The sequence below is a fragment of the Alnus glutinosa genome, chromosome 3 (assembly GCF_958979055.1).
Source record: "Alnus glutinosa chromosome 3, dhAlnGlut1.1, whole genome shotgun sequence".
Taxonomy (NCBI): Eukaryota; Viridiplantae; Streptophyta; class Magnoliopsida; order Fagales; family Betulaceae; genus Alnus; species Alnus glutinosa.
Genome location: NC_084888.1, coordinates 15005301 through 15077389, shown reverse-complemented (window position 1 = coordinate 15077389; position 72089 = coordinate 15005301). Strand labels below are relative to the sequence as shown.

General features: G+C 36.7%; 3 protein-coding genes across 3 annotated transcripts; 2 read left to right on the top strand and 1 right to left on the bottom strand.

The window, feature by feature from the left end:
- Positions 1–185: 185 nt before the first annotated feature.
- On the bottom strand, positions 186–4514 carry LOC133863211 (acyl carrier protein 4, chloroplastic-like). The gene is made up of 4 exons (XM_062299178.1): positions 4338–4514; positions 907–1020; positions 446–565; positions 186–311 (listed from the first exon to the last, which is right to left on the bottom strand). The coding sequence occupies exons 1-4, from the start codon at positions 4512–4514 to the stop codon at positions 186–188; spliced, it is 537 nt and encodes a 178-aa protein (XP_062155162.1).
- An 8054-nt stretch (positions 4515–12568) lies between these two features.
- On the top strand, positions 12569–14583 carry LOC133864139 (trihelix transcription factor ASIL2). The gene has a single exon (XM_062300375.1). It carries the CDS (start codon positions 13229–13231, stop codon positions 14375–14377), a length of 1149 nt encoding a protein of 382 aa, XP_062156359.1. The 5' UTR covers positions 12569–13228; the 3' UTR covers positions 14378–14583.
- Positions 14584–53563: 38980 nt separating this feature from the next.
- On the top strand, positions 53564–67920 carry LOC133864458 (uncharacterized). The gene is made up of 11 exons (XM_062300800.1): positions 53564–53906; positions 54565–54729; positions 54830–55012; positions 55121–55220; positions 55335–55365; positions 58821–58863; positions 59688–59840; positions 61742–63992; positions 65409–66819; positions 67149–67232; positions 67504–67920. Exons 2-11 carry the CDS (start codon positions 54671–54673, stop codon positions 67566–67568), a joined length of 4380 nt encoding a protein of 1459 aa, XP_062156784.1. The 5' UTR covers positions 53564–53906; positions 54565–54670; the 3' UTR covers positions 67569–67920.
- Positions 67921–72089: the final 4169 nt, after the last annotated feature.

Here is a 72089-nt window from a genome sequence, read left to right as displayed (position 1 = left end):
GAAAAGCTTATTATAAATGAAGTAATCTTTTGTCACAAAGGGAAACTGAAACTCGATCGCAAAGAAAATCTGAGGTAGCTAGGGTGGAAGATGCATGCATCGAAAACAAAAGCAAAGGAATTTAATTTCCTTCGTCGTGTTGATTCTTAATGCTTTGGTTCATCAAAATAGCTTCTTTAATTAGACTAAGCTGAGGTTGCCTTCACTTTCTCAATCAGGTCAGCAGCATCTTGAACTGTTGAGATATTCTCAGCACCCCCTTCTCCAATTGACACTTCAAATTTCTCTTCCAGAGCCATCATAATTTCCACCTGATTAATTAATATTGCCAACTCATTTTAGTTAATCTTTGCATGCATGGATAATACTTAAACAAGCATAATTATTGAATGATATATAAGATTATCTTTCTGATTCTAAGATCCAACCAAATCTTAGGACATACTATGTCAAGTGAATCAGCACCCAAATCGGTAAACTTGGTTTGGGGGGTCACAGTAGTTTCATCAATGGACAGCTGCTTTGATATGATGCCTTGAACACTTTGAAGCGTTTCCGGTTGAGCCTGCACATAGTAAAAAAATTGATAAGCATTGATGGTAAACTGGACATGCAGTTTGATGGATGGAACATCTGTTGGAATAAAAGGAAGCTAGCATTAATTATAACCCCCAAAGGGTTTGCTCGAATGGTAATTATATAAGCACCAGTTCGGTGCCTCATGAATCCTTGAGTGCAAACAATTTTTAGGGTCCTGCTTACGGTTAAAAGCTTGAGCTTTGCCCGACCCGTAAGAAGGCCAGGGACATTTTGCACGATGTCCCGAGTTATTAAAAAAAGAAAAGAAAAGGAAGCAGTATTATAATTAAGATACACACGAAGTATAGAGTGAAACTAAATTATTACGATGGAGCATGAGATTGTAGTCTTGAGGCAACTAGGGAGAGCAGATGATCGTTGAGCTTCCTTTGTGATTTGGATTTTAGGCACAACTCTTAGCCCTCCAATCATAGGACCTCCCTGAGAAAATGTACTCGGTTAATCTTCTCTCCCATTGAATAAAAAAAGGAAAAAGAAAAAGAAGAAGAAGAAGAAGTTGGTGGCACTTGCAATGGTCATGCGTAGGGCATTGAAGTGGCAATTGGTGCTCCTAACGACCTTGGAAGTGTAAGGCAGGGCGGCCAAAGGAGGAGAGGAAGTAAGAAAAGTAGCCATAAAAGACACTTGAGAAAGTAGTAAAATTAGGAAGAGAAATAATGGGCCGGGGCTTAATCAAAACAACTTGTTGATCAGATGCTAATGCAGAGAATGAATGTTCATATATATAAATATGCACGTGAGGTTGAACAGTACAGAAAATAGGCTGGAAGTCATGTTTAGTGATAACCTGCAGGAACTAAATCCAATGAGGCATGAGTTGGGCGGATTGTACCATGTCTTTTGTCTCTTCTTCTTGTAATGCTCAACCAAAACACAACTCGCCAAAGTTTGAAGCTTGTTAATGCCGCTATGAGTAAAGACACACTCTTACTTCTTTATACTCATTTTTTCACATTCTTAAATAGTTTTTAAAATTAGCATTGTATTAAAATTTAATAAAGATTCATATCAAAGTTAATGGTGTTTTTAAAAGTGTAAAAAAATGGGATTCATATCAAAGCTAATGGTGCATTTAAAAGAGACTTAAAAGTGTGAAAAAATGAGAGTGTGTGTAATATTACTTTTTTAACTTTTGCCTTATAAAAAAAAAAAAAAAAAGGGTCTATTTTTATTTTTATTCAGTAGGCAATAGGCATAAATTAAAAGAATCTCTTTAAACTTAACAAGATTTCATAATATTCGTTTGAACAAATCATGGCTGATAGTATATATTTATATAAACAAATCTTTCCTCTGCTTATTTACATTATTAAATTAATATTTGATTTATATTATGTTACATATAGAATTAAAACCCGTATTTATGCCAATTTGTTCAGCATTATTAATTGCCTATATATGTTTAATATTCTTGTTCGATCAAGTATTGTTTTGCATCTGTTGTGAAAATAGCTAAAGCAAATTATTCTGTAAAAGCTTTAGCAGTAAAACATGAAATCATATTACACACTGTAAAACTTGTTTGCCGTGATGGGTACAGATGCTGAAGGATCCAGCAGTGATTTATCACTGCATAAGGGAATGATCTACTGTACACTCAATCCTTACACGTCTCAGCCCTTTGCACGAAGGCGACAAAATTCCGAACTCCGGCCGACAGCTCCTCACTTCTAGCACCTGCGAAAATCCGCATAAATTTGAGTGGAATTTTGCCGCATGCAGTAGGCGCCGGTCCTCTTCGTGGCCGGCGTCGTTCCGTCACCGGAACTGGCGTCTTGGACGAACGGCGACGTGGGTCGCCGTTGCTGCTGAGGAAGGGCGGCCGGACGGCGACGTGAGTCGCGGTCCTTCGTGGCCGCTGCATAAGGAGGCGTTACAGATGAGGTAGAGCGGCCGGAACTGAGGAAGAAAAAAACAAAAAAAGAAACTGAGGAAGAAGAAGAAAGGAAAATGGCGCAAGAGCTCAAAATGTTCGGGTCAAAATGCTTATTTTTTTGGGGTTAATGGGTTGGAAATCCGGGTAGGGCTTCAAACTTATAAAATTCGGGTCTAGTGTTTGGGTTTCGGGTATGGGTATGGATTTTTTCAACCCAAGCCCGATCTAGTTATAAAAAAAAACTGGGTCATTATTGGAGTAACCTAAAAGCCCAAGTGGCCCATCCGAATTTTAATGCATCATAAGGCCAACCTCTTTCTGTAACCCATCCAGAAAAAAAAAAAAAAAAGGGAAAAATATATATTAGCCCCCCAAACTACCACCATTTTTTCGGATGGCACCTCGAACTACCAACACCTGCACTCTAACCCCCCAAACTACCACTTTTTGATTTTTTGGCCCCATCCGTCTATTTATACCGTTAATTCTAATAGAAATTGGCCAAAAATCCGAAAATACTCCTCCCTTAACTGTGAGAATTTCAAAATGTAGGAAGGGTATTTTCGGAATTCTATTTAGAATTGACGGCATAAATGGACGGATGGGGCTAAAAAATCAGAAAGTGGTAGTTTGGAGGGCCAGAATCTAAGCATTGGTAGTTTGGAGGGCCATCCGGAGAAAGGGTGGTAGTTTGGGGGGCTAATATATATTTTTCCCAAAAAAAAAATTAAAAATTGGGCTCACGTGGAGTTTAGAATTTGAGTTTCTCAAGTATAAAAGGCCTAAGGTTATTTTTACTAAGACCATTAGGCATACAATTTAATATATCCCCATATAACAATTTTATTTCTCTTATGATTTTACATTGTTCAGTATTAAATTACTATTTTTCTTATTACATGAACTTATGAATATATTTAGTTTTTAATTTATATTGTTTAAATATAAATTGCTTGATGCCTAGACCTAAGAATAATTAATAATACCATATATGATAGTATATGTTTACGGTACTATCCAAGAATACAATGTCTAGAAAAGTTCTATCTTGGTAAAGTCTTAAGATCTAAGAGTGTCCTTATGACCCCCTCATTTTTCTGGAAACTCACATGTTTATACCTTAAAGAATATTGTTGTCCCCAAATTCATATTGGTCTGTTTTATTGCTGGGCTATTTTCGGGCATCTATACAATTATTAGATGTTAATGAAGTCGTAATTATTATAATAATTTTGGGATAGCCACAACATCTCAATTTTAGAATAATAATTGTATCAGGATTATACACATGAACTTCATTAAAAAAAAAAAAAATCAATGTTGTAATTAATTCATAAATTTAATTACTTATCCTCACAGGGAGGTTTTAATTTTTATGACTTAATTAGAATACGATAGAAAGTTTAGTATTAAAAGTAAAATTTCTCTTAGGCCCACAGGTACGAAGAATTTTATTTATTAATATTTAAATTTATTAATCTTATTAATAAAAAGTAAATTACATACGTGATGTAACCTTTGCCTATAGATAGGTTGAAATTTACTATTAAATTAGCATTGGTTAATTTAAAATAAAGTTAACTTCACAGCATTAAATTTTTAAATTTTTTTATTTTTACTTCCTTATTGCAACTATTTCTACTGTTGTTATTGAAAGTATTGTTCCGATACTAAATGGAAGTAACTTTTTTGAATGGAAAGAAAATTTGTTTTTTTTTATTTGAGGTGCATGGAACTTGACTTGGAGCTCTGTGTGGACGAACTACCCGTCCTTACAGACATAAGTACACCACAAGAGATTGCAAAGCATGAGCAGTAGGAGCGATCTAATCGCTTAAGTCTCATGTTTATGAAATCTCACGTCATTAAGGGCATTAGGGGAACTATCCCAGAATGCCAAAGAGTTCATCCAGGCCGTTGAGGAACAACTTGTTAGTTCTGATAAGACATTGGCAAGCTCCCTGATGAAGAAGCTTTTAAGCAAAACCTTCGACAATTTCAGAAGTGTGCGAGAGCATATTATGGAAATTAGGGACATGTTTGCTCAATTGAAGTCCCTAGAGGTTGATATATCTGAGTCATTTTTGGTTCATTTCATTTTGAACTCTCTCCCTTTTGAATACACTCATTCTAAGATATCCTATAACACACATAAGGATAAATGGTCAGTGAATGAACTTTTGACCATGTGTGTTCAAGAGGAGGGGAGGTTAGAGCATGAGAAACCACAAAGTGTTAACTTCGTGGCTACTCATTATAAAGGAAAGACCAAAAAAGGCAAAAGTGCCCCACACTTCAAGAAAGAAAGCAAGTTGTCAATCAGGAAATATGACAATGAGGATACTTGTTTCTTCTGCAAGAAAAAGGGGTATACGAAGAAGGATTGCCAAAAATATCAAAGATGGCTTGAAAAGAAAAGTAATATCATATCTCTAATGTGTCATGAATCTATTTTTTGTTGAGGCTCATTATAATACTTGGTGGATTGATTCTGGTTCTACAATCTATATTGTTAATACAATACAGAGTTTTCTCAACACAAGAAAACCAACAAGCAATGAACAATGGGTCTACTCAGGAAATAAACTATTTCCACATGTGGAGGCAGTTGAGACTTTTAGATTAATTTTAAAAATTCAATATATTTTGGATTTAGATAATGTATTTTTTATTCCACGTTTTTCTAGAAACTTGATTTCAGTTTTTAAATTTGATATTATTGGTTTTGATTTTTTGTTCATAAACTCTACCTTCAATATTTTTAAAGGTGAAAATTTTATTAATGATGGATTCAAAATTGATGGGTTACTCAAAATTGATCTAGACCCCAACTTTGAAAACAACAATATATCATTGCATACTAATGTTGGCACAAAGAAGAACCTTATGAATGAAAACTCTACTTTGTTATGGTACAGGAGATTGAGACATATCTCCATAGAGAGAATCAAGAGATTAGTAAATGATTGAGTTTTTAAAAACTCTTAACTTTACTAATTTTGGTACTTGTGTGGATTGTATAAAGGAAAAGCAAACCAACAATACCATTAAAAGTGCCAAAAAGAGTTATGAAATTCTTGAAATCAGACATACAGATATCTGTAGACCTTTTCCTACTCCCTACCTAAATGGTCAAAGATATTTTATATCTTTTATTAATAACCATATATATATATATATATATATATATATATATATGACCTTTTCCTACTCCCTACCTAAATGGTCAAAGATATTTTATATCTTTTATTAATAACCATATATATATATATATATATATATATATATATATATATATATATTTTCTAAATGATAAGGCTAAAGAATTAAATGCTTTCAAGACCGATATGGTAGAAGTAGAGAAACAAAAGGGAAATAAAATCAAGATCGTAAGATCTGATAGAAGCGGAGAGTACTATGGAAGGTACACAGAAAATGGACAAATGATAGGTCCATTTGCACAATGTCTTGAAGAAGAAAGCATTGTTGCTCAATATATAATGTCTGACACACCACAACAAAATAGTGTAGCAGAAATAAGAAATCACACACTTATGGACATAGTTAGGAGCATGCTTAGTAATTCTGAGCTACTTTTATTTCTATGGAGTGAAGCTTTAAAAACTACTGTGTATGTATTAAACCGAGTTCCATCCAAGCCTGTCCCTAAACGCCTTTTGAATTGTGGAATGGATGGAAACCAAGTTTAAATCATTTACATATATGGAGTTGTCTTGCTGAAGTGAGGATTTACAATCCAAATATGAAGAAGTTACACTCAAGGACAACCAGCTGTCATTTTTTTGGCTATGCAGTCAACTCCAAAAGATTTAAGTTTTATTGTCTTTCTCATAATACTAGAATTGTTGAGTCTATAAATGCAAAATTTTTAGAGGATTCTGAACATAGTGGGAGTGCTTATCCTCAAAGGATTGAATTAGAGGAAGCACAAGAGTTGACTGAAGCTTTTTTATCTAAAGGGCGTTTGGTTATGCTCAAGAAAATCCAAACTGATTACCTTGAACCACAATCAATTTCAGAACAGTTAACTCATGAGGTACAAGTTCAAAATGAACCTACTCAACCTCTTCCAAATGTGAAGGAAGTAGGATTAAGAAGATTCTCTAGAATAATTAGACCAAAAATCCGTAGTGATTATTTTGTATACCTCTAAGAGTCCGATTTTGACGTCGGATCTAAGGACGATCCAAATTCATTTTCGCAAGCCATGAGTGAAGAACTCTCCACATTATGGTTAAATGCCATGAAGGAAGAAATGGAATCCATGGTTAAAAATCAAGTCTAGAATCTCGTTAACTTACCAAAGGGAGCAGCAGACATAGGTTACAAATGGGTTTACAAAACCAAGAAGGATGCTTCCAGTAATGTTGAACGATATAAAACTAGACTTGTGGCCAAATGTTTCACATAAAAGGAAGGCATTGATTACCATGAAACCTTCTCTCCAGTATCAAAGAATGATTCATTTAGGATAATCATGGCATAGTAGCTTATTTTGATCTTGAGTTACATCAAATGGATGTAAAAACAACATTTCTGAATGATGATCTTGAAGAAGAGGTTTACATGAAACAATCTGAAGGTTTTGATAATAACACTTAGAAAGCTTGCAAACTAAATAAATCTATTTGTGGGCTAAAACAAGCCTCCCGTCAATGGTATATCAAATTTCACAAAGTTATTACCTCATATGGTTTTATTGAGAACTTTTTTGATCAATGTATATACCTTAAGGTTAGTGGGAGTAAATTCATTTTTATAGTCCTATATGTAGATGATATTTTGCTTGCAAGTAATGATTTAGGTTTGCTACATGAAACCAAACAGTTATCCTCTCTCAAAATTTTGAAATGAAGGATTTTGGTAAAGCCTCTTATGTCTTGACATAGAGATTCACATAAACAGAAAATAAAGAATATTAAAACTGTCTCAAAAGGCCTACATTGAAAAGGTTTTAGAGAGATTCAGACTGAAGAACTGTTAAACTTCTATAGCATCTATCATTAAAGGAGACACATTCAGCAATGATCAATGTCCCTGAAATACATTGGAACAAGAGCAGATGAAGAACATTTCATATGCATCTACTGTCGGCAGTCTATTGTATGCACAGGTTTGCACTAGACCTGACATTGCAATGGCAGTTGGAATGCTGGGTCTATATCAAAGCAACCCAGGATTGGAATATTGGAAAGCTGCAAAGAAAGTCATGCGGTATTTGCAAGGAACCAATGACTACAGTTTGACATTCAGACACAAACCATTTAGAGGTGGTTCGATATTCATATTCAGATTTTGCTGGATGTGTAGATAATAGGAAATCTACTTTAGGGTATATCTTTCTTCTTGTTTGAGAGGCTATATCTTGGAGAAGTAACAAGCAAAATATAGTTGCTACATCCACAATGCATGTAAAATTTACTGCGTGCTATGAAGCCACTACATAGGCACTAGTAGGGATGTAATCGAGCCGAGCCGAGTCGAGTTTGAAGATTTCAAGACTGGCTTGTTTATGAGTCGAGCCTAAATAGTCGAGCTCGAATTCGAGCCGAGCTATAAATTACATGTTCAAGCTCGACTCGTTTAAAACTCGGGTGAGCTCGAGTTCGTTGAAAATGACATTCGAGCCGAGTTGGGTTACTGGACAAGCTCGGCTCAACTAGAGCTCGATGTAAACTATTAAATTTTTCAATGAGTGATCAAAGCAGAATTCAAACCCAAGGTTATGAACAACCTCTATGCATTTATTAATAACATAAATATATAATATGTAAGTATATAATGCATATTATAAAATATATTACATAACTATAGTTTATAAGTAACAAATTAATAATATGTTATTATATATAACTACAGAGTATAAACAATGGTATATGTATAATGTGAACAAATAGTAAGTCTAATATATTCTATATAACTAAGTAACTATAATATAAGTATAATATATAACTATTGTTAACCGTGTGTGATGTGATATATGTGTTTATATATATATGCTAACTATGTAATATTGTTATATTGTTATATACCAACTATTAATAACTTAATATGTTAATTTAACATACTAAATATTGTTATCAAAGTATTATAATTAATATGTAATACTATATATATATTATACTATGTTTACTATTTACTAATATATATGTAAGATATGAACGAGCTAACGAGTCGAACTAACGAGTCGGGCGAGCGATCCGGTCGAGCTTTAAACGAGTTGAGCTCACGAGCCCCTATCGAGTTTGGTCGAGCGAGTCAAGTATGTATCACTTACTAATCGAGCGGGTTTCAACAGTAACGATCGAGTTTCAACAGTATCGAGCTCGAGTTCGGATCGGGCTAAACCGAGCGGGTATCGAGCGGGCTGTCGAACGGACTGGCTTATTTACATCCCTAGGCACTAGGGTTGAGAAATTTTGTTGATGGTCTAAAAATTGTCGATTCTATAGTAAGACCAATCAAGATCTTCTACGATAATTGTGCTGCCATATTCTTCTCTAAGAATAATAAAAGTGGAAGCAGAAATAAGCATATCGACATCAAATATCTTCGCATGAGTGAGAACATCAAAAGGAATAAAGTGTTCATTGAGCATATTAGTACTGACTTGATGATTGTGGATCCTATGACTAAAGGTTTACTGGTAAAGCTGTTTAAAGTTTATGTGGAGCATATGGGGCTCATTGATTCATTTTGTATCTAGTTCTTTCTAATTAGTCTATAGACATCAAGTTATTGTTAATAAAGTTTTGTGCACATTTGTTACCTTATCCATAGGTATAAAAATTAAAGTTGAACCTGAATAATTTATGGGAAGTTTATTCATAAAGTTTGATTGTCCATATAGTACTCATTTAGGGAATATGATATATGTAATGCATGGAAGGGACGGCTTATTATATAAAGTTTTACCGCCATGATTCATGTGTAGTATTTCTTGTGTGAGTAGGAGGATTCCATAAATGATAGGAATAAACAAAGTAGTTGTCATATTGTAGAACAGAAGATAATAAGGAATTATATGTGTCATAAAGGCCAAGTGAGAGAATGTTAAAAATTTCATATATGCCCCTAATGACACATCAATAAATATGACTTATTCCAACTGCATTCGATCATGTGAGATCATTAGAATCCATTTCCTGATAGTGCGTGATAGTGTGTTGGTTTTTCTCTTTGATGGGAGGAGAAAAACCAGACATCACTTAGTTAGTTTTCGATGAAGAGGTTCATGATCTAGTCTATAAATAAATAGCCTTGTGTTCTCCATCAGTAAGGCATTCAGAAGGCATAGATCAGAAGAACCTCTCTAAAATTCTTTTTTCAGAATCTCTGATTTTTGCTAACAATGTTTCATTAGATTCGTTTGAGCAAAGCATGGTTGGAGGTATTTATATAATCAAATCCTTTCGCTGCGTATTTACATTATTAAATTAACATTTGATTTATATTATGCTAACACAAAAGAATATTCAACTGACCTCTATTCCAAAAGGTTCAAATTCAACACCTCTTTTCCCAAACTTTCCTCTACTCTAGTTTGCGTACTTTCTTCTATCTCTGTTTTGTGTGGGTTTCTTTCTTTCTTTCACTTCGGTTTCCAATGCGTTATTTCTTTTCTTTTTTTTGTGTGCTTCGATCTGAAGTGGGCGAGCCTCTAGGCTTTTTGTATTCTAGTATTTCCCACTCTCGTTGTCCTTCATTTGGAGGGTAATTGTCGCTTAAGGTTTATGTCACTTTATTTATGCCGTTAACAAAACAAAAAAAAGAAGATTTTTATAACTAAATAACTCCCTTTTTTGTATTATATTATAACTAAAATGGAGCTATTGGGTAGCTATAGTATGTTAATCTGCATAAAGATTTTATTTTTGTTCTACCAGATACTACCTTATATATATATATATATATATATATATATATACATATACACATACTTGATCCAAGTTGTTTTCCCGTTTTGCTTATGGTTCACAATTATTATTTTCTTATGGTCCAGGTTCTAGGTAGTTGTCTTTCATTATGCTTGTTTCTAGAATATCTCAGCTTAGAGCTAGGATGATCAAGGATATCACAAGAGGTATGCCATTGAAGTTTTCAATTTTTAAATTGATATGCAATGTTTGCTGTGCTTCAGCTTGAAATTATTGTGGTAACATCACACTATAATTTCATGCTGATCAAGAGCTGCATCACAGTTGAGTTTAAGCTGCCCATTTGGAGGTTTGGTCCACTTCGTTTGTCGATGCTTAGGAGCCTAAGGAGCGGGATTTTTGGTTTTGCGATAGCATGATGGAAATTAGTGAGGGTCTCTTGGGCGCATTTCACCAACAGGTGGGAGGCATAACTGAACCACCAAAAGCCCACCCTATTCCTGCGAAGCCAAAGCTTCTGGGCTATATATAATAGATACCAACTCCATCTCCTTTTGTGCCCAGCCATGTAGTCAGATGTTCAAAAATAGGCAGAAACGCACCATCAACAATCACACTTTTCTAAATACTGCGATTGCACTCCGCCCAAACCGCAGTGGAGTGCAATTGTGTGGTGGGTTTTCTGTAAGAAGAGGGGATTTGCAGACAAGATAGACAAACAGACGGAAGGAAATGTAGCTGAAATTTACTAAAAGATAATAGAGCTCTTTGGAGAGGCCCTAAACTCTCAAGGTAAGTTTACAATTCAATATCTCCAATCTGCATTCTTCCTATTTCATCATTCTATATATAAGTCATTCTGTTGGAATAATTCCAACAGAGTGACGCTCATTCTCTCTCCTCTAACGGCTAGCAATAACAAGAAAATGGAATCTAGGATAAGAAAGGAAAATGACAAATAACTTCTAGAACATTCGAGAATCATCCTCCCGATGAGTCACCAGCTGACTCATATCTCATGCTCTGTAGTCCATCCGGTTACTCCCTGGCCATATCCGGTTAGGACTAATGGACCCATAACAAATTGTTGCCACGTTTTACCCAATACATTGCCACATACACTTTGGCATAACAGTTCCCCTGCCTCCTAACAAATTTGAAATTAGAAAGCTGTGGGGGATGGTGAAGTTATCGGCAGCGGTACATCGCCCGTCAGCCAATAGCGCGCACAATGAGCTTACTCGAAATCGGCTCGATTAAACTTGACTGGTGCTCAAATCAATTATTAAATGAACCGTTCGTGAACACAAAATTAAGTTCGATTATTAAATGATACAAACTCATATAAACTCAACTCGACTCGATTAATGTTCGTGAACCGGCTTGTATAAGGATTGACTCGATTATTAAGGCTCGACTCATATATTTTTATTAATATATAGTAAATATTGGCCATAAATATTAATTGTATATAGTTTATTATTATTATTATTATTATTTTTTAAGTTATATAGTTTATTTAACCTAATATTAATTTTTAAATGAGTTCACCCCTCTTTTTTGTATGTTAAATAAACTATATAACTTACAATAAACTTGGCCAAGTCAAGCTTAATTTTTAAAACTCGGCTTGAACTTGTGAGAAATGAGCTCGAACTCGGCTTGAGTTCGTGATAAATTTCAATGAGCCAAGCTTGCACATGCACTAATCGCTCAAACTTGGCTCGTTTACAACCCTACGCGCACTCTTGGCTTGATATTTCCAACCCCCGCATGAACGGTTACCCCCGCTCTTCTTATCCATTGGCACTTATCAGTTACCATCTACAACCTTGATATCATCACCGGACGGTGACACCGCCGTAGACCAACCATTCTATAAAATACACATTATCGTAGAGAGATTCTACATGGGACACGCTTTACCGGAATGTCATCAAACTCACTTTCTCAATTTCCTGAACTCAGCCAGTCAGTTCATTACACGTCCCATGCACTCTCCTTGAATCCTAAGTGTGTTACAAAGTTTCTTTTTTTTTTTTAGTTTTTTTTTTTTTTTTGATAAAAAAATAAAATAAAATAAAATTACAATCTGTTGAATATACTAAATTTATAAATTAAATTTAAAATATATATATATATATTCTTAAGTGAGGGTAAGCTCTACGAATCAACATTATTATCATCTTCATTTGTTAAAATCCAGTCTAGCATAGGCGTGACACCGGAAACCGGTAGGCAACACACGCCTTTGGGTAATTTCGAAGAAGCAAGATGGTTTTTTCCGTCAAATTGACGGAACTATTAAAAACAAGGTCCACCTATCGAGCCGGCACCACCACTCATCACGCCGGTGACGGAATTTATGTACTCCATCCAATCGCATTCTGCCACCTCATCTCTCCCTCTTCCTTCTCTTCCACGTGTCCGCGCTCTTCTCTATCCCTTGGCCGACGCCGTCAATGCCCCCATTTTTTTTCCCGTCAACGGATACAAAACAAAACAAATCCAATAGTAATATCTGAAAAGGAGCAAAAGTCAGTCAATTATATTCGCCGATCAATCGAAACCCTAACCGCTCTCTACCCACTCTCTCTTTTTCGTTGTATATCATCCTATCTCTCAGATCGGCGATACCCCCCCTGCGCATGCCGGCGCTCGCCAGCACCAACAAGTAATTCGAACCAGCACACCGCGTGTAAGTCCTCCTCTCTCTCAGACTATTCCTTCCGTCCTCACGTCGGGGATGCGTATTTGTACGCACGATAGCGCGTCTGCGTGAGCGAGCCGAGTGTTTGATTTGGAGATCGGAGAGAGGATCAATTGCCAGATCGGCGCTGTTTAGCACCGAGCGATGGACGAAGACGACGAGATCCAGTCTCACCATTCGCCGGAGACGGGATCTCCGGTGTCTCCACCGCCGAACGGAAGAATAACGGTGACGGTGGCCACAGCGCCACCGGCGGCAGCGCAGAACGCTCTAGCGATGCTAGCTCTCCCAGTTCAGCGAGCGAGAAGCGGCGGAGGAGGAAGCGGAGGCGGAGGCGGAGGAGGAGGAGGCGGAAGAGAGGACTGCTGGAGCGAAGATGCGACGTCGGTGCTGATAGACGCGTGGGGAGAACGGTATTTACAGCTGAGCAGAGGGAATTTGAAGCAGAAGCACTGGAAAGAGGTGGCGGATATTGTGAGCAGCAGAGAGGACTACGGGAAGACCCCGAAGACCGATATACAGTGCAAGAATCGGATCGACACGGTGAAGAAGAAGTACAAGCTGGAGAAGGCGAAGGTGTCGTCCGGTGGCGGGCCTAGTAAATGGACTTTCTTCGAGAGATTGGAGCAATTGATCGGTCCAACTGCCAAAATCGCTGTCTCTAGTCCTTCTCCGCCTTTGCAGCAGTCTAAAGTCCCTATGGGAATACCCGTCCGCATTCGTTCGTCCTCCGTGAATCTCCTTAGCAATAATAGTAATAACAGTCAATTCCATAACAAGCAGCCGCAGAAGAAGCAGGAAGAGGCAGTGATATTGAGGACGCAACAGCTTGGGAAGCGGGGCAGGACGGAGTTGGAGTCGGAATCGGAAGCGGATTCTATGGATAGCTTTGGGCTGGCAGGGGCGGGGACTGGGACGGCGACGAAGGAGAGGAAGAGGCCGCGGAGGATGATGGTGATGGCGGGGAGAGAGAGGAGGGGAGGAGGGAAGGGCGGGTGGGGGAATGCAGTGAGGGAGTTGACGCAGGCGATAGTGAGGTTCGGGGAGGCGTACGAGCAGGCAGAGAGCGCGAAGCTGCAACAGGTGGTGGAGATGGAGAAGCAGAGAATGAAGTTTGCCAAGGAGCTGGAGCTGCAGAGGATGCAGTTCTTCATGAAGACCCAGTTGGAGATTTCGCAATTGAAGAAGCACGGCGGGAGGCGGGGTGGTGGCGGCGGTGCTGGGAATGCTAGTAATCATCTGATTCATAGCAATAACAATACCAATAACAATAATAGTGATAGCAGCAACTAGGCTTAGATTTTATGTGTGGTAATGTGAATGAATGGCTGAAGAAGACCCATTGATTAGAATCGGTAGTAGAATAATAGAATTTGGTAGTCTCTCTGTGTGTGTATGTTTGCTCTCTCTTATTTATCACCTTTGTCAAATTGGTGGAAGAGACTGACTTGATGCTCAATTACAGTAGATTGTGACACCAATATCAATCTCTTTGTTCACTTGTTATTGTTATCCTACTTTCTTTAATCTTAATCTCTAGCAGCTTTAGTGATGCTCATTACATTGGATATCTCTACAAATGAGCAGAGCTTTGAATGGCTTAATACAAAGATCCCTTAGATGCCATTTTGCACAATATGTTTGAAAGATGATAGGATCTAGAAACAGATATGCAGGGTAACTAGAACCGTGCTTTCCCCACGCCCGAGTCCGATCGAAAGACTAACAAAAACATGAGATACCGACATTTCAACTTTTGATTCCATGTGACGGACTCAAAACCTAATATCTTCCAACATCCGGCAATATGGCGGAATTGTGGAAGCCAGCAACAACAGCTGTGGCTTACATGATCATTCTAAAATGGAAGGTCACATTGTTTGGACTATATTTGCAGAACAAGTATTTTGGTGCTAGAGTCTTGCTATCTGTTCTTTATATCTGCGCCCAATTGGGTTGCAGAAATCATGAATGCTATGGACCAATTTAATCCTTTTATTTTCACATCCACTATATGTGGTTAAGAGGGGCAACCACTCAAGAATTGTATTTGATTAATTCCTAGGAGTTACTGAACAACTTAAGGCATTATGATGAACAACGAAGGATATGTATATGAGACATCCATATATACTTTTATCTGTGGTCGATGCATGACATAAACAACAGACAAACCAAATTGGCTGACGAGGAACCCAATCAAACAGCCAACCTAGAAAAATGGCCGTGTCAAACACCCTTTGGTAAGCAATCTACAACAGACTACCAACTAACAATCCTTATTTGCTGGAAGTTCTGCTGCAACAAGAGTATAATTAAGCCCCCTTTTATTAAAATATATATATATATATATATATATATATATATATATATATATATATATATATATATATATATATATATATATATATATATATATATATATATATATATATATATATATATATATATAAGACCCCAATTATGATAAATAGTTTAGTCAATATTTTCTAATTAAAGCTTCAATTATGGTAAAAAAAAAAATGATTACGGGAATTGAAATATGAAAAGAAATGCAATGCCTAAGATATTAAGACTTTGAGAAAAATGAGAGAGAGATGAAAAGTAAGAGGGCCCGTCTCATTCAATTAAAAATCTCTCTATAGCAACGTGCTGAATACGACGTACATTCAATATTGCTATCTTCCCTCAAAAAAAAAAAAAAAAAAAAAAAATTGCTATCAAAGCGATTCAATGCTCATTATACTCTCTAATTAGATTAATGGTAGAAGAAATGCACTATACATTATCTTCCGGTTTTTTTCTTATTCTTTCACTTTTTAAAATCATTATCGGATATGTGAGGCTCGTGTGGGTCAAGAAGTGTTATATATCATTTCCTGATCCTTCTCTCATCCTCCCATTTTTCAAAGTCATCATTAGATTTGTGAAGTCCATGTAAATTCTACACATGGGCCACACAGATTCACCGGTAATTTTGAAGAATAGAAAAATGACTATGGGAGGAAATAAATCATTTCTCCATGTAGGTCCTACACATGGACCTCACAAATCTAATTGTTATTTTGAAAAGTGGGAGAATTGGAGAAGGAACAGGAAAGGAAATAAATCATTTTCATGATAAAAATTATATTTTTATCTCACAATATTAATTTGGCAGTTTCAACCAACCTTTTGATTAGCCTTCTTTTAAAAAAATTTGATGATAGGTTGGGACTATCATGTCAGTATTGTGTGATAAAAATATTGTTTATAGAATTACTCATTTAATTAATGTTGAAATTAAGATGGAACGAATTAAGTGCTAAGAGAAGATGGAAAGTCTAAAAAGTCTTGAAGAGAGCCGTGTCTTATTCAATTAGAAATCTCTTTGTAACTTTCTATTTGGGGAAAAATATAATTTAACCCCTCAAACTTCTACTATTTATCCGGATGACCCCCCAAACTACTAAGGTTTGCACTCTGACCCCAAACTACCAAAACCTTTGAATGCCACTTTTGGCAAAATATTCCCATAATAGCACTGCCACATGTCATTTTATATATATATATATATATATATATATATATATATATATTTAATATTTTTTAAAAAATATGGGTGTTTGGGGTGGCGTTATTTCCCAACCGCAACTCGATCTTCTCGACACCCCTTCGATCACCGTCCGTTTGCAACGCCGTGATGACCGATTTTATAGCCTGACTCGGTGAGTTCCAATTCGTAATCATCAGCTCGCTGATCTCGATTGAGCTCAAGCTCGCCCCGCTCTAAAAAATATTCTCCACTTGAGAGAAAGCTTGTAATCCTTGAGCCTCGAGTAGTTATTGGCCAACGTTTTGAATGTAAAAAATCACAGAGAAAAAAATGAAATGAACATCAACGAACAAGCTCATGGCTGTTGATTTCTCCGTAAGAAACCGATCGAGGTCTTCCACAACGATGATAGACTTGCTCGCCGTTTGTAACAAAATAAATTTCAAATTTGAATCATTCATAACCTTCAAAAAATCAATATCATAGACATCGAAGGATAGGAAATTAGCCATATCCGTGTTCAGAGAGGTGGGGACGAGTTTGCCGAGCTGCAGAAGTGCATCGTGTCCAACGACGATGCTAGAAAGAAGTAGTACGCCTTTCGGTCGATCATAATATTTTTAAAAAAAATAAAATTTTAGCCTTTTTTTAGTTTTAATTTTTTTTTTGGATTTTTTTTATTTTTAATTAAAAAATGACACTTGGCAGGGGTATTATGGGGATATTTTGTCAAAAATAACATTTTTCAAAGATTTTGGTAGTTTGGGAGGTCAGAATGCAAGCCTTGATAATTTAGAGGGCCATCCAAAGAAATAGTAATAATTTAAAGGGATAAATTGTATTTTTTCCTTCTATTTCTCTTTCTAAAATCTCATTCAAAAATTGAATTCTTCTTCGGTTTTATAACTTCCGTTTTCATTGAATATGGTTTGGGCCTTTGAATCAGGCATTCTATATTTGTTATAGTTGCTTCTATGAAAAGAAATTTTTTAAAATTAAAATTGAAAAAATCATACTTAAGATCGATAATATTAAAAGAAAGATTAATGAATTAATAATGTTATCAATTGAAAAATGAGATATTAAAAAAATTAATTAGTAAAAAAAAACCCTAATAAATTTATGACCTTTAAGCCTCAAAACCTATATAGCCGTTCCAGCCTCGTTCATGTGCCCCCCACCGACAATCACAGTGGTGGGCTTCCCCGAACATTCGAATCTAAGGTTGATTGTTGAGAGGGAAAAGAAGTCGAAAGCATGATGCAATCAATTAGGACCCTCAGATCAAAATGATTTTGTGTGTCCCAACCGTTGGACCACACTCGAGATCGATGCTTCGTGGGGCCCAAAAACATTACTGTTTGGCTTAACATCCGCTGATTTCCCACATTTTCTTGTCAACAATTAATAATCCCAATCAAACTCTAATAATGAATGAATAATCATATCATAATTACCGATTTGGATAAGGGAGTAAATTACGTGATTTTGAGGGGGGCAAATAGAGCAACTCATATACCACGTCCCACGTGGCTTAATTATTTCTTCATTTCAAGTTTCCTACGTGTCCAACAGCGATTGGCGAAGAACAAACATGCTAATAAGTAATCATATAGGCCACTCAAATATGGGGGGGGGCTTTATAGCCCTTATTGGTGGCCACGTGGAAAGCTCAAGATGTTAACCCATGAGGAAGAAAAAGTTGAAGCTCTTGCCCACACGTTGCCAAATTTTTGGATTGTTGTTGTTGCTGCACACGTGGCTTACAGCCAAACCACCAACCAAAGCAAATTTATGCCCGTTGTAATTCTTTTGTTTTTGTTTTTTTAACTTTTTTAGGTGAAGAAAGAAAATTTTGTCTGTTTTATCCATTTTTCTGGCAGCTTTTTGCAAGTTGATAACTTGTTGGAATAGCATTGGTGAAGGAATAAAAACACTCTCGGGGGCTCACTATTAGGCCTTGTTTTGAGTAATTCTAAGTAAAAAAATAAAATAAAATTGTAGTTGATCGGTCTGCTTGATAATGTAGCATAAATATGCAAATTAAAGTTAAAATTAGGATACCTTTATGCTATATTTTGAGTGTTAAATGGAGCACTCACAAACTAAGGCATAACGCCTAAATTTGATTTGATAAGAACATTCACAGTGAGTTATGTAAAACTCAGAATAAGTAACAAAAATCGTAAAATCTCCTTCCATCGGCTTATGTAAACAAAACCTAAAATAGAGTTGCCATCGATTTGTAAACAATGCAATGCCACATGAGATCTACTCCAATTGTTCTTTCTTTCATCTTTCTTCCTCTTTCTATCATGTTCCTCCGCATCTCTCTCTCTCTCTCTCTCTCTCTCTCTCTCTCTCTCATTTGGCCTTGCTTTCACTCGAGGACCTATATTTGGGCAAGGTGGAGGATGGGGTTTGGGGTTGGGGTTTTTATTTTTTTGGCCTAGTATCGGCGGAGTGACTTGTGACAGCTCGAATGTTGTTCAACGGTGTTGGGGTTTTGATGCAATCTCTTCATGTTGATCTCAGTGCTGTTCGATGGTCCTGGGCTGTCGGCATACTCTGGGTTCCAGTTCAGTGGGTCCGGTTCAACGGCTTTGTGGGGTAGTTCTGGTTCCAGTTGGTGTGATTCTGTCCTGGGCTTGTGCGATTCTGCTGCTGGAGGTTGGGCTTGCGCGATTCTGTCCTGGGCTAGTTCCGGTTGTTGCTGGTGCAATTCTGTGCCGTTGTGGTCTGGTGCAGTGAATATAAGCCGAGAAGGGGGTGCTTTGAAATACGAGAGGAAGGTGGTGTGAAAAGCTAGCGTGATTCGGGTCCTATTCAGCAAGTGGTAAAAGCCGAACATTCTGGTCCTGTTCGGATTTTTTGGCTTTGAAAGGATTCTTCATGTAGAAGTTTTTGGCTTTGAACGGAATCCTGTTCAAAGGTGATGGATGAAGGTGTTGAACAGGTCTGGTGCGGTGTGTGTAGAAGTTTTTAATACGGCGATTTGTGTTTTTGGTGATGATGTGTTTTTAATTAAAATGAATAAAAATAAAAATTGATTATTTTAATAAAATAGAGAAGAAGTTTAGATAAGCTGATGGATGAAGGTGTTGAAAAGTGATTAGCTAAACTAACAAAAGTGGGTTTTCGTTAGCTATTTAAGATAAAAATTTACATCATCCACTGTGAGTGCTCTAACTAACAGGCATTATGCTCGTTAGTTACACCTAACATGTACATTTGATGTCTAACAAAATGCTTGGGTTGAAGAGTAATGTGTCGTGCGTAACTCTAGTTCTTTATCCTCATCATCAATGAGGTGACACTATATATAGTCCTCATTGAATGGGTTAATGTATTAAAAAACATAGAAAAAAAAAAAAAAAAAAATCTCTCTCTTAAGGTGTTATTTTTTTTTAGTTCTCTTAAACTTCAGATTTTGAGGGTATCACTCTCATAGTGTGGCCCATCATGAAAATAGAAAATAAAAATAAAAATAAAAGAACAAGAACAAGAAAAATCATGTGGAACAACTCAAAAAAAAAAAAAAAAAAAAAATCAGTGCAAGAGATAAAAACTTCAGAAAACCCTTCTGAATTTTCACTCGATTTGAAACTACCCCCAAAGTTCAAAAACTCTCAATTTCACCCCTCAGTCTTTGGAAATTTGCAAGAATTTAGGTGTTGGTCAAAATTTAACAAAATTTACAAAAATACCCACGCATGAAGCTTTGAAAAATTTAATAATTTTTTTTTAAAAAATAAAAAATAAAAAACAAATCATAGGGGCATTTTGATAGGGTTTAATAGAAAATTCTAACGGATGGTTAAAATTGAAAAAAAAAAAAAAAAAAAAAAAAAAAAAAAAAAAAAAGAAGAAGAAGAAGATGGATACCCTAAATTAATAGTTTTTAAAGTTTGAATACTTAATTTCAAAAATGATAAAAGATCAGGGGTTATAAGTGAAGTTTTTCTTAATATAAAATTGACATCTCCTCCTCTTTAACCATCCGAAAGGTTAAGATATTAGCGGCATAAGTTTAAATGGGAGTCTCCTATTCCCACCAATTTTTTAATGGGAGGATGTCATTTGCTAAAAAAAACATGTGAAAATGTCTAGAGTCGCCACGTCACTTAATCAACTTTAGTCCAAACCACATTAAATTCCTTGTCTCTGCTTAAGAAAAGTTTGGTCGTTGTCGAACTAGAGGAAGGACTCAATTCTCCTTTGACCGCCTCTTAGGCCTAATTTTAGGATTGACAATTTTTTATACAATTCATAAATTCAACACGAAATTAGAGGGTTATTGATTTTGTATAATCGAGTTCGGGTCAATTCAGGTCAACCAAAATTAACCCATTTAATAAATGGGTCAATCCCGAGTCAACCTATTTAACCCATGGATAACCTGTTTGATCCGTATACTAAAATCATTTTAAAATAAAAAAAATAAAAATAATCTAAGCCTAACAGTAAAGTATGCGAGTTATACGGGTCAGGTCAAAATGGTCATTCATCTATTTGAGTTAGTTTTCAAATAATGAGTCTTGTTTGAGTCAACCCAACATGACATGTTTATGCGTGTCAAGTTGTGTCCAGCCAACCCAAAACGACTTGTTTATAAAACGGGTCGTGTCGTGTCACTTGATTAGTTAAATGAGTCGTGTCAGGGTTGACCTTTAACGAGTTGGTGGGTCAGTCGAACTGACACGAACCCTGATGAATGCCAAATATTGTATATTTGGACCCCTTTAATTTACATTAGTTAGACCTTTAGTTTTATTATTTTCTAATGTTTTTGGCTAGTTTTTTTGTTTTTGTGTTTTGCAAGTCATTGAGAGAAAAATGGCGTTTTTCATGTGTAATTGCAGAGAAGCGGGGAGAGGATGAAAATCAGACAGCACAACTCGCTCGAGCGACTTTGATTTCGATCGAGCGTAGCATGATGCGCTCGAGCACGTTCCCTGCACACAACGAGCACAACGCCCGTGCACTGCGCCGCAGAGGCCCTGACGAATGCTCGAGTCACATAAAGTACGATCGAGCGCACTTATGCTGACTTGGAATTGCAAAAACCCTAGCTAGCTCTGTAAATACCCCCTTTCTCATTTCTTTCAGAAAGGATGCTAGGAGAGCGCCCAAGGGGTCGGTCTCACTGTATTTTAGGGTTTTTGGGTTGATTTAGACCTCAAACTCCAATTTTTTGTAAGTTTCTTTGATTTTAATGCATACTTGTAGTTTTTTTTATGCTTTCTATTGCTATGAGAGGCTAAAATTTCAACTAAAGTTGAGGATGAAGCCTCACCATTGAAGAGCAACAATGTTTTCATGCTAGTTTATACTATTGGATATTATGGGCTTTTAATTTCTAATTGTTCTACTTCCATTACATTATTGAGATGATTCTTGGATATCTATTGTGATTTCCGGATACAAGTAATGATTTGAGATTGTCTCATTCAATTGTTTGGTTGGTTCTAATTTATCAAAACGTTGGGTATTCATTGTGTTTCGTTCAACGGGTACATTTGATGATTTGGTGAAAAACCGGGTATCTTTTGTGATTTGTTCAAAGAATGGATTCATTGAATGATTTAAACGATTTTTTAAGCAAAGTAGAACAAACATAAGATTTGTTTGGTGAGATCTTCAAATGTGTGTTGATGAACATGAGAATATATTGCTATGATTTGGTTGGTGTGGATTATTGAACCTTAGAACCCTATCTTTTGATTTATTTAGTTTTATGTTTTCTTTTGTTAAAAACCTCTAAATTTGGAACTAGGTTAAAATATGATTAGTTTAAATAGAGATTAATTTTCGCAACGCAATTCCCTATGGATTCAACCTCGCACTTGCACACACACTATATTGCAAACGATTTGCGCTCTTATGAGTAAATTTAAAACTCATAACAAGTTTTTGGCGCCGTTGCCGGGGAATTGTTTTGTTTGTGGAAATTGATTTTTGTTTGAATTGATTTTATTTTTCTACTAGTTTAGATAGATTTTTGTTTCATGTGTGTATATATATATATCGTGTGTGTGTGTGTGTATAATGTGAGGTGCCAAAAAAGAGGATATATTCTTGTAAAGTAATTTACCTTTTTTTAAATTTTTTTTTTTTTAAAAAAAAAAAAATCTTCTTAAGAAAGATGCATTCAGATTTGAAGTCAATATTATCTTACGTAGATACTTTATTATTATTATTATTTATATATTGGTCAGAGGGTGCTTTATTGAGTCTAATGCCATTTGTTATTTGTTAGGGAAGATGCTTGGTTTCCTTGGAGTTATTACATATTTGATATTTAAACATAATAAGTTTTAATTTATTTTATTTTAAAACAAAAGAATGAAGGTAAATTAATAAATTTCCCTTTTTGTTCACAGCTGTTGGGGATCATGCATGTATAGAGTAAGCGAAGCAGAATACTGATCCCAGGAAATTTTTTGTTTGAAGATAAAAAAGGCTAAATAAAATAAATAAACATGTTCAGGATACTTACAATTGAATTTGGCCTCTCCTAGGCATTTAGGGCTATTTGATTTTGGTTGAGTTGTTCCTTGCAGGTTGAATAATCAAAAACACGTTTTTGATGTTCTTCGAGTTCTTGATTAAACCTCCAGATCTTCTCTCTGATGACTGAATATGACTGTGAGTATAGACTCACAAACTTTGATACGGCAAATTATGTTTCACTATGGCCATCTATTTATAGAATTGAATTTACGCTTATGATAGGGTTAGGAGATAAATTGGAACAGTATCAGAAATAGGATTGGAGCCATAATAGAACTAGAACTCTAAGCCCTAGACTATAGGGTGCACAATCAAGTGGAGAAAATACACCACCCAGCCATGGGGAGAATATTTTCTCCCCGCATCTAGAACCCTAGCCCACTACTACCTACCCTCAAGCATGGGCTTGAGTTTTATCCCTAAGGCCCAATGCTCATTTAACTTCACTTAAGCCTTTTGGAATTAATTCCAATAGCCCAAAAATCTTTAATTGCTTAAGTCCTTATGAACTAAATTCCTAAGCCCAATCATCTTTAAGTAATAAGCCACTTAAGAATCATATTCCTTTAGCCCATGTTTTATCAAATAAAACAATCCAAATTAATAAATGCATAATCGAGGCCTAAAACAAATAGTTAATTTACATAAGCTCAAATAGGGACCTAAAAGGAAAAATACAATTAGCTTCAAATAGGTTTGTGGCAATATCACATGACGCTATTTAATCACAATTGATTCCATTAAACAAAAGTGACTGCACTCTAATATGCATTTTCAAATTAAGAAAAATTACCTTTTACCCCTTAAAGTATCCACCACTTTGCGTTTTGGTGCCCAATGTACAAAAAATGGTAGATGACTCACTCAAACTAGCCAACTATTGGCACTTAATACTATCTGTCCACTTATCCGTCACTTTGGACATAAAGGAGGTCATGTGCAACAGGCACATTTTGTTCCAAAATTGCCCACGTGCGATTAAACTGCGTTGTTTCAAAACAACTTGTCCGGCCTAGGCGGAATGAAGAGCCCTCTGTACGACTCGGCCAACCTATCTGCTAACATCACCACGTCCCAGAACTGCCTCCGAACACTGAATTCAAGTCTTCTGAACTCTCGCACATTCGTTCTCGTCGTGATCGAGTACGTCATGTACGTACCACCACCCAAGACGATCGAATTTGAAGCCTCCTGCTCTTTTTGCGGATTCAACATCGTGATTTTAATGTACTTCGAGCTTAACGCCATCGCCTCCGAGGACGAAGAGCCTGGTGATCTCGAAAACCTCCAAAAATTGTCTGAATTCCGGCTAAGGCTCTCGAAGCTGTTGACGTCCCCGAAGTGATCACCGTCGAACGGACTAAAGATCATGTCGGCATAAGCCGGCGGCTCAATATGATCTCTTGGTTGGACCGCTAGGGTTTCTAAGATCTCGATACAACAGGGGGAGAGCAGGGGATCGGATTTGTTGGGGGTCACTTGTTGACTTTATATTGAGAAAGCACAGCCTCCACACTGTTGACACACCTAGTCGAGGAGAAAGATTTGAGAAATTTTGCAGAGAATGCTAGTAAAAAAGAGAGAGGATTTAAAGAGAGTCGCGGATGCTTTGAACTTTCACCCCCACTTTTCACGTTAACTTTCTTCATGGTAGAGAATAGTTTCTCTATGACAAAGAACAGTTTCAAAAAGAAAGGAATCTAGTCAAAATAACTTTCACTTTTTCGTCGATTATAGAGTTGAAAATGGTAGGAAAGTAGCACGTTTCGCTGTTACTCAAACTACGTAATCTACGACGAGAGAGGGTGGTGCGTTTCGGAGATCATCGATGATGACATGGTGCTTTGGTAATTCGAGTACGATTTGGTGTCGTTTAACGGGTCATCGAGCATGAGATTTCCCATCTCTTCCTTGGACGCGTAGAGATGGCCCTCTTCAAAGCCCTGGGTCTCCGAGCCCATCCTTTTAAGCAAATGAACAAACAAAACCAAAAACTAAAGCGTTCACGTTGTTTGATTTGTTTTGGTTGAAGACATTAGATTGGGACTTGGTGGAGGCTAACGTGTGCTGGGGGTGAGAGGCACGTACTAGAGGGCTAGCTTGGTAGTTGGGAGACGATAGAAGATCGATGAAGCAAGCGCGGCAAGAGCGTGGTCGTACAGAGGGCAATTTTGGAATGAGATGTTCATTTCCGTCCAAAGTGACGGATAAGTGGACGGATGGTATTGAGTGCCAATAGTTGGCTAGATTGGGTGAGTCATCTACCATTTTTTGTACATTGGGCGCCAAAACGCCAAGTGATGGATACTTCAGAGGGGGTAAAATGTAATTTCTCCTCAAGTTAATGAATCAATCCCTATGACAAAGTTATTTATTACATATTACCCCTTTATGGAATCATTCTATAGTCGAACCAAAGTCAATACACTATTACTTTGTTCACTACCTATTTTCCTTGATAACCTGATTTAATTACATAATATATCATTTTTTGTACCTTGTGAGATTTCATTTCACATTGCACAAAACAAAGTTTCACTAAATACCACTGAAACACTTAGGCCCAAGCTATAGGATAATAATTCCCATTAAATCTACATTAAGGAGAATATTCCTTATAAAAGACAAAGGATTTGGATTCTTTCTTGAAGAAGGTGTTCCCACAATACTATATGTGATCACCCAACGCATAGATATGTTGACCACTTATTTGATCTCATTCTTATACATCAAAGTGGTCCACACTTTACATTTGAGTTCACAATCTTCTTAGGATTTAGAGTAACTATTATAAGTCAACATGCACGTACATCATTCTTTATCAAAACGTTGAAAGAATGATGACTTACGTAGTTCGTTTGGTGCATAACACTACCTTGCTCTTACTCCAACATATCAACCCGAAGTCCTTCCTTTCCTAATCAAGATAGATCGTTAAGGTTGACATGTAATAGTCTAGATGGATTTCCCATTTTCATTTACGACTACGAACAATCTTTTATATATTCAAACCTATATGTACATGTAAAAAAATAATGTATATGTCCAATGTTCAATATTATACAATTATAGAATAGCAACATCAATGCAATTGAATTTTTGGACACCAGTCCCAACAACAGCCACCCACCTACAATTACAAAACGCACAGCTTTATCATTTATACAAAATGCCAACCATTGTATACAAAACACAAGCTTTGTTATTAACACTTAGTGCCTTTTAGCTGTTTCATGCAAGTTCCCAACTTCATCATAATCTGCTACACTTGAATCGAGACACACACCTTATTTCACTCCTCTAGCCGTTTCAAATATTTCATTTCCCAACATGCTGCCAACCTTTCATTACTCCCTTGATTGCCACATTCCTTTTTTACTCCTCTTCTACATTTTTGTATGCTCTTTGAACTTCTCCCTATCAAAGGTCTCTTCCTCATGACTGAAACTCTCTCTCTTTGTGTGAAAGCCAACCATTTGTATGTGCCATCTGTAGCTGGTGAGCAAGGCCACGTCGAACACCTCCAGGCCTACGATCCTCTGGTAACCTCTCCAAGTCGTCCTTCAGCTTTTAGAAAACACCGCCTCCATCAAAGCAAGAGGAGAAGATAGTGGCCTTTCATCATCTTCCATGTATTCGGATTTGTTGCGGAGATTGAGACCATAGGAAATACATCTTGGAATTAGGGTCGTGAAGGGAGTACTCGAGTTGAGTAATCGAGCTTGAGCTCGCACAAGGATTACATCTTGGCAAGCTGAGTTTGAACATTAAAAAAAATGGCTCGTGTCAAGCTTGAGCTCAAGCTTGAACTCGAGAAAAAAATCAAACAAGCCAATCTCGAGTAAGCACTACTTGCTCAAGCTTGGCTCGTTTACACATCTACTCTTTGTTGCTAACCTCATCAGAACAATGTCCAAACTAGATATTGAACAAGTCTCTATAATTCTATTTTAACATGTATGTCATTCGGATGGACATTGAATGGCGTCTATACGTTTTCCATGCAGAGTTCATTTTTTTTCTTATGAAAATCCTACATAACTTCATTTCTAATACATCAAACACTCATCCTTAGTCCCATGCAATGTTTATACATTAAATATGCATGTAAAAATACCAACTTTTATGTGATACTTCTCAACTTTAAAAATCCTAGTTTTCCTCTTTTAATTATCAAAACACTAATCACAACTTCCCAATTTTTTCAACACATCACACAACAATACGTCCCTATTTCTCCAAAACTATTATGATAATCATAATGTACCAAACCCCTCCAATTTCAACAAACCCCTCTCTTCAATTTTCCATTTCAATCGTAAAAATCCCGCCTTTTCCAAACGTAACAACTCCAAAAGTGATTCACAACACGTACACAACCCTAATTTTTATGCACCAGTCCTAGCCACAATACCTTATTAAATAAACAATCGTATGACCAAAATAATCAAACTTTATTTAAAGGGAAAAATGCAAATTCATTCTCTGTGGTTACACTGATTTGCAATGAACTCCATGTCGTTTAAAAATGTTATGAGAGCTCCTTATAGTATGCAAAAATGACAAATAAGTCTTTACTATCAACTTTCGTCTACAATCTTGTTGGATTATATTAATCTGCCATGTTAATTATATAGCAACATGTGTCACCCATAATAAAATATATAAAAACTAAAAACTAATTTTAAAAATTAAATTCATGAAAAGGGTTGGCTTGGCCACCCCCTATAGTTAGCCTAAGGTGTAACGACCCACCCTCACCGACACAATATTATTCGCATTTGGCATCATTTTGGGTTTTTTCCACTTGTATGATTGACACATGTGTGTCGATTAAGTGTCTTTTAATTAGGCATTTGATGGTTCTTTTTTTGAGAGAGTTCTCTTTGGTGCTGTTTTTAAGCTTTTGGAGGTTTTTGTTTGTGTGGATATCAACACGGGTCTTACTTACATGCTAACGGTTGCATCTAGTTTTGTTTCATCTAAAAACCCGTGGAGCATAAGGCGTCCTTGTTAAGCGTCCTTACGAAATCTTAAGAGACTGATTTTGAACTATTTTACAAATCTCTTTTGGTTCCATTTTCTCTCTCTCTCTCTCTCTCTGTTTTGGATTTTGACTTCTCTCTCATTTGGAGCATTTTTTGATCTCTCATTTAGGTCTAAACCCAAGGTATTTTATGCAAATCCCTTCTCTTTTTCTTACATTTTTCACATTCCTTATGAACCTAGGGTTTTTTTTATTATTATTTTTATTATTATTATTATTATTTTTTATGTTGGATTTGGAGTTTTGTGATTTAGGTTGAGTTGAGCATGTTTTGCTCCAATCTGTTCATGCGTTTTGAACGCGCTACTTTTATTCGGCATCTCTCCTTCATATCCTTTGATATATTGCATTGAGATTGAATTTTGAAAAACCTAGTGTTTCATATTTTTTGAATTTGGGGTTTTTCCTCTCATGACATGTTTGGATGATTTGACTTGATTTTTCTCATGATATGTATCTTGGCATCATGTCGTCCATGTCAATTTGGATGCTTAGTTCTCCCATTGCATATGCTCTTAAGTTTTTTAAATGTCTGAGGGTCTTTTGATTTTAGTTTAGGGATTTTCACATTGAGATGTTATTGGGTGATTTGCTTTATACCCGTCTCATAATTGTTTGGTCAATCAACATACTCTCTTTTGCAGTTAATGTCATTAGTGTTCATATGCAAGTTTGGAGTTCAAACTTGAGGTTTGCTTTTTATTGGTTGGTTCATTTTTATAAGGATGGCTTGCTCATCTCTTTTTAACATGATTTCTCTTAGAGTATCTTAGACTCATTAATAGATACCTTGCATTTGCCAATCTTGTTTTGATAACATGACTCTTTTGCATCCTTGCCTAGTGTTTAGTGTGAGTCTATTTAGGGTAGACTTGAGTTTGTTGGAGGGCCCTTGTGTATTTCTTATATATGTTGTTGGAGACTTTTTGTAAATGCTTGGGTCGGTTCTTTTCTGCGGGAATTAAGACTTCTCCACCAACTCAAAAGCACATGAAGATTCTTGCGGGGAGAGTAAACCCAAAGAAGAAACCGAGACTTGAGAAGCTTCAAAATCTGAGGCCTTCCACTGCACATGTCTTCTTTTCCTCATTTTTTGACTCTTCTACTAGAGATGAAGGATTTGAGAAGTGCTTCCTCATCAAAAAGGTTGCAAAGCTGTTCAAGACTACTTTCGGCTCCCTCACCGTCCTAATTTAACGTACGATAACTAGTCTTGATTTTTCTGTTGAGTCTTTTGCATTGATTTCTGAGATTTTCACTTTTAGGGAATGGATTTATTTCATCTCCCCACCTCCCAAGGTCTATGTTGAGATGGTTCGTGAGTTCTATACGAACATCTCTGCCTTTAGGAAGGATCCTATCACTTTGACCACTTATGTTCGGGGTAAGACCATAGCGGTTACACCTACCTCTCATGCCAAATTCCTTAAAACCCCCTTGTCCAAGACCCTAAATATCCTCATCCTGAGGGTCAGTCTCCCTTTAAAGATGACCTAGAGTTTTTAGGACCTAGGGTTCATTCTAAGTCCTTAAATAGGACTCTTCTCACACACATATGATAAAACCCTAAAAAATTTCTATGCAGCTGTGCATTGATCATTTGACCGTTGAAGATCGATTGTTCAAGCACAACTGCGCATCGATCATTCGATGTGGGATCGATTGATCGTGGACAACTGTGTATCGTTCATTCGACATGGGACCGATTGATCAATGACAAAGGCTTCATTTTTTTTAAAATACTACCTTTTTTAAATACAATTCATGAAACATTTTTATATGCTTGCATGTTATAACATTTTAATGAGGGATTTTTTATATATATATAAAAAATAAATTTAAAATATTTAAAAGGTCTCAAGGTTTTGTAAATTTTTGGTGTTTATAAAAATATAATTATCACGTGTTTAGGCTGGGTGTTACATGACATCACCTAGATGTGTTGACACTGCCCTTCCAGAGAGCTTCGTTACGAGAGACGTTACTAGGACGTGCTAACGTTGGTGCTCCAAGGACTTCCAAAAAGTTCTGTTACCAGCACCATCACCTTGATGTGGTGTCCTTGGCTATCACATAAATTTTCGTCAATTGGACTGTTACCTACTCAAGTTGACGTTGTTGGGTTTGTCAAAAAAGTTAGCAATGAATCCCCAATGATCATGCTAATATCCCTTCCCTATAAATAGAATAGATGTCTCTCTTGTAAAGATAGAAGCTCAGACTATTCTTGAGTCTTAGAACCTCTTGTGAAGATTTGCTTAACTTCTCCACTGTTGTGCCAAGAAAGCTTTGTGTAAAGCCATTGTAGCTTTCACTTTCTTTAAGTTGAGTTTGTTCAAACCACACCATACACTTCCTTCAAACGTTTTTTATCACACACACATTTAATTTAGGAGTCTATTTATTTTTAGTTTCAAAGTCTAGTAGAGAGTCTATAAGTATTTCATGTATAGAAGATCGACCAGCAGGGAGGTGGAGTAAAAGCAAGCATGGATCTTGTTGACATACAGAGTCTTAGCTTTACAAAGGGTTGTAAGTGTTTATGTCTATATTTTGATCTCCTATAGTGAAGTATTCTCTTGGGTTTGGCTGCCCTTGAGTGATTTTACCTTTGAGGTTTCAAAGGGTTTCCACTTCATAACTAAAATCTTATGTTGATTTTTGGTTGTGTTTATTGTGGTTTATGTTTGAAGAGTAAATTACATTTATTTGTTTTTTTTTCTTTTTTTGTGCTTGTTGCCATTAAGTTGATTAGGGTTTTTCAATTTTTAGCAAGCGGCGTCCAGATAGGTTAATAAGGTGTTTGAACATCCTTAGAGTTTCAGTCCTTATAACAGCCTCATGTCTGGACACCAACGCACACACCAACGCATGGAACTCTCTGTTACTCATCATGTCCAAACATGTGCACACGGGCTAGCGCACGGAACTTTCTGTTCCAGCTTTCCAAACTTCTACTGACTGCTCATTTTGGCCTCGTAAACTTCTGAATTGAAAAATATTCATGAAATATAAAGTTGTATCCCTTTGAATTATATTTTCAATGCCATCAAGCTTGTCTTAATTAAATGTCAGAATCAAAAGATATGGTTGTTTTACTCCAACAAGGTATTTCCCAGATAGCATTCACAAACTTGAATTTTTCATGTCTTCAACTTCAATTTGATCCCGAATCAACCGTTAAAATAACGATTACAAACAATCATGTTTTCATATTGAATTTACTAACACTAAAAATCTAACAGTTATTGTTTTTGGATTGTGGTAAAATCCACAGTAACACAATGATCACTAGCCCCAACTCTCTTAGTTACTCCTAGTCCTACACACACCACATAGCCTTATACAAAAACCTCTAATTTAAACCTATGGTCGAATGTGAATCAATCCTAATCTCTTTATGCCACCAATTCTAATTGAACCTTTTGAGTGGTCCTCATAGTTGATTATTATACCTAGTGCTAAAATCCATGGTTGCCATGAGACTTTTTCTTAAAACTTCGGTCAATAAATATGTAATGCCTCAAAATTAATTAACAATAGTAATTAACTTGGAGTGTTACTCACAACATCCCCAAATTAGTTAACTAGTAATTAACTTGAAGTGCATGTGCTAACAAATATCAGAATAAAAGCAGTGGAAATATAGCATTTTTTTTTTTTTCGATTGAAAGACTAAAGACCTTTTTTTTTTTTTTTTTTCTATCATCAATATAAATCAGAGCTTCCAAATACAATAGTGTTGAAATACACTATTCTCTCATAGAAGTACAACATTACACAAATGATGCACATAAATTTGTCTCTGCTCAACAACTCCAATCCTTATGAACTACTCTAGCATGCATTATTAGGGTTACCATGTTATGTTGTAAAACAATAATGTTTTACAGGTGGAAATAAAACACATAATTCCACGACTTAATAAGTTAATCGCTAACGAAACTTAGTCCATGCTGCGAACTTGGTTTAGCTAGAAATATGTAGAAAGATGGGTGTTCTTGAAAATGTTATGAGGTTTGAATAAATTATGCTTGATAATCATTATCATGGTAATTATGTCAATATGGAAAGATAGTATTTTTATAAAGCAATTTAAGTCATAATTATAGGGGAAACATGCTGCAGTTTTAAGACAAAATCATGCTGATGAAGTGTACAACATAATAACAATAAATAGGCACAACCCGTAACTATCCTCTTTTTGACATATCCTTTACTATAACCTTCTTATTGTGAGATTTGCGCATCACGTGGGACATATGGTACAACGTTGGTACCCTAACAAGGTACAAATGGACATCCACCACTAGTTGTCCGAACGGGTCTATCACGCCCTGATAAGCGTCGAATGTTGCACATTCAAGCCCCTTAACTTATATATGTTAATTCCTTAGCATTGTTATTTGTTTGATTTTGTGTTGTTTTAATGTTTTTCAGGTTTTAAATAAAGATGCAATTAATTCCATTGATTTTGGGCTTAAAGCACACTTTGAGAAGACCTAGAAGATATGTTTAAGCTTAAACAATCATAATAGAAGACCTATATGATGTGGTTAAGTTTAATCAAATCAAGGGAATGATTAAATCAGAATTTCTCTACTAAGAGTCAAAATCGGATTGGATTCAAATTTGGATTTTGCATATGTCTCAGTGTTTGGATCATAACTTTTGCGTCAGATATTGGATTGCAATAAAATTAGTGGCATTGGAAAGATAATAAAAAATGAAACAAATATGTCAGAAATAGATTTTCTCTAATTAGGATTTTTTATTATGCCAAAATCGCCCTACAATAAAATACCACAATTCTGGACGAATTTGGAATCATTTTCCTACTTGGATTGAAGTTTCAATCTCCTACTTGGACAAGAAGACTTAAGAGACGATTTTTCTGGAATTCCAAGAGCTTCTAGGCCTCTCCTAGTCTCTATAAATAGACTCCTAAGCTTCAAGAGAATGTGTGCTGGTGCTTGTGCTTGTGCTTATACTTAGCTTTAGACAGAAAATTCTTCTTGGAGGCCTGACAAGTTGAAGAGGAGAAGAACATGGCAGGATGCCATCCCAACACCAGGATGAACGGCTAAATTTGTCATAGGGTGTTGATGTAGCCATTTCCAAGTAATAATGGTTTGATTGTATTTTAATTTGGTATATTCTATATGCATGATGGTTGTATAACTGTGAGAATTGATCTTAATGTTTATATTCAATCATTATGAATTTCTTATCTTGTCTTAAAAAGTCTTTTATATTGATTGAACTCAATCCTTCATATTTTCTGTGATTATGTGAATGATTGTTATACAACGGTTTTAATTGACATATGATCAAGAGGGTTAGATAGGCCATGCCTAGGGAAGACGGATTGTACTACACCATCGCTTAGTGTAATTTAGGTAGACAGTTCGTACCAACCGAAGATGGGTTATACTTTTCCCTTGATTGTATGTATCCTATTAAAGACGTAGCTAATTCATACCTAGGGAAGACGGATTGTACTACACCCTAGTTTAGTGTAATTTAGGTAGACAGTTCGTGCCAACCGAAGATGGGTTATACTTATTCTTTAGAGGTAATTTATTGACTACTCGAGTGAGACGAGCCCTATATCATACATAGTATGAATTTTCCTTGCTAATTTATGATTGACCATTGTTATGCGGTGAGTGGTGAAATCAATCCCCTATTCTTTCTCTTATCCATACTCTATCTTTATTTTGATGTATTTACTTTTATGCATTTAACTTAGTTATAAATAAACAAAAATCAATCATATTTTAAATTAAGTTATATTTAATCTTGAAAAACTTGATAGCAACACCTACGCAGTCTTTGAGGTTCGACACCCTCAACATAACCCTATCCTATAAGGATTTGTTCTATTGCGAGTGGTTATTTTATTATTGATATATTTTGGTAAACAAAAGACCACATCAATTTTTGGCGTCGTTGCCGGGGACTGCAAACGGTTATGTTATTAAGTTTTAAAGATTGATTTTAACTTGATTCTTTTCTTTTTTTCTTTTCTTTTTTAATTTTGGTTTCTTTATTTTTATTTTTTTGGTTTTCAATTCTTTGTTTTTATTTTCTTTTGTTATTTTTTTTTTAATTTTTATTTTTTGTCAATTTAGTTCATGTGGGGAGGCATTCCAACACTCTATGGACCATTTTCATATTGCTATAGTCATTATCACCATGTTAAAGATTGTCCTACTGCAGGACAATTTTCTAACGATTTTTATGAGCATATGAACACACAGTTCTCTAGACTGAAGAATGAGCCTTACTGTGATTCCTATAACCCAGGATGGAGCAACCAGTCTAATATCTCGTGGCAAGCTCAAGCTTCTGAAAATTATGCTCCACAATTTCATGAACTATACCATCAGACATATCCGCAGTTCAATGATCAAGCTATCTATCCACCATCTAACTTCCATCCTCTCCACCAGCAATGGCAATCATCTCCATATTGTGCTGACTTTGAGGATAACTGGCAGCCTTCTTCTCAGGCTACACCATCTCCTCAGTCAGGTTCTAACGTTCAAGCTCAGATATTGAAACTTATGGGTGAGATCAATCAGAAACTCACTCAGACAGTGACCTCTCTCAGTCAAACATTAAACTCTCACTCTGAATCCATTGCCAAGATCGAAGCTCACGAAGAGTAGCCATCTCCCATCTACTGGCCTTCAGAACAACAGTCTCAACAGGAACAATATACCCCTCAATTCTTTGCAGAGATGGAAGCCAGGATGGATGCTCACTTTGAACAAATCATGAACCACCTCAATAGAGAAGAAGAAGAGCTTCAAAAACAGTCGGTGGCCAATCTTGATGGACACTTCATGGTGGATGAGAATACTTCTTATCATGAGCAAGCCATCACCACAATGAAGAATGGAGAAGTGGTTGAAACTCAAATGGAAGAAAGGATGGAGGAGCAAATTGAAGCCCCACAAGCTCTACATCAGGCAAAAGGCGAGGAAGTGAGCATTGAGGCTCCTTCATCATCCACTCTTATTCTCGAGACGCCATATGAACCCCGAGCCTCTATTACTTATGACTTACCAAGAGGTCAGGAGAGTAGTTTGTTAGGACTGTTAGAAGAGCAAAAAGAGACCATCAAGGTAGCAAAACTTCCTTGAGTATTCTCCTCATGTTACTCCAGTTCAAGATTCCTTTTCGGATGAGAAACTATTTGAGAATATTCAAAGGGATCTACCTCGATATGCAGACATTCGGAATTACCTTTCTGTAGGTAAAATTTATTCTCTTTGGTCCAAGAGAAGAAAATATTGGTGCTTTAAATTTAAATTTAAAGGTCAGAGAGCACTGAGCGCATCAATGATGTGGATTCTGTTGGCTTCATGGATCCCACATATTTTGACTAAATGAGTTAGCTTCATTGGTTCGAGCACAGGCCCTGTGCACTCAAGTCATCCATCAAGCCAGGGTACATGATCTCCTTCCAGGTTTATCTTCTCCATTGTTGCTTCATTCTTAGTTTATATTTTTACAACAATGTGTTGCACTTGACTAGTATTTGGTTGGAGTGTCACTCTCTTTTTCAGGACATGTGTTTTTACAATCAAGTTTGGGGATATGATATGCCCCGCATATGCTCATTCAGGTATTCCTATCCTCTTATTGTTATGTTCAGTTCTATACACACATTAGGGACAGTGTGTGATTCAAGTTTAGGGGTATGGAAGAACAAAACACTATTAAATATTTTGCTATGTTATTCTTGAGCATGCTGTTGATTTTGAATTCTGATTCGTATTTCATTGGTGAGTTTAACATGATGAACACATGATCACTTGACTAGGGTATTAAGAAGTTTTGTTATTTTCTTTGGCATCATGAGATATTACTTGTTTCAATTTGATTCTCACAAGCACACTAGCACGTAGTCTGTGGGGTATGAAATTTGAAATCAGTTATGTCTGTTATCAATATCTTGGATGCAGTTGGGTAACTTATTGGAGGAATAACCTTGGCATTAAAAAAAAAAAAAAAAAAAAAGAAAAGAAAAAAGAAGAAGAATAATATTGATCACTTTGAGCTTTTCACTGAGTAACCGGATCTCTTGCCTCATTAAGCATTGAGTATTCGCATCAAAAGGTGGAAGTTTACCTTGATTGATAAATGGCGAAGTTTAGCTTTGTAGCCTTTTTGACTCGAGTTAGTAAGTCTTTAGGGTGTTTTACACCTAATGCCCTAAAACCATCTGGTTTGGGAGTCATTGACCTAACACTCGTTACATGAGTCAATTAGAAAGCTTAAAGGAGCTAAGCATTGCACAGCCTGCATATATATATATATATATAATAATAATAATAATAAATATATATATGCCTTGGTTGTTTTTTCTAATAGGGAGTCCAACGAATTTTAAGTCTTGAACCATTCATGATTGAGATTAGTTTTTGAAACCCCATGACTATATGTTAAGTTCACTTTATACTAATTGAATCTTGTGATATCTCATAATGCTATGTTAGTAGCTTAATTTTTAATTCCCTGAAATTGTGAAGATGGAGTTTATTTTCTTAAGCTTGCTAATGAATGAAAATCATTGTTTTTGTGATACTTCAATCTTATATATAGCATGATCTTGCATAATGTTTGTGGGTATCAATTCTGGCAAACCCTTACGAGACTTCACTCGTCCACTAGGGAGTCCTAGGGGTTTAAAAGGCTCATTGCATACGCTAAATGCAATCGTACATCCCGCGAAAGAAGGATTTATCTTTTTGTTTTTCAGTTTTATTTCTTGTTTTGTATTGCTAAGGGACTAACAATATGTAAGTTTGGGGGTGTGATAAGCGTCGAATGTTGCACATTCAAGCCCCTTAACTTATATATGTTAATTCCTTAGCATTGTTATTTGTTTGATTTTGTGTTGTTTTAATGTTTTCAGGTTTTAAATAAAGATGCAATTAATTTCATTGATTTTGGGCTTAAAGCACACTTTGAGAAGACCTAGAAGATATGTTTAAGCTTAACCAATCATAATAGAAGACCTACATGATGTGATTAAGTTTAATCAAATCAAGGGAATGATTAAATCGGAATTTCTCTACTAAGAGTCAAAATCGGATTGGATTCAAATTTGGATTCTGCATATGTCTCAATGTTTGGATCATAACTTTTGTGTCAGATATCAGATTGTAATAAAATTAGTGGCATTGGAAAGCTAGTAAAACATAAAACAAATATGTCAGAAATATCATTTCCTTAATTCGGACGTTTACTATGCTAAAATCGTCCCGCAATAAAATATTATAATTCTGGACGAATTTGGAATCATTTTCCTACATGGATTGAAGTTTCAATCTCCTGCTTTGACAAGAAGACTCAAGAGACAATTTTTCTGGAATTTCAAGAGCTTTTAGGCCTCTCCTAGTCTCTATAAATAGACCCCTATTGCTGGTGCTTGTGCTTGTGCTTATGCTTAACTTTAGACAGAAAATTCTTCTCGGAGGCCTAACAAGTTGAAGAGGAGAAGAATATGGCAGGATGCCATCCCAACACCACGATGAACGGCTAAATTTGTCATAGGGTGTTGATGTAACCATTTCCAAGTAATAATGGTTTGATTGTATTTTAATTTGGTATTTTAATTTGGTATTTTCTATATGCATGATGGTTGTATAACTGTGAGAATTGATCTTAATGTTTATATTCAATCATTATGAATTTCTTATCTTGTCTTAGAAAGTCTTTTATATTGATTGAACTCAATCCTTCATATTTTCTGTGATTATGTGAATGATTGTTATACAACAGTTTTAATTGACATATGATCAAGAGCGTTAGATAGGCCATGCCTAGGGAAGACAGATTGTACTACACCCTAGCTTAGTGTAATTTAGGTAGACAATTCGTACCAACCGAAGATGGGTTATACTTTTTTCTTGATTGTATGTATCCTATTAAAGACGTAGCTAGTTCATCCCTGGGGAAGACGGATTGTACTACACCCTAGTTTAGTGTAATTTAGGTAGATAGCTCGTGCCAATCGAAGATGGATTATACTTATTCTTTAGAGGTAATTTCTTGACTACTCGAGTGAGCCAAGCCCTATATCATGCATAGTATAAATTTTCCTTGTTAATTTATGATTGACCATTGTTATGCGGTTAGTGGTGAAATCAATCCCCTATTCTTTCTTTCATCTACTCTATCTTTATTTTGATGTATTTACTTTTATGCATTTAACTTAGTTATAAATAAACAAAAATCAAACATATTTTAAATTAAGTTATATTTAATCTTGAAAAGATTGATAGCAACACCTACGCAGTCCTTGAGGTTTGACACCCTCAACATAGCCCTATCATATAAGGATTCGTACTATTGCGAGTGGTTATTGTATTATTGATATATTTTAGTAAACAAAAGACCACATCACGCCCCCATTTTGTGATATAAGGAAAACGCGAAATTGAGCTATAAATAATAAAAGGAAAATAAAAGTATCCACACAATACCATGAATTATCATAAGATTTATCTTCATATTTCATATATATCATATATATCATCGGTTTCTTTAATTAGTACGTAACAAGCCAGGGATCACAAAAAGAACATTGTACATATACAATAAAGTCAGTTCAATCTATGCTCTATTGCTTGGGGAGGTCTCTGCCATCCTCTAAAAGAATCTGGTCCTACAGTGTCATTAAAACTTTACATAATCAAAAACAAAAAGGTCCATGGCTATAAACTACAGTCATTCGAAACAAACATAGACCCACTAGTATGCATCAATGGGCCAAAATTCTGGGTCATCATAAGTTGAACCTCGATAGGTATGCCCGCTATGAGAACAATGATGTAGAGTGCCATCTGAAAAGTTTAAAGGGGAAAGGGGTGAGTTCAACAACTCAGTAAGTAATATAACATAATAAATAATAATATAAAAACTGGATAGAACTTAAACCTTTACCGATAAAGAAATATCAAACAAGGAAGAATGCAATTATTATTCACATAGCATATATATCTTAACCTCCCTTGGCCAAATTCTACTTTTAACTATGAGCAACGCATGTTTGGTTTGTCCCAAAGGACTTATATGCTCATCATGTCGTCACTGGGGAGAGCTGTACCGGGATGGGGACTTCCCTAGGTGAAGGTCACTCGGCCGATAGCTCACACCTTCGCGTATCCGTCCTTCAGTGTGGTTGCCATGCTATCCATATAACATATATGATCTGGATCGTCTATATTATGGCGCTGCGAGGTAAAACTTTATTCATATGGTGCACATATAACAATATAAACTATGTATGATCACATAAGATTCCATGGTGCTCATATAACAAATATAAACTATATATGATCACTTGAGATTCCAATCACATCTTATAATCAGAGAATTATCATGACTGAAATAAAAAGACAAGTAATATTAAAAGAGTATAGAAAATCCTTGACATTTTCTTTTGGAAAAGTTTTTAATAAAATTGTGTCGGTGTTTTTAAGGTTGTGTTCCCTTACCTACTGTTCTGAGTGGGCTTTAACTACCTTTTATCTAGATTAGGTCATAAAAATATATTTAGAGAGTATTTAAAAGATAACCAAAATTCATTCTAAAAATTTCAGCAACTATACCAATTTTAAGACCTATTCCTACTTAGCATAATATTTCCATGTCTTATAGCAAGGAGTTTCTATTCCTTTTAAGTTCATTCTCATTTGTAATGAGAATGATGATAAGTGATTCTATTTCCAAATAGATTAAATCAATTACATGAATTTGTAAAAAAAATTGACTCATTAATCATATGAAGGTAAGGAATAGAGAACCACTGGTGGTATCTCAAAATAATGTTTCAGTATTAGTTTGATATATCAAATATGGATCGATGGAGTGGGAAAAATCATCCCACCACAAAAAAAAAAAAAAAAAAAAAAAACACACACACACACACACACATTAGCGAAGCTTAATGGTAAAACAATTAAATATCAAATAGAGCACCCAAGTTATTATACAACTCCAAAGTCTAGAAATTTTTAAAGTTAGGGGGCCAAAAGATAACCAAATAGAGTAAATCTTAAATCTATCAATAAGAAAAATCACCTCAAAAGCCTTGCCTTTAGCAATCACCATATTTTATTTCTTTTAAAACTTCCAAAGAACATAAAAATAAATAAATAAATAAATAAAGACTTTTCATCAACTCTGTGGAGTCAAAAGCTCGAGTAGGTAGACATAAACCTTTCCAAAATAGGGACAGATGGCCAAGAAACTAAAAGTCAGAACCATAGAACCAAACACAAAGATAAGTGGACTATGATTAAATCAACACTAACATTTGCTATTGAGTCAGAATCAAGAACTTCAATGACCAAAACCAAAAAAGAAGATAAAATTAAAACTAGCTCAAGTCAAGAAAAATTGGATTTGAAATATCGATCTTTAGGACAAGAATCCTGTCGACCACAAGCTGGAAAACACTTAAGAATCCCTACATTAGATCACAATTCAACAGTAATAAATGAACATTCCATCACTAAATTACCAACACTTAGAACCTCAACACCAACAGACAATAAAACCAATCAATATTAAACCCATATAGCAAGTCCTTTATAAACAAGGAATCCTCCAACCTCTTGGCTATTCGACTAACATCAAGTTACTGCTCAAGGTCTTTACAAAATTTCCTCAACAAAACATCCATAGAACTTAGCCACAGCAACTCTCAAATCACCCAATCCACAAAAATTAATACTCACACGGCTATAATGGAAGACACAAGAAATTAACCCATTCGGTTAGATCCAACCAAAACACTACAAACTCAACACAAATCTACTAAGAATCAAAACCTAAAACACAATCAAAATCAACTCTTCAATCTAACTCAGCCAACACCAATCAAAAACAAGGGAAACAAAAATTAAGCTCTCAAAACCCATTCAGCCATTACAAAAAAAAGTTCACAATTTTTCCATACCCATTTTGTTCCACCGGAAAACATCTTCACTAAAACAAAACCCAAAAGAAATTCGATACCCATTTTGTTTTTCTACCAAAAATCTTTCCAAAACAAACTAAAAAATGGAAATCAAAGCCCTACTTACCCACAATGAATTTTTCCATGTTTAGGTACTAAGAGAATGCCGAAAAATACACTCCTTGGCTTCACTGGCGTCGAGCCGTGACCCACCACCCTCCGGCGTCGTCGTTCGCCCTAACGGTGGCTAGCCACCACATGTCTCCCTCAGTTTCTCTTTGGTTCTCCCCATCTATCTCTCGGTCTCTCTCTCTCTCTCTCTCTCTCTCTCTCTCTCTCGGTATTTGATTTAAAGGAAAAGAAAAGAAGAAGAGCAGGGGAGAAAAAAGAAGAAGAACAAAAAAAAGAAAAAAAAGAAAAGAGAAAGAGCAGCCGTGTGATACTAAAAGTGTTAGTTTTGGACCAAGAATGTAATTTGAAACCAGTCAAGTGATTTTTGTCCCAGAATGGCCAATGGGGGAGTTTGTTAGTTTTTGTGTTGGCTGCATTCTGTTGGACAAAATCACTTCTATGTAATGTTGCTACTTTCATAGGGATGCCATATATTTCAGAGTCTTTAGATATTCAAAGTTTATTTCTCTAAATATAAAAGGAGCCTTATTATAACAAGTTCAGTGTCACAAGTATGAAGAAGGCTATTTCAGAAATTCCAGGAAGATTATGTGCAGATTCAAACTCAGAGAAGTCAGATCCCAAGATTTCGTCCAGATGGCACTGTCTAGAGTCCGGAACTCATCAGTCAAGCAACATCCGTCCGGACGATGAGAACTTTTCGTCTGAACTCCAATCTGTGTCTAGAAGCTTCTAACTGCTCTCGGTTGCATTTGTTCGGATGTCTCAGCAACACGTCCGGAATCCTTTCAATGTTCGGGAAGTAAAGGGATTTCTTTTTCAAACTCATATATGGGAAGACAGCTGCAACTGTTCGGACGACGTGGTATTCCGCCCGGACACTATCCTTGATAAGGCAAATCGTGTAGAAGACGTTCAACCATCCGGATGTCAATCTCTACTGTTCGAACGCTCATACCTTATTATGGAAATTGCATGCAGCAGAAGTGCAACCGTTTAGGCGCTAGGACAACACCGTCTGGACACGGCTCTATTCAAGAAAGAATTTTAGCAAATTTGGAAAGCCGGTTGCACAGTTATCCGTCCAGACGCCCTTAGCTATCGTCCGGACGCCGCCTATAGAAAATCGAACCGGAGTCGATTTAGGTCTTCTATAGCCGATAAATAGAGGACTTTAGGCATGTATTATTTACATAATTCGGTATTGAATTCTCTATAGCTTAGAGAGGGTGTTTAGGGAGATTTAAAGATATGTTAGCTTTCTAGCTGTTGCCAGTGTGTGATTTGATCAGCTGTGAAGTCTATTTTAGGGAGGAGCCCTAAGGTAAAGGATTTCATTGAAGACCCCTTCAAGTAGGAGACTTGGTTGGGAGACGTTCGTATTGGGTTACAAGTCAAAGTTCAGGGTATGTGAGTGTTATTGCTTTGTAACTAGCTTTGTCTTCTGAATAATGGATATCTTGGGTTTGACTGTGCCGGAGTGGTTTTTCTCTTAATTGAGTTTCCACTTTGTCAACAAAATATTTGTCTCCTTTAAATTTCACATTTAATATTTTGTTGTACACTGTTCACACACACATAGAATTAATTAAAAGTCTTTTTAATTTTCACAAAGTATATCATTTAACACTTAAAAATAAAGGGATTAAATTTTAACAGAAGAAGGAAGAAGATACCTACTGGATTTGATTTTTACATGATTTGCTGGTTGTCTTCAGAAGAGGTGAGGAGAAGAAAGTGTTTCGCTTGGGTTTTATATAAGAAGACGGAGGCAGAGGGTGTGGCTACATGGCTTCAATGTGTTGTGTAAGGAACTGCAATGTGGCGTGAGTTTTGCAAAATGGCGATGGAGTTCTGCAAAGTGTAGGAGGAGGGGCTGAATATGGAAGATGAAAGGGGGGACACGTTGGGTTTGTCTAGTGCTTAAAAATAAATAAATAAATAAAATCTTCTAAAGGATTCTTGTTCTAGAGAAAACTCAATGCCACGACATCGTTTAAGGAATCCAACTAATATATATATATCATATAAAACTTTTTATACAAAAATCTTTTAATCTCTTTTAATAATATTTAAAAAAATTCTAAATTTTTCTGGTGTGTTATAGGGTCTGATCTCAGGTGATCCACACAACGATATCGCAGGGCATGACCATCATCTGTAGATGGCCGTGCTAGTCACTTTGAACCATTGAATTTAAGGTAGTTAAAATTAAAAGTAAACATGGGCCATTAGGTCAAGTCTATATATTAGTGTGCACACACTCCATATTCTCTTCACTTCTTTTTTCAAGGTGGTACTTCACACAACAACATATTTCTAGTTGATAACCTAATTTATTTCATGAGTATCGCAGTGAATATAAATGCATTTTGAAACCAACATTTATAAAAAAATCAGGACTCACGAAATTTTCAAGAGAAACATGTACTTTAAAAATGTACAATTTATAGGTGAAACTATTCATGCTTGATGATAATTTATTTTGGTGTTTCATGTGCGATTACTTGCCTCGAGCGCTACAACTTGACATACAAGCTTCTTGTGAAGTTACTATCTACTTACTCTACATTACACTCTAATATTAACCAAGGTTCTAAGCAAAACTCCGCAAAAGCTCGATTTATACATTGTGCCCTAAAACCGTTCGAATGTTCCTCGACGGATGTTGGAATGATTTGAACTGTTGGAAAGGTGGTGGACACCATGCAGAGCTTCTTATCCCAAAATATGTTTTTCCCAACTTTACCCAACCAGAACCTGATCTACCACTTTCCTATGACTCCAAGAGATTCCACATCCCCCTAAGGTGTTCCTAACACATGAACCAACATTGAAAACGACCACGTAGGGGTGTAAATGAGCAAAGCTACTCGTTAGCTTACTCGAGATCGGCTCGAATAAACTTGACTAGTGCTCGAATTGATTATTAAATGAGCTACTCGTGAACACAAAATTAGGCTCAATTATTAAATGATACAAACTCGTATAAAATCAACTCGACTCGATTAAAATATATATATAAGAAATTGTGAGACATTGTTAATAAATATGAAACACATAAATAAAATTTGTGAGGAGACTACATACATACCTATTCTACCCTTCTCTCTTTCTCTCTTTCTTGGATACTTTTGTAATAGTCTAGTTACAATTTGAAAAGCCCAACATGTTTGTTACCAAGGCCATTACTACAACATCCCATAACATAAAAGTGATAAAACCAACTACGTACATACATTGTATAATCAAAATGCAACAAACGGTATATAAAACGCACTCACCTCAAAACACATATTCTTATAATAAAACACATGACCTTCTAGAATATTAGTTGCTTTCCAGTTGTTTACCACTTCCAATTACACTCTGCCACCTTGCCTTGGGAAGACCAATTCTGTCACAAAGCTCACTCTATAGACCACGCTTGACTTCAATCTCCCAGAGTCCCAATGCGTCTTCTATCTTCTGCCACTGAATAAAATTTCAAACCCTTTCTTCTTTCAACATGTGTGTTAGCCATGGTAGTACACCGGTGTGGCTAAGATAATACACACATGACATCATGATAGTTTCTTTCTCATACCCACCTTCTGCTAGAGCTTTTTGCGCGATCTAGTAAATTGTATAGCTCCCATCCTGAGCTTCCACTCCAAGTAATTTCCAGCCATTCTTGATTAAAGCCTACCCCAAAACTACAGTGCTCAGAAATTGGCTTGGTTTGCTTAAATCAACAAAAAGGCCTACCATTAAGCTGCTGTGCTTCCTCTTTTTCTTTCTTTCTTCCTTTTTTTTTTTCCCTAGAATTCAAATCTTGGAATCTATTCTAGAATCTGTAGGAGAAAAAAATTCAGGCACTGGGGCATTTCGTCCTTTTCAGCTTTCTTAAGCCGAGCTTGAGCCGAGTACTCGAGCTTGAGCTTGTCCAACATGATCGAGCTTGAGCTCAAGCTCGAGCTTGCACAGGGTTTAGCCCTTGGTGAGCTGACCTCGATCACAAAAACGGGGCTCATCACAAGCTTGAGCTTGAGCTCGAGCTCGAACTTGAGAAAAATTGAGACGAGCCGAGCTCGAACAAGTGATTCTCGCTCAAGTTCTGCTCGTTTACACTCCTACGACCACTGATACAACTTACATTCAAAACCTTCAAAAACACAACTTTCCTCCCATATTCACATCTCCTTGTTAAATAGCCTAGGAAATGTTTTAGATGTGTAGAAAGTAAGTGTTTAAGAACTGACTTAGGCTCAAAACAAGACCTAGTTCTAAAAGTCCTAAACTTTCATGTAGAGGCCAAGTATACCTACCTAAAGGACATATCTTTAAAAAATATTTTAAGGAAAATAACAAGTATATAAACTGTTACGAAAATCAAAGCTTTAGCATGAAACATAAATCCATAAGAGGTCAAGCTTTATACCTCAAATGTATGAGCTTTGTGCCTTAAAAGCACAAAATCCCAAGGAAAAACACCTCTCTCTCTCTCTCTCTCTCTTAGGTTGCTATGGATGGGCCAAAATGACTGCCATAAGGTTTCTTTAGGATTTTATAATCCCTCCCCCATGTTTCCTTTAACTTTGAATGCATTATAATCGCATGCAAAGTGTAACTGTTATCCACATCCGTTGGAACAACATTCATAAAATTTCGTTACCTACTACTATGCATCCTTTGAGCATTATGTTTGGGTATCGTTGGGATGCTGCACAAATTGTTCAAACATTTCACGCAAATATTGAAATCCCAAGGGATTTGAAATCATAATTTCTCCACCTTTAAGTTGAGCATTCTAACGCCTTAAATGTTTTACAAAACATACTATTAGTTTTTGATTGGCAACATTCTGTTGACAAAATCACTATTATGTAATGTTGCTGATTTTGCAGGGATGCCGTATATTTCAGAGTCTTTAGATATTCAGAGTTTATTTCTCTTATGTGGAAAGAGCCGTATTATGACAAGTTGCAAGTGTCACAAGCTTCATAAAGGCTATTTCAGTGTTCAAGGAAGATTCTGTGCAGATTCCAACTCAGAGAAGTCGGATCCCAAGCAACCGTTCGGATGATGTGGTGTTCTCGTCTGGTCCCTCATCAGGTAGCAACATCCTTCCGGACGACGATAACTTTTCGTCCGAACGCCCATCAGTGTCTAGAAACTTCGAACTGTCAAGATTGCATTCGTCCGGATGTAATGACAAATCGTCTGGCCGCTATTAAGAGTTCAAGAAGAATCCAGTGTTCAAGTGCATCCGTCTAGACGACGTGGGAATACTGTCCGGAAGACATTCAGTGTCCAACAGATAACAATGAAGACGTCCAGACGTCAGAGCAACATCGTCCGGACGCTAGGTCAATCAGTATTTAACAAGGAGTTGGATTTCAAAAGTTGACACTGTTTGGGAAGTCTTTGCAAGCCATCCGGACAACATGGCAACACATCCGGACAATGTCCAATATTTCAGAATATTCCAGAGTTCCGTTCGAACGCAGAAAGGATTTTAGCGAAGACCGTCCGGACTCTCGGTCAAGCCGTTCGGACGTAAACCTGATAAAGATAGAATTGCGCTGTTTCTAAAAGGATATCGTAGAAAACCGTCCGGACAAGGCTAACTTCCGTCCGGACGCTCGCCAACCAGAGCCCGAATCTTAGCAGTTTTAGGTTTCCTGTAAGCCTATAAATAGAGGGCCCTAGGCTTGTGTTTTGTATAGAATTCGGAATTGAATTCTCTTAGCTTTGAGAGGGTGTTTAGGGAGAATCAAAGATCCGCTACCTCTTAAGTCATTGCCGGTGTGTACTTGTTGTTTGTGTGAAGTCTATCTTAGGGATCGACCCTAAGGTAAAGGAATCCATCAAAAACCCTTTCAGGTGGAAGATTTGGTTGGGAAACAGTCACGATGGGCTTCGTGTCAGAGTTAAAGGTATGACTACTGCATAAAGTTATGTGAGTACGAGTGTCTTGTAACTAGCTTTGTTTTTGGATTGTGGATTTTCTGGGTTTGGCTGCCCCGGAGTGGTTTTTCTCTTCACAGTGTTTTCACTTCGTAACAAATATCTTGTCTTATTTAAATTCCGCATTTAAGATTTGTTTGCACACAAACACACGCACTTGGGTTGTTTAGAAGTCAATGATTATTTTTCACATACCACTTTCCCATGACTCCAAAAGATTCCACAGACCCTCTAAGGTGTTCCTAACATATGAACCAAAATTGAGAATGACCAGAGATACAAATTATACTCAAAACCTTCAAAAACACAACTTTCCTCCCATATTCACATCCCCTTGTTAAATAGCCTATGAAATGTTCTGGATGTGTAGAAAGGTAAGTGTTTAAGCTCTAACTTAGGCTCAAAATGAGACCTAGTTGTCAAAGTCCTAAACTTTCATGGAAAGGACAAGTATACCTACCTAAAGGACCTATCTTTTAAAAATATTAAGGAAAATAACAAGTATATAAATTGTTAAGAAAATCAAAGCTTTAGCATGAAACATAAATCCATGCTAGTTCAAGCTTTATATCTCAAACGTGAGAGCTTTGTGCCCTAAGAGCACAAAATCCCAAGGAAAAACGCTTCTCTCTCTCTCTCTCTCTCTCTCTCTCTCTCTCTCTCTCTCAGGTTGTTGAGGGTGAGCCAAAATGGTTACCATAAGGTTTCCATAGGCTTTTATAAGCCCTCCACCGTGTTTCCTCTAAGTTTGAACGCATTATAGTCTTATGCATAATGAAACTTTTATCCACAACCATTGGAACAATTTTCCTAAAATTTCATTACCTACTACTAAGAATCATTTGAATATGATGTCGTGGAACCGTTGGAATGGTGCACAAATAGTTTGAACATTTCACGTAAATATTGAAATCCCTAGTGCTTTGAAAATCTTAATTTCTCTACCCTTAACCCGAGCATTTTAACACCTTAAATGTTTTATAAAGCATAATAGTATTTTCCCCCTTTGTGTACAAAGTAAGGTATATAAACATGATATATATATATATATATATATACATACGCTTAAACAAGTGATTTGTAAAAGAGATTTGCCACCTTGTTTGTGTGGGGTGTGACAAAATGTATTCCCTAAGTAATCCAAAATAGCATCCAATTGCATTTGTCATATTGTCAGGGAAGACGACATCTACGCCATCATGCTAATCATTCACTTGTCAAGTCCTACTCACACGAGCCGAAGCACTTGAAATTACATCAATTATACCTTAAAACACTAAAGCTCTCAGCAGAGGCTTACTAAGCTTCCTCGATATTATCACACCAATCAACCATACCACTCATAAGCCGAAAGTGGAAAGGAGGGAAAAGAGAGTGTAAGAAAATTTTACCCCTAAGCCTTTCCCCAAGCTTCTCCTTCCATCTTTTACTATTCCCTTACTAGAACTTTACCACTAGTTTATACATAACTATCTTGTTTAGTATGTGTCACTACTTTAGTCGATACTTCTGTCCTAAACTTATTTTCCCAATCCTTTTTTAGTGATCAAATCCTACATGGGATTGCGATCCTTTGCTTCCCAAGGCCCACATACTATCATCCTCAAGAGGCGAGTTGCCTAAATCCCTTTAACTATTCACACTTGACGAAGTCTATAACTTCACACCTCATATCAAAATGGGCACTCATAGAGAACCCTTTTCCACGTCCTTATTGACTCTTCTGATTTATTATTGAAACTTTATCGCCCACTCTGGGGAAATGAATCTTTCCTAAGAAAAAAAGAGCTTGAAGCCTATTGTGTCTTTGAACTTCCAAAATTCTCTAATTCGGATGTTTGGCGTATTGTGGGACTTCCAGAACTTCCTAATTTATCATACTAGATCATCATCTATCCTAGCGACTTCCTAACCACTGGAGCTTAAAATATCAATTTCTTAATTTCATAAAGTCTATCGGTTGCATATTAAAATCCAAAGAAATCATTCCATTGATTCCTACAGTTACACCTACTAAGCGATTTCAAAGGGTTGGGAAAATCCCCATTTTTATAAGCAAGCAAAATATTAGTGGAGCGCTAAATCAAATTACCATCACAACTACCCATGAGTTTACATGAGTTATATGTACTTGAATTCTGAAAACATATATCCTCAACTCTCCAAAATTGTGTCAACTATGGTTATATCACAAAAGTGGCAGCAAATGCCATCCAATTGAACACATAGTCATGCTAATCTACAGCCTTAAGTCAATCTGTGACTAGCATAGTGTAAATGACCTCAAAAGTCACACCCTTCGCTCCTCCTGGGTGTGTGACTAGTGTCTTTGTGATCGTCCGACTCTGAGTAAGGACATAAAGCCTTTGCCACGCGGTCGACTTTCGATCCCTTCCCCTTTATGGAGCTAGATTTCTTGTGGTTACCTTAGAGACCTTCCTTGGCGAGATGACCTGGCTGTCCACACTGGTATTACGCTATTGTTCCTAACTTGCATTCTCTTTTTAGGATCTATTGCACTTCTGGCATCGGGATCCTTGCGGAAATGCGGGTTGTGAAGCTTGGCGTTCTTTCCCCAGCTGTCGTTGTGGCCCTCTTTCCTTGTGAGTCTCGAGTCTCCCTTCGGTTGTGTCACTTGAGGGACCTGCCTAATCCGTCTTTGTACTTTTAGAAGTACTATCTACCGTATTTGGTATTGAGAGGCTTTAGTAGATGCTCAAATGGAAATGTGGAATGACCTTGTTTTGTTTGCTTTGGAATGTGAAATTGGGTGCATCTGGTGCTTCCTCTATGTACTTGAAGAGTATTGTTGGCAAAACTCCTCCTTGCTTTCTAACTCCTCGGTCAACCAGTCTTTTAGGTGTGCCACAAAAGTTTCGCTTTTCCCTTCAATTTGTAAGCATCGTATTTGACCTTCTGCTCTACCATGCAACCTATAAGCCAGGTCTTTGCTCCTGTTGGGCGCAAGCTCCCGTTGAACGTAGGGGAAGGGTGTTCATTGAGTTCTCTGCAGAGCTATATATGGGTCACGGCTAGGGTTTTAGAGTTAGGGATTTTAAAAAAATTTCCTTTCAAAGAAAATCACTTTAAAACACCAATTTTGTTTTTATGAATAGTTAAACTTATGATCTATTTAGAAAATTATACTATACTAACCATTAAGCCAAGAGTAATGCTACTCTTTACATCTATATCACACCAACTAATGTGACATGTTTTAAATAGCTTCACATGTCAACCACCCCTGAAACTTTAATCCTCCATATCCGCTTCCACATATTATTGTGTATTTGAGCACTTGATCTTTCTCCTTTACTCAGTATGGTCATTTCCTTCTCAAAAGGACAAGCACTTTTGAGTGAGATACATGCGTCTTAATAACTCAACAATGACATTAATTTGTAAATATTTTGTAATAAAATAAGTAATATCTTGGATATCCATCTCTCTCTCTCTCTCTCGTTTTATTTTTATTTTTTATTTCTTTTATAATTTTAAACTAACATTTTATAATGCATAACCTCTCTAAGATACAACATCAATGATGTTAAAGCATGTCTTATTAGAATTTATGTTTAATTTTCAGGCACAAAAGCATCTTGCCAAATAATTTTTCTTGGTTACTAGTAAACTCATCAAATCACAACACCCCAACTTTATGGATATCGTTGAATTCAATAACAAATACTACTAAGAGCCTGTTTAAGATTGTGTTAAGGAGCTTAAAAAGTATTTTTAGTATAAAAAGAGCCGTGTCAAGCAAAAATGAGTTTGTTTGATAAAAAATGATTTAAAAAAAAAAACATAAAAACATTTTTCTACTCTAAACAAAGCTTGAAAATTATTATTTTTTTTTTCTTAGAAGTTCTTTCAGACTTCCCCTACGGACAAGTTTTATTTTTTAATGCAATCTCAAACAGGTTCTAAATTGCTTAAACCCCATATTTCTCACCTTGAGTAAGACTATGGACTAATACTACCGGTAAGCTATTAAATAAAGAGTAATGCTTGTTGTACACAAAGTGTATACACTTTGTGTGTGTGTGTGTGTGTTTTTTTTTTTTTTTGAAAAAAAATGAATACAAAGGAGTTGTGTATAAAAAGCATTACTCATTAAATAAATTAAGCTTAGGTGCTATAAAAAAACTAGAGTATGTGGTGTAATTTTTTCAACTGTTTATGTTTAATTCTAATGCTCTGTTTGTTTTGACGTAAAATTTTTTCCAACGTAAAATATTTTCATTGAAATAATTTTTCAGAAAAATAGTTTTCCTGAAAATAATTTTCGGCCTTTGGCTCGTACAAAAAAATCACTAACGGCGTAAAATGGAATCAGGCAATTGTTGCCGGAATCTGGCGACGTCCGATCGCTGTCATTGGAATCTAGCCAGTTTGGCCGGAATCCAGCGCCGTCGCTAGATTCCAGCATCGGTCGGATTCCGGCATGTTTTGTTGAAATCTGGCTTGCTAGATTCCGGCGGCAGTTTTTGGATTCTGGCGATTATTGTCGGAATTCGGCTAATGCCGCCGGATTCCGGCAATCGGATATCAAAATTCGGGGATCTTCAGCGGTAGAGTCGGGTTACCAACAAACTCCAATGCCCGGTGGTGGCGGATTCCCACAAACATGCGTACAAGAATGAAGACTTTAAATCTATAAAACAATTTACAGTTTCTTTGTTTTCCAAAATATTAAAGAAGTTTTACCTTTAAATTGAAAATGATTTTCGTTGACTATTATTTTCGTCACTACTAAACATCGAAAAATGCTGAAAACATTTTCAACATTTTCCGACGATAGCGGCCGGACATTGCTGGATTCAGTTCTACACCGTTGGTATTTTTTTGTACAAGCCAAATATTAAAAAATATTTTATATCGAAATAAACTAAGTTTTCTTTTTTTATGAAAAAGATAAAAAAAAAAAAGAAAGTAAAACAAGAGTATTAAATGGCGTTCTTCGAAGAAAATTAAGGGTCGTTGGTACCATGATGATTATTATTATTTTTTTTATTTTCATAGATGTACCATGATGATTGTTGATATTATTTTATTATTATTATTTGTTCGTAGGAAGCTGGTGAAGGAGGTGTTGAGTGGTGCTGACTCAAATGGCGGTAACATGTGTCGCACGATAAGGGAAGAGTAGGACATACAATAATTTGTCGTGGACTTGAAGGAGGGTAATACGGTAAATTAGGTATGCATAAATGAGAAAAACCGTGGTCACAGCTTGAACCGCACGATACGTCCATTTTTTCGCTTTCACTTTCAGAAGATTGTTTTTCTTCTAAATGAACCGTTAATTTTTGCCCAAAAACAAAAAATAACCGTTTAATTTGGAGCTCTCACCCTCCTGTAGTGAGTATGCACAGTTGACCATGACTCCGTTAACCTTAAATTACTAAAATGTCCACTCTACTCAATAGTGGACCCATCCACGATTTAGGTAACCTTTTATCATGGGAATCACATGTTTGGACAACAATGCCCTTTCACTATAATATCCTTGACATGATAGTATTTGTTTTTTTTTTCAAAAATATGTTTGGGTTGTTTTTTAGAATTTAAATTTTACTAAGATTTTATTCAATTTTTTCTAATTTTGTCTCAAATTTTTTAAACCATCCAAATATAATTTTAAAAAACAAGTTCTCTCGGTATTTGTAATTTTAAATATAATACAAATTAGTAGAATATAATCCAAAAAAATCGTACACCAAAACGAGTTTTTAGTATCTGTGTTAAAAAATTAAAAAATTTTTGGTACAAGAGAATTTATATATGAACACAAAAGTCTTAAAAATGCAGTTAAGTATTTAGTAAAATAGTAATTTGACTTTTAAAATCGTAATTTATTATTAAAAATTGTGTATTTTTTTTTTTTTTCAAATAATACATTTTCTATAATTTAATTTAAAACCCAACTTTTAATTTACGAGATTACAGTACTACTACAGTAGAATTATCTCTTATCATCTATGAGTTATTTAGATAATTTCCTTCTTGGAAGATGGAAATAATCTTGTTCAAGCATTGACTGCTACATCTTTGTAAATACATGAGAGATTAATTATGAATATATTAATACTGGAACATCTTGATCGATCCTCATCTTTCTCCACCAAGTAGTAGTAGTAGCAGCTGGAGAGTATGATGGGTAATAATATGCAGGGAAGCCCATTTGCGTAAATTCACGTCAACAGAACAGCACAGTGAAGCCCATTTTTCTGTAATTTAACCTCGGAACCAAACAGTCATTGTCTTTGAATTCTGGTAAAAGATTAGGATTAACGAATCACATACTTCAAAACTTGTCTGAAAGCACACACTTCTCTCTCTCTCTCTCTCTCTCTCTCTCTCTCTGTGTACTGTATAGACTCTATAGAGAGTGTGGAGAGAGAAAGAAAGATACACGTTTGTGGGGATGAGTAAAGCAAAAACCATGTTGTCCTCGTTAGGGTTTTCTTAGAAAAATAAAAGCAAAGCCCATTAAAGTAATTGGGAAGAGCTATTCCCAGTGACTCGCACAGAAGAAGAAGAAGAAGAAGAAGAGGAAAAAGAGAGTATAAAAGCGAATAGAGCGAAATGTTGGTACCCATTTGAACCCGAATCGGAGGATCCGATTACGCAAGCCCAAGATCTCAGAAGATTCACCTCTCAGGTATGCTTTGATTCCCATGATCCCTCTCACATTTGCTTCAAATGGTCCGAGTGACTAGGGTCTTTTGAATTTTCGGCGTGCTATTTGGTTTGTGTATTTTGTGTGTTAATGTATATATCTATTTATACGTATACACATTTTTTTTTTTCTGGGTTTGGCTTCGTTTTGCTTTTGAATTTGGACTTGTCGGTGCAAAGTCTATGTGGGTTTGGTTTGGTTTGCCTTTTGGGTTTCGAAATTTATTGAACCAGATCTGGGACAAATAGGATTGATTTGTGTAAACTGGGGGTTCCTATTTTAGTGCAAGAGCGTGAATTTTGGTGCATTTGGTTTTGGGATTGAGATCTATCGGGTATTTTTAGTAACCAGTTTGCTCTAAAAGTATAGTGGGTTTTAGCCACTGGGCATCTACTTTCTAATTTAGACTTATTTTTAAGTAATCCATTTTGTTTGAATACTTGTATAATAAAAAAATCCATTTTGTTTCAATGTGGATTACTATAGTATATGGTTCCCTTCATTTATTTGAATAATTAAAGTTTTCGCTCTATGATAACTTCGTCTTAGTTTGCAACTTATGGATTTAGACTGCACTGCTTAATAAATTCTGATCGATATTAATTTATATTTTTAATTTTTTTTTTATTGGTTTTTCCAGAATCTGCTTTGTGCTAAAATTGTGAGGATCTGGGCTTGCATTTTGCTGAAAGTACGTCCGGGTATATGAATAATTCAGAGAAGATATAGTGTACAGTAGGGGGAAGATGAAGTCTGACACACCTCTTGACTATGCCGTGTTCCAATTGTCGCCAAAGCGCTCACGGTGAGGATGACCTCTTATTGGTTTTTAATTTTTCTCATTCTCTGTCTTTCAATTTATGTAGGATTGATATGGGGAAATATTCTTTTTCCTTTTTGGGCAGATGTGAATTGTTTGTCTCAAGTGATGGAAACACCGAGAAGCTTGCGTCAGGATTAGTAAAGCCATTTGTGACCCATTTAAAGGTTGCCGAAGAGCAGGTTTCACTTGCAGTTCAGACGATTAAACTTGAAGTTGAGAAGCATAAAAATGCCGAGATGTGGTTCACCAAAGGAACACTTGAAAGGTAACATATGTTGCCAATTGAAACAATTTTTAACTATATTTGGATTTGGCTGCCCTTCTACATAATAGAGTTTTGAGTTCTTTTACTTGATTGGAACTTGTTCTCCAGGTTTGTGCGATTTGTTAGTACACCAGAGGTCTTGGAACTTGTCAACACATATGATGTGGAGATGTCTCAGTTGGAAGCAGCCCGGAGAATATATTCTCAGGTTATAACTGCAATTCAAATATGCTAATAAAATGCAATTAATTTTATTACTGAATTCGGGAACTTATTTTACAATTAATTTTACTTCTGAATTCGGGAACTTATTCTATGCCAGGGGGCAGGAGCTCAGCATTCTGGTGCATTAGGTATGTTTTGTTTCTTTCTATTTGACTTTATGTAGTTGAATTTACTCTTTGATATAGGATTGGTCTGAATACAAGAAAACTTGCCTTTATAGTCCTGTCTAAGGAGTTATTTAATATTTATACTTTTGTCTTTTTTGTGTTTCCAATATAGAAGCAAATATGATGTTAAGAATTTCCTTAGAGGGGATTCATATGGTATTGGTTTTTTGTGATATTACTGTGGACGGTACAAGAGTGGTGGAGTTTAAACTTGTTGGAGTGAGAAGTGGGGAATTAGGATTGGTGGAGATACCCAGTGGCTGACCATTATAGTGGTTTTGGTCTACTTATTCACAATGCTAACTTTTGGAGCATCCTGAGTTGCATTTTGTCAACATAGGCATAGAGTGAGGTGTCAGCAGTTGGTGATGCTAATATTATCAGATGATAGTAACTGATATCCCATTAAGACTGCTGAATTTTTCCTAATAAGTTTCTGAGGTACATAGTAGTCTGTACATGCGTTATAAAATTTATATTGGGAATATGTAGTGGCTTAGAAAATCAATGTCAATGTTATATTGTACCTCGTTAAACCATAATCTATCACAAACTGGATTAAATTCTACATTTAGGGATTATTTTAAATACAGAACACAAATACATGCAAATGTCAATTTTATGTCGTGCATGCCAAGAAGTTTTGGAGTCTTATCAGAAACATATTTCTTTATGTTGTACATTCAAGAGAAAACTCATCTCATATACTTATATAATAAGTTATCCATTTATGGTATGGTAAGTCCAAATTTGGAAGTATTTTAATATCATAACCTGTTCTTTATCAGGAAAAGTAAATAAATAAATATTATGGTGAATTGAACTTTTCCACTCCAAATTATGGGGTGATTTGCAATGTCTCGCTAAACCATAAAATTGAGCATCAGGCCCCTAATATAGGCATAACCGCAAATAGCCCTCAGTTCTTTGAAATTACCGTTAAGTATAATTATCTTAATGATGCGTGCAAGGTGCGTGACTATGGGCCCATCACTAAACTGAAAACAAACAAAAAGTTGCAATTTTGGCCCCAAAATTGTTGTTTGAAGGTCCTCTCTCAACAAAAGCAAAAAATTAGATCCAAGGCTTGAAGCGTAGATGTTGGTTCAATAAAAAAACTTCAATTTTCAAAGTTGATAAAACAATTTTTATATGAAAGAGAACTAAATGAATTTTGTATTGAACTTGACCATCTTCTTCTCTATTGCTTTGTGTTATTTTTTTTATTTTATTTTTATTTTTTAATTTTTTTGATGAGTAAGAGATTTATTTATTTTTTTAATCTGTTATGTTATGTTTGCCCTGAATCCTACGTCCCAGAGGATACACACACTGTTTCAAATCATTTTTCTTGTTTCTGTATCGTTTTTTAAGCAAACAAAATGGATCAAGGAAAAAAAGTTGTGAGATCAAAAGTTCATAGGAGGTTGCTTGACGACTAGGTTGCAATGGGTTAGGTTTTCAATGGTGAATGAGACATTGATAGCATTGATTTGGATTTGGAGGTTGATGGTGATGAAATCAGCAAAGTAGGTGCTGTTGGTGAGGATGCCGAATTGTGGTGACAGTGGGGAAGACAAATTGTGGCCAACGGTGAAAAAGATTTGAAAAGCAATGGGCAAGTAAGGTCATGCTTAGAGTGGGAGTGGAGAAGGATGATGGTGAGCTGGGGTGGTGGTGCTTGCAGATGATGCCGGATCTAACAAGCCAACGGTGGCTGGCTGTGAAGATCTCAGCAGATTTTCTGGAAAGGGGAGGAGTGACAATGAAAATACACTATCAGAGGATATTCAAATGGAAATATAATTGTTGCTACTTGCTAATGTTTGTGTAACTAGAGAGAAGGAAGAAGGGTAAGGATTCCTTTTTGAAACGCACTTGGGCACTCTGTCTTGTTGCTTTTGAAATGCGAGTATGCCAAGTATTCATTTCTATGTTGTGCATTGGTGCCTAAAGAATTGTGAATGAATATTTCAATGTTTGTGTTATGGCCAGTTTACTTGGCAAAGGACAAAGAAGAAAAGGAAAAAAGGAAAGCTTGATTGTGTGCATGTTAAAGTGCTAGAGACACATATGAAAAGTTGAAAATGTGTTAGTGGTGTGTCCTTGTAGATTTTGAAGATCAACAACACATACCCTTGCAAAAGCATCACCATAAAGTTTAGCTATGGATTATGTTGTAGTAGCTAGTAGAGAGAAGAAACTAAACTCATGATTATTGTTATAGACCAAACAGGTTTCATCTTGAGAGCACTATCGGGAAACTTAACAAATGACTTTGTTTGCCTGTGGCGTTGCCCATGGCTGGTTATCATGAGCTCGGATCTCTTCCTCGAAGCTGTTAGTGTCTGCCGGCAATAAGATCAGTTTCATTGGGTTCAATTCACCTGTTGGCAGTTGGGCATTAAGGGGGAGTTTTACTTATTGAATACTTTTGACCTTTCTATGTGCATCAGTGGTTTTAGTGAAGAAAATTCAGGAAACAGGAGAGTTGGTTCCCATGCACTGCTGCATAATTATCTTGCCACTGTACTGAGCAAACATGGTAGTATACCTGGTTCTAGTGTTAGGGTGTGGCTTTTTATTTGTGCATGGGTCAGTCAAGGTATTGAGGTGTGGCCTTGACATAGGGCATTTTGATCCAGGCAGTGGCTCACTAAGTGGGCTTTGATTTAGTGAATTTTAGGGTGTAAATACTTTTGTTCACTGAGAAGGCATTGCTTCTGCTTAATCAAGTATGTTATACATTGCAAGTGAACTGCTTTACCTGTCATGAAATGCAATCTGTTGTTCGATTGGTGCTGTTAGCTTAATTTCTGAGATAATGAGTAGTATTTGTATCCAAAACTTCCTCTTACTAATTAATATTAAATGTCCTGCAGATCATTGTCACGTGCGAGCCTAGTTATGGAGTTTCAAATTGAAATAAAATTGAACTGTTAAAGATACCCACACTCTAAATTTTATTATTTTAGTTTTTCTCTCTTCTTTTCCTAATGGGCCATGATGGTTTTTGGGGGGATTGGGAGACGCATACAAACTCATTCTGAGCAATAGTCTTTTCTAAAATCACCATGTAATATATCTTAACTGGCATGGTAACATGTCCTGAATGTTTATTTGTGGCAACTGAGTTTCCTGTTTAATAGATAAATGTTGTTGCAATCATTGATGGCAAACATTAGCTGTTTGCCCAAAAAAAAATACTCACGTTAGCTTTTATTTGCAACATTCTCTACTTCAGTAAGGCTTCTTTTGAGTCTCATTGCGCTGGAATATTTTTATTCTGCCTAGTTTATTAGACATCTGAAAATTATTTTGAAGTATTTCCTGTCGGAAGTGTCCTGCAAAATCTACATTCTTTCTGAAGCACGAGTCATTAATATGCTGACCCAGTTTTGGATAATATGCTCCAGGTGTGGATGGAACAGGAATCACAGCAGCTGCAGATGCAACAAAGTAATAATTTCTTTTTCTTCTTTTCTCCTCAATGTTTGTTTCAATTAATTTGATCATTTTCAAAATTTGTTACTGAAAGTTTTCACCTGGAGCTAAAACATGGATTTGAACCTTTTGGTTTCATTGTATGTTGCAAATTTCACTTGGTCAATTGCACTTTCCCTTTAGATGTCAGCCATTGAAGATGGTTTTGATGTTAACATCATTTAAAATGAGGGGCTACCTTTTGTGGTGACTGAGGTACGCTAGCCTGGATTTTTCAATTTGGCAATGGACAAGGTTTTCCTCCATTCCAGTCTATTAAACTAACATATGTTCTGAGAACATGTGATTCTCATATGCATTTGTAATAGGATTAACAAAGCATGTAAATTTAATAGACTGGGTTGGAGGAGAAAAACAAACAGTTTAGAGGAAAACTTTGTTCTTTGGCAATGAAGTAATGAAGCCTTCTTGGCTCTGATTAACAGGTGTGGATTTCTGGGAACTTAGGAATCACCATAGGTATCTGTTCACGGAAAGGATGTGTTATTAAATATTGTATATTGAGCTGGTGGACGGAAGCTTGTATACTTGGTCAACCCTTAATAAGGGGCAGGGACAGGTTATGTTGATCATCGCCTATGATGGAAAGTGCACAGTTAATCATTGTAATAATAGTTAAATGCATTCATTAATCATAACGAATGCTACTACTTTGTCATCGTAAAACTTAAAATGATGAGTTATGCTATAACAGATATTTTCGATGTGTTGAATTTACTCTCTCTCTGAATTGCTTGCTGTCTAATTTTTTTTTTTGCTATTTTCTCCACTTAATACAGGAAGGAGCTTCTGAGAGCTATTGATGTACGTCTTGTTGCAGTTAGGCAGGACTTAACCACAGCTTGTGCTCGTGCATCAGCTGCTGGTTTCAACCCTGAGACAGTGTCCGAACTCCAACTTTTTGCAGATCGATTTGGCGCCCGTCGCCTGAAGTAAGAACTCTAGGAAATCCTAACTTCAAGTAAACCTTATATCTCAAGCCTCATCCCATCCTCCCCCTTCTGTGCGCATGCACGTGTGTGTGCATGTATGCCTGTGTGCTTGTGCATGTGACATAAGGTGAACCCAGCTTTTTGTAGGGATTTAGTGCTGGGTTTTGGTAGGAGTGACAAAGAGGGAAGAATCTTCCTCCGTTTTGCTGGGATGGCAAACACAGAAGGAAAGAGAAATGAAGCGGAAATTTTCAAAACTTTTCTCCCTTCAGGTTAAAATTACTCTTCAAACTGTGCAAAGAGGAGAATCTCAAAATTGATCCGGGCTTGACCGGAAGTTTTTTCCCATGCCACATAATGGTATTTCCATTGAATGAATGTTGAGTGATGTGGACATCGGATGACAACATCTTTTTCTAAGGCATAAAATGAGGGGGGGAAAAGGATATAAAATTGACCATTGTTACAAGTTTTCCTTCTATATATTTCACCATTTGGTCTTAGTTTTATAGCGAAATCATTAGCAAGTTTGCCAGGTTAGTAATTATTCACAAAATTCTGCCCCTTGCGACCAGATTCTCTCAAAACAGATCTTGATTACGAAGATCTTATCCTTCACCTATTCTTTCCTCTTCCCTGCTGTACCCAATGTGTCATCCTGTCAAAGGATTTTGACACATTTTCTACTTGTTGCATATGCAGTCAAACGCGGCAGATATTCTGTTTTTTATGGAAGCTGTTTTACTTATTTGCCACATTTTCAACTAATTCTTGGTATAATGACAATGTCTTTTGGAACAGCTTGTGTTGGTAGAGTCAGTTGGGGCATTTTGGAAACCAAAGTGCAAAGGTTACTTCTTTTTGTTTCTCTTATCATTTAACATGAGTCATTTCCCCCCCCCCCCCCCCCCCCCCATCTTATAATAAAGCATGAGCCTGGTTTGGATTGATTCCTATTTTTATTCTCAACACTGGGTTAAGCGTTTGAATTGTGGAAGTAGCTCACATCCCATGATCATTTGATGATTTTGATAATATGGGGCTCACAAAATTGAAACTCCCTGTGGTTTTCAAATGTCCCAATTGTTAAGCTGTTGAGGTTGATAATCAATGTTGACAGGTCACATCTATGGTCCACTATTATGCCTAATTTATGCTACTGCTGAGCTATCTGGAAAATGAGATTTTACCATGTATTCTGAAAAGATATCCGTTAAAAAGCAAAAATTTGAAAATGGGCTGGCCTGACAGGTGCTCGTGATCTAATCATTCGTTGCTCAATCTTTGCTCACCAGTGACATGGGCTATACTTGTTTTTCATGATTGGTAAATTGATGGATTGTCTCTCCAGTCCACCAGCAGTTGCCTCAGATTTTGTTTGCTTTGCCTGAATTTTGTTGAATGGGTCGGTGGGATCCATCCTTGAATTGACCAATCTCTGCCCTGCTGCTCTCTTCGCACGCGCCACAAACATGTGGAGGGCAGGGCGATCCCAGATCAAGTTGCCAAAAAGGCTCAAATTAATTACTGAGCATGTAAATCTAATGCAGCCTTGTGATTCCATTTCCATTTGTTTGCTTCCGGTGGGGTCTTTCATTAGATTTTGTCAAGTGGGTCATGCTGAGAACTATTGTACAACTTTGTACAGAACCCATTTGCATGGCTTAAAAATAATAATAATAATAATAAAAAATGAAATAAAAGCGGTGGCCATCATCCTCACAATGTCAATTTGGCAGGTTTAGCAGTTACGGAGGCCCATTCGGCCTTTAGCTTGTCACTTTTTTTTTTTTTTTTTTTTTTTTTTTTTTTTTTTTAAGTAAACTAAAAAAAGAAAGGATTTTTATTTATTTTTATCCCTTATTATTATTAGGGGGACTAATTTTATAATTTTCGTGCAGCGAAGCTTGCAACAAATTCATCTCACTGTGCCAGAGAAGGCCGGACCTGGTCAACTCATGGAAGGCAGGTGTCGACGACCGAGCTGTGAGATCATCGTCAGAGTCGGACATGTCAATCGATGATCCCACGGAAGAGATATCTGGGGTCCACCGAAGGCCCCACCAGCCCCAAATTAAGCAACTTCACCCAACAGGTCCAGACGACCAGCGACAACAACCAAATCCAACGCAAGCGGAGTACCACCTGAACCCATCCCAGCCATTCACGTGTCAACAGCCCAAGTCCCTTGCCACCACCGTCCCTTCACGACGCAACTTGAACGAGAAAAACGAACCCAACGTGGAACATAGCCCATCCCAGGCCAATGCCCAAAACGACAAGAAAGAGGAGGAGGCTCTGACCGAGCCATCTTCCATTGCGGCGAGTCAACCCGCGAGGCGGCTCAGCGTGCAGGACCGTATCAACCTCTTTGAGAACAAGCAGAAAGAGAACTCTGGTGGCAAACCCATTGTAGCGAAGCCTGTGGAGCTGAGGAGGCTGTCGTCGGACGTCTCATCTGCGCCTGTGTCGGTCGAGAGGTCCGTGTTGAGGAGATGGAGCGGCGCGAGCGACATGAGCATTGATGTGAGCGGGGAGAAGAAGGATGTTGAGAGCCCTTTGTGTACACCATCTTCTGCTTCTTCTGTTTCTCAGGCCAAGCCGAATAATTTATTTTCAGGTGCATGTGAGGATAAGGACCGGAAGGGGTTGAATGACGCGGAGAGTTCGTCTAAGGTTGAGGCAAACAGTGATTCTGGTAAATTTGGTGATGGTGGCTTGAAAGATCAAGCTGAGGTGCAGAGCCGGGTTGGGGGGGTTTTGGGTAAAGAGGAAGAGGTCGGTATAAAGGCACGGACAAATTGGAAGGATCAGGCGGGGTCTCAGAGCCAATCCAGGGGTTTTACTGGTAGAGCAGAACCGCTTGGGTTGAGTGATCAAGGGGTTTCCCAGGAGAAGTTGACGGTTTCTTTGGCTAACAAAGAGAGGAATGATGGGGTTAAAGATCAAGTGGGTGTTGAGACGCAGTTGAGTGGCTTGTTGTACCGGGCTGAGGTTGTTGGAGGGAAGAATCAGATTGGAACTTTTGCCAACAAGGCAGGGGATGGTACGTATGATGGTGGATTTGTGAACAGAGTGGAGAAATCTGGACCGAGAGATCAGCCAGTGACTCAATCACGTGCTAGGGGTTCTCAGAGTCATTCCCGCTCTTTGTCAGGGCAGTTTGACGGTGGTAGTGGGCTAAAACTTAAGGGAACCCCCTCAGCTCAGCTCAAAGGAGTTGAGGTCAATCAATTGGATCCTCAGCCCAGGTGGAGCTCTTTTGCAGGGGAACTTGAGGAGGTTGGTAAGAAAGAATTGGGTTCATCAGATAGGCAACAACTCAAAGTGGAAGATTCTGGAGTCCAGAACATGAAGTTTCAGAAACCAGTTTCCGCTGGTCGTGAGCAGACTAAGAAGTCTCAGGGTAGTAGGAGGGATGAAATTGGTTTTGCTTGTGAAAACAGCAAGTTGGACAATCCTGGTAAAAATATTTTGGAGACTCAAGAGAGTGTTTCTACAATCTCAACAACACCATTGGAGCAAGTTCAGAGAGTTAGGCAGTCTAAGGGAAATCAGGAGCTCAATGATGAGCTGAAAATGAAGGCTAATGAGCTTGAAAAGCTTTTTGCAGAGCACAAGCTTCGGGTTCCTGGGGATCAGTCCAGTTCTGCACGGAGAAACAAGCCTGCTGACAAACAGATGGAACAGGCAGCTAGTTTACAGCACAGAAAATCAGCAGCAGCAGCAGCAGATATCGCTCCTGCAGAACTGCCTGATAAAAATTCAGTGATTGAACGGGCTTGGAGTTCTGTTAATATGTCACAGTTCAATACTCCAAGTCCACCGGTAAAGATGGTAGATAATCAGGATTATGGCGATACTTTGAGGAAGAATTTTTCTGAACTTAATTTTACAGATGATTCCAGAGGTAAATTCTATGAGACGTACATGCAGAAAAGAGATGCTAAACTAAGGGAAGAATGGAGTTCTAACAGAGCAGAGAAGGAAGCCAAGATGAAGGCTATGCAGGATAACCTTGAGAGGAGTAGATCTGAGATGAAGGCCAAGTTTTCTGCCTCTGCCGATAAGGTGGATTCATTGTCTGGTGCTCGTCGACGTGCAGAGAAACTCAGATCTTTCAATTTGCGGTCAAGTGTGAAGGTGGAGCAGGTACTCTTATTCTAGTATTGGTTTTAAGAAATAAGTGCTAAACCTGATGACTGGTAGAATTTGATGTTTATTCTGAATCTTTGTAATTCTGAAGCCATATTTTGGTTCCTACTGTATGTTTTATTTTTATTTATTTATTTATTTTGTGGATGAATGAGTAAATTAAACAACAAAGAATACAAACACCCCCTAGCAAATTCAGCTAGAGCTCCAGGAAACTCAACAAGCTCCCTGCACACAACAATCAGTAAAGGAACAAAGACACAACAATCCAAAGTCCCAGCCCCTACTTAAAGCCAGCATCTGAGGCAAATCTATACGTCTAGGTATACTGCACACTAACAGAAACCAAACCTGCTATACACTAAACAGAAAAACTCTGCAACAAATCCAGTTATACAAGAACCTCTGCACAAGATATTTTTACAACCAGCAACTGCAGAAAGAAAGACAGCAAAACTGCCTCTGCACATCCACTCTGGCAATCAGCAAGCAATTCCAGAATCCTACTCACAGCCAACTTCATCTGCCCCCAAAGATATTATCCAGAAGGCCCCAGCTGCAAATTAGTTCTTCATTTTCTTTGCTTCTTAGAAATCTTCCATTAGACATGATCCTCATTCTGACTTCCAACTAATTTTCTGTATTAGTTTCTCCTCAGTTTGTATTTGGTTCCCATGCCTAATGTTATTTCTCTCCCTCCAGAGACTATAAACTGAAGCACTCAAGCAAAGTTTGATCAAAACAGCTTTCAACCCTTTGCGGTTTTGCCTTTCCACTCCTTTACTCCTCTCCTAACAATATCATCCCATACAGTTGGAGGATCTACAATCAGACACTCCAACCAAACTCTTTTACAGAAACTACATTCAAAGAATAGGTGGCTTCTTCCTTCAATACACCTTTACAAAACACACAAAGAACATTACCTCCAAAGCCCAACTGAGCAACCTCTCGCCTGTGGTGAGACTATCATGAGCTGCCAACCACAAGATAAAGGCTTGCCTTGGGATTGCCAATGAGAACCAGATTAAACTCCACTAAATTACAGGCGCTGTTTATGCCAGATGACATTCCAAGTATTAGCACAATTGTAGACTCCTTTTTTTGAAACACCCCAAGTAGGCTGATCCACATCTCCCATGCTTACCAATGATAGTTTACTTTGAATCTTAAGAAGATCATCAGACACTGCTGCTTGCCAGTACCAATTCCTATTCCTGGGAACACTAGACCATTTTGCATCTAGTTGACTCCCTGCATCATAGATGACTCGGTTCCCATAAATTTCACGAAGAACCCCATCCGGATGCCAATAATCAAGCCATAGGAAGATATTTTCTCCATTCCCTACCTTAAACACAATAGTTTACTGTTTTCTTTTAAATAATCATAATACAATTTTCCTTCTTACAGCATCCAATAGATTCCCTTCAGAGTGAAGACGAGGAAGACCTTTCTAAATTTCCCCCGCAGAAATTTTATGGACAAGAAAGGTTTTTCAGTGAGTCATCTGTCGGGGATGTTGCTTCTAGAAACGCTCAAACAAAAAAGCTTTTACCCAACAGAAACTTGTCTTCATCCACCCCTCGCACCCCAGCAATTTCAGTTCCACGGTCATCAGCCAAAGTTTCCAATTCCAGTTCTGGGAAGCGAAGAGTCCAATCAGAAAATCCTCTTGCACAGTCAGTTCCAAACTTCTCAGATTTCAGGAAAGAAAACACGAAACCTTCTTCTGGAGCCAGCAAAACAACAACCCGCTCCCAGGTGAGAAACTTTGGCCGCAGCAAGAGTACCGCTGAGGAAATACCAGTTGCTAAGGAAGAGAAGCCACGGCGGTCACAGTCGTTAAGAAAAAGCTTTGTTAATCCTATAGAGTCTAAGGATTTGTCCCCTCTGAACTCTGACAGCTCTGTTTTGGCTCCATTAAAATTTGATAAAGAGCAGGCTGAGCAGAGCCCATATGAAAAACTTTCCAAGAATTTGGATTCAAAGCCTTTCCTAAGGAAGGGTAATGGCATAGGTCCCGGTGCTGGAGTTGCTATTGGTAAGCTGAAAGCTTCAGTGATATCTGAAACTTTGGAAAACGAAGAAGAATTTGACGAATTGGCCTTTGAGGCAGAAGATTCAGTGGATATGGCCAAGGAGGAAGAGGAGGAAGAGCTTGAAACCATGGTGATTGAAGATTGTGGTGACATGGAGAATGGAAAAACAAGATTGAGCCAGGGATCGGACAAGACCGCTAATTCTGGGTCTGAAAACGGTGATTCCATGAGATCTCTTTCTCAAGTGGACCCTGCTTCTGTGGCTGAGTTGCGTTCTACTGAGCCGTCAACTTTCCACAGTGTAGGGTCTTTGCAGGACTCACCAGGTGGAAGCCCCGTCTCATGGAACTCGCGCATACATCATCCATTTCCATACCAACATGAGACCTCTGATATTGATGCTTCTGCGGATTCCCCAATTGGGAGCCCTGCATCTTGGAATTCTCATAGTCTTACCCAATCAGAGGCTGATGCAGCTCGAATGCGAAAGAAATGGGGAACTGCTCAGAAGCCTATTGTTGTTGCTAATTCATCCCACAGTCAGTCTCGCAAGGATGTCACAAAAGGGTTTAAAAGGTTACTGAAATTCGGAAGGAAAAGTCGTGGGACAGAGAGTTTGGTGGACTGGATATCTGCTACAACTTCTGAAGGAGATGATGATACAGAAGACGGGCGAGATGCTGCCAATAGGTCATCAGAAGACTTAAGGAAGTCAAGAATGGGATTCTTGCAGGGTCATCCTTCAGAGGACAGCTTCAATGAGAGCGAGTTCAATGAACAGGGTAACCTACGTTTTTCCTTATTTTAATTTTTCATTTTATTTTCTAGGAATATTCATTGATGGCAGGCCAGCTTATATGGTATTTAGTTTCAATGTTCATTCTCTTAATTGATAATTTCCTCATGTAACTGCTGCCAATATGGTCTGCATGTTAGCCTGTAGCAAATGATTTAAACTTTACTTCTTTTTTCCCACTGGGTTAATTGTGCTTTTGTTCTTTGCTCCATCGTCTCCTTTATTTGTCTATTTCTTTTCTGTTTTCTGCTTTGGATAGAGAGAAATGTAATCTGATTTCTCAAGTTGATCACTCATCACTTTCGTTTCTTTCAGTTCAAGCCTTACAAAGCTCTATCCCAGCACCTCCAGCAAACTTCAAACTGAGGGACGATCATATGTCTGGAAGTTCCTTAAAAGGTACGTCAATCAGCATTAATCTGGTTCCATATCATTCATCATACTTTTTCTAGCAGTAATGTTATCAATGCTAAGGGGCTGCAGAAATAGTTACTGTCACACTTGACAATTGATAAAATGATACACTTGTAATTCCCCTTTGCAGAAATCTATATATATTATATGGACTAGAGTGTCATCTTAGAGTGCAGGAACGAAGTTCTGTTTATTTCATGAAGTAATTGCTGAACATTTTTCTGACAGTGGTGTACTTAAAAATTTAATCTTACAGCTCCAAGATCTTTTTTCTCGCTCTCATCCTTCCGAAGCAAGGGAAGTGATTCAAAGCTTAGATAATCTCACCTCTGAGCCGATTGCCCAGAGCAATTATGTTGGATTATCGAAAATGGTAGGATGTAAAGGATGATCAGATATACAAAATCTTGAGGTTAAGGATGCTGCAAACATTTGTAAAAGATCTAGAACGGAATATGTATATCTCCTTGGATTCATGAGGCCTTCCTCGCGATTTAGTCGGTAATATGATAGTGTGTTAAAATATGTTGTATATGTTATTGAATGAAGAGTTGCTTTTTTTTGGTTGTATTTCCTGTCAAAATTTTGTGAATGCTTGTAATCAATTTATGTCGGGGTCTTTTTATGTCATTGAATTTTGTTGGTAATGATAGGCACTTACGGTTGAAGTGAACTATTTTTCTTATCTCATGCAACGGTCTCTCTATCTCTCTCTCTAACAGATAAGAGGATTTTTTTTTTTGATGACCAAGTAAGACCTTGTCAATCAACAGAGGACTTGGTTTTATCTACTTAGAATTTCCATTTCTCGTTCTCATCTTATCAACAAAACCTTCTTGTCCTTAGCTTAACTATTGCTCTTAGATACCCTTTAAAGAAGATGAGTAATGCTATTTTCGACTCTTTCCACCACCGAGCACTGGCGGAAAAAGTCAGAAGGCAGAAAAACCAAAAGAGAGAAAATAATAATAATAATAATAATTATTACAAGTATATATATATATAAGCCAAACAAAACAACATGGATCAGAAGAATAGAAAATTTTAGAAACTAAATCTTTATAAGATATTGTTACAGGAGTTGTCCGCACAAAATGCTTCTTCTAACTTAGATCTAGGGAGACCGGAGACGAAGGGACAGAGAGGATTACACAGCGATTAGATGAGAGCAATGTTGTCAACGAAGGGACATAAATGATATGAGCAGAGATAAGATGGGGTGCAATGACAGGGAGATGGGAAGAACTGAGTAGGCTTGAAGCTTCTAGAGAATGGGAGATGAAGGGTCGTTTAAAGTGAGAATGGGTGTAGGGTTTCAATCACGAAGGGATGAATATATACATATACGTTTAAATAAAGTTCAAAACGGTGTCACTTTGAACGAATGACCCTCCTTTTTTTTTTTTTTTTTGGTGGGTTGGATTAGGTCAGAACACAAAAAATTCATATTCTCTTTCAAAATCTTACTTTTCTTCCGCTTACCAATCCGCCCTTGTCGGTGGTGGGTCGGTAGGCGACAAATGGGTCAAATGCCCAGCCCTAGTACTGGCTAGCCTTGTGCAATGGAACTTGTTCATGTTAGGGTGGCCATGCTTAGATTTCAGATTTCAGATAAATTGCATCCTATGAAATGACCGTGTGTCATGGGCTACTATTATAGGAGCTATGCCCTATGGTCCAGTTTAATTTTTTGTCTTTGCCTTTGGATCCAAGAGGCTAGTTGAGTGATCAATACAACCATGTATGCATGGTGGTTACGATCATACTGGATCAAATAAATTTCATAATAACTTCCCTTATCCTTTCTTTATACCATTTAAATATTCTTTCAAATAAATGTTACGAGAAAGAAAGAGGAAAGAGAAAGTCATTTCAATGTTCTTTTACATAAATGATAGGGAAAAGAAAGAGTAATAGTTTTTCATTTTTTTTGAATTTCCTTTATTTTAGGGAACATCAAAGGAGTCTATTGTAGGGTTTTTTTATTTTTTATTTTTATTTTTTATATAAGAGTTTTCCTTATATTTAGGAAATGAAATGATATTTAGGGAGTATGTTGCTAGTGCTACAAGTCGCGGACTTATACTTGATTTTTCTTTCCACCTGTGAAACACAACTGTGTTTTGCAGTTAGTCAGCAGCTAGATGGTGAGCCATGTGATACGATATGTACTTGTAGAGAATATAGTCAAGATCATCTTTGAGGAGTTAGACTCAGAGTGGTTGCAGAGCATGTGGGATAACGATGATGATACGCGTAGCAAGATGATCGAGATCCTTTATTTGATTTATATTATGAGGCGCATCGAGTTAACTAGAGGTTAGTTAATTCTCGAGGGTGTTATAGATCGTATCAGAACGAGTTTAACTCTGTAGACTTTGGGATTATTCAAGATTGCACTAGGAAAGATATTTCCAATGCATAAGGTAGTTAGATAGGATTAGAATTGTAGTAGGTTAAGTTGTTTGTTTGTGATCCTTCTGTTGAGTCGGTATTGACTTTGTTGTTTTTGCAGAAAGATGTCGCCACAGAAGAATGTTGCGATTGTTTCGAATGCGATCGAGATAGGAAGTGGTGAGGACATACACCAGGAGTCTGAGATTGTGTAGATTCTGGTTCGCGAAGTAGTTAACCCCGAAGCGACGTAGCTTTTGGCTGCAACTGCACGATTGGTTGAAGTGATGGCAGGTACTCATGTACCGGGTCAGCGTGCAGGAGAGCATGGCTGTTCGTTCCATGACTTCTATAGCCATCATTTTTCCACCTATGATGGAACGGGTGGACATCTCAGTGTAGAGAATTGGTTGAATGATATTGAGGAGCTGTTGGAAACGGTTGGGTGTACTGAAGAGCAAAAGGTTGCATACACTACCTTCAAGCTAGGAAGATGTTGCTTAGCTTTCACAATTTGCAGTATACCTTATTCTTCATGAGGAGAAGAAAGCTAGGAAGATGTTGCTTAGCTTTCACAATTTGCAGTATACCTTATACCCACACCTGAGGAATCAGATGGCATATTTGGAGATCAAGAGCTTCTCACAGTTGGTGAATCGTGCTTCGATATATGAGGAGAGTTCGAGAGAGATTGTAGTGTTCATTGCATAGTAGACAATTGGACGCGTGTCTACAGTACCGGTTACTGTAGACACGCGTCCAATTAGACACGTGTCTAATTGTACCGTAGTCACAAATTGACACGTGTATTTAATACACGTGTCAAATTGGACACGCGTATTTAATACACGTGTCCAATTGGACACGCGTATTTAATACACGTGTCCAATTTGGACAAGTGTATTATTACACGTGTCCAATTTGGACGCGTGTAAAAATACATGCGTCCAATTGGACGTGCGTATTTAATACGCGTGTCCAATTGGACACGTGTAATAATACACTTGTCCATTTGGACACGAGTATTTAATACGCGTGTCCAATTTGACACGTGTATTATTACACGTGTCAAACTGTTATTTTTTGCCAAATATATTTTTTTAAAAAAAAATTGTGTTGTGTTAATTTTTTGAAAAAAAAAAAAAAAAAAAAACCTCCTTATCTTATTAACCATACAAATTTGTGAAAATACAGTGCACATAGCTTACACACATAAAATTATGTTTGAAAGCTATATGCTATATGTAAATTCTATAATTGGAATTAAATACTTATAGTTTAGTCCCTTATATAGTACATACATTTAGGGATTATGGCTATATATAGTACATACACTTAGGGTTAGGGTTTATAGCTATATATAGTATATACACTTACGGCTAGGGTTTATACCTATATATAATATATATACTTAGGATTATGGTTTATCGATATATATAGTATATACACTTAAGGTTAGGGTTTTAGGGTTTATAGGTATATATAATATATACACTTAGGACTTTGGGTTATAATTTAATTGATCTTACATTTCATGAATAATAATGTCAATATATTTTTCACGTGTCATTATTGTACACTTTTAAATATATATATATATATATATATTAAATCATGAGCAGTTCAAAATTAAATTGTTCCGATATATATAGTATATACACTTAAACTTAGGATTTATAGCTATATATAGTATATATACTTAGGGTTAGGGTTTATCGCTATATATAGTATATACACTTAGGGTTTATATGTATATATAATATATACACTTAAAGCTATGGGTTATAATTTAATTGATTTTACATAATACTGTCAATATTTTTCACGTGTCATTATTGTACACTTTTAAATATATATATTAAATCATGAGTAGTTCAAAATTATATTATTCCGATATATATAGTACAAATACTTAGGATATATATAGTACATACACTTTGGGTTAGGGTTTATAACTATATATAGTACATACACTTAGGGTTAGGGTTTATAGTTATATATAGTACATACACTTAGGCTTAGGGTTTATGTACATATATATTAAATATATGTAGGGTTAAGGTTTATGTACATATATAGTACATACACTTACGGTTAGAGTTTATAGTTATATATAGTACATACACTTACGGTTTATGCACATATATAATACATACACCTAGGGTTAGGGTTTATGTACATATATAGTACATACACTTACGGTTAGGGTTTATAGCTATATATAGTACATACACTTATATATGTGCATATACTTTTCAGGTTAGGGTTTATGACTATATATAGTACGTACCCTTAAGGTTATAGTTTATAGCTATATATAGTATATGCACTTAGGGTTAGAGTTTAATTTTTTGGTTATGTTTTAGTTTTTATTTAGGGTTTAATATAGTATATATACTCAGTATTAGAGTTTAATTTTAGGATTAGGGTTTAGTTTTAATTTATAGT

Coding starts and splice junctions, on each gene's coding strand:
- LOC133863211 (XM_062299178.1), bottom strand. CDS start 4,514: ATGTCCCTAATTTCCATAATATGCTCTCGCACACTTCTGAAATTGTCG. Junction 1,021..4,337: donor CCCCTAATGCCCTTAATGAC/GTGAGATTTCAT, acceptor ACATTTTCTCAG/GGAGGTCCTATGATTGGAGG. Junction 312..445: donor GTGCTGATTCACTTGACATA/GTATGTCCTAAG, acceptor TTAATTAATCAG/GTGGAAATTATGATGGCTCT.
- LOC133864139 (XM_062300375.1), top strand. CDS start 13,229: ATGGACGAAGACGACGAGATCCAGTCTCACCATTCGCCGGAGACGGGA.
- LOC133864458 (XM_062300800.1), top strand. CDS start 54,671: ATGAAGTCTGACACACCTCTTGACTATGCCGTGTTCCAATTGTCGCCA. Junction 55,013..55,120: donor ACCAAAGGAACACTTGAAAG/GTAACATATGTT, acceptor CTTGTTCTCCAG/GTTTGTGCGATTTGTTAGTA. Junction 55,366..58,820: donor TCAGCATTCTGGTGCATTAG/GTATGTTTTGTT, acceptor AATATGCTCCAG/GTGTGGATGGAACAGGAATC.